General features: G+C 45.8%; 1 long non-coding RNA gene across 3 annotated transcripts; it reads left to right on the top strand.

Annotated features, from left to right (window-relative positions):
- The first annotated feature begins 27,952 nt into the window (after positions 1-27,952).
- On the top strand, positions 27,953-48,776 carry LOC141584390 (uncharacterized). Of its 3 annotated transcripts, none has more exons than XR_012517430.1 (3): positions 27,953-28,561; positions 29,683-29,975; positions 46,939-48,776. It is a non-coding gene; the product is annotated as an uncharacterized LOC141584390 (long non-coding RNA). The 3 variants fall into 3 exon arrangements; XR_012517429.1 differs by lacking the exon at positions 46,939-48,776 and adding an exon at positions 30,890-34,972; XR_012517431.1 differs by lacking the exon at positions 46,939-48,776 and adding an exon at positions 30,890-34,972 and having other exon boundaries at positions 29,680-29,975.
- The last annotated feature ends 23,078 nt before the right edge of the window (positions 48,777-71,854 follow it).

Below are 71,854 nucleotides of genomic sequence, written 5' to 3'. Positions count from 1 at the left end.
ACACACACCCATTCTCCGAGGTGAGCTCAGGGATTCTAGAACAAGAGGAATCCTAGGTTTCATGAGAGAGTGACTCTGACCAGGGAGCTTGGAGCATGCCAGTCTGAATGAGGGTTGGAATTCTTTGGTGGGCTTGGGTGTAACTGGACCCTTGTGGTCTATTACAGTCAGGAGCTATACCCCCAGCTGCCTTGGAATAAAACCAGTTTCTGATTTGCTTCTTTTATTTATGCCAAAATATCATAAACCAAAAAAGCCAGAAGACAAATTATCAGTTAAGTACTAGGGTGTCCAGAGCAGAGACCAAATTATTCTCCATCGTATTTTATGATATTTACCAACTTGCTTTTGAATGACTCAAGTTTATGTCATCAGATTATTTTGTTTTTAAAGCACTCTACTAAACATATAGCTAACATTTAAAATGAAATGCATAATTTATGCTCATTATAACATATTATGTGGCTTCAGTTACTTTGTAATCTTTTGACCACATACTTTAATAGTGCTTGGCTTTTTTTTTTTTTTTTATAAATGTCTAGCAACAATGTATTAGACATTATTGCATTATTCTGTTAACACTCACAACCTGTGTTATTGTAAAGCAGTTTCAAAAAATAGTTGAACCTATAGTGTACACGACAGTGATCTGAAAATCTTTTTCAATTCAGACATAGGACTAAATGTAAACTATAAATCTTGATTATCTAAATTACTACGGTCTGTGTGTATATTTGGTAAGACTCGTGGAATCCAATTGTTGTTAAATTTTTACTTGATGGACAAGTAGGAATGCTTTGGGGCCCCGTCACTGTTAATAAAGCTCTGAGTCGAAAATGTCACACACCTGCCAGCCATGAATGGTCCTTTCTTTCTTGAGCTGCTGTGATGTCATTTTGCCTTATTTGGCTTCTAGCCTGGGTTTTCTTTCCAGTGTGCTCGACAGTGATTAGTCATTTCAGCAGGACTTCCCCATCAACATCTGCTCCACCAGCCAGTTACATGTGAGAAAACGTGGGATGGTGCTTTGAAAGTTGCAAAGGCTTATTGTGCAGATGGCGGTGAGGAGATCTCGCTACCCCACATGAAAGACCAGCACAGTGGAAGAGGCCTCTCCCCACACCCACACACAAGCTCCTGCTCAGCCTGTATTTGCTCATTCTCTAAGAGAATCCTCCCCAGGGAGCTCACACCCTGCCTTTGCGAGATGCTTACATACATGGATTGGTGAGAAGCGGCCCTTGCCCTGGAAGAGGCCACCACCATCTGGGAATACATGTCACTTCCCACTTTTCTCTGCTCACAGCTTCACCTCCCATTCCTTCCTTTGGAAGGTTCCAGCTGCTGTCCAGTGGTCAAAGATCGGTGGCTTTTTTTTTTAGCTTTGTCCTGCTTGACTTGTGTGATGGAAAGAGCACTTGAATGGGAGTCAGTATCTTTGCTGTAGAATTTTAGCTTGGTTTTTCACCCACACCGTCCTTTAATTCTTTCAGTCGACGGTTGTCCTTCAACCTGAGCATGGTGGTTGCATTCCTTGGCTTGAGAGCCTTCCATGGCTCTCCATTGCTTGTGGGGTACATTACCAATTTTATTTTTAGCCTGGCACCCCTTTCCCTTCTTTTCTGCCAGCTTCCCCTGAGCCCATGTGTACTTGGCATTCTCTAAATAATAGTATCGGCTGGGCGCGGTGGCTCAAGCCTGTAATCCCAGCACTTTGGGAGGCCGAGGCGGGTGGATCACGAGGTCGAGAGATCGAGACCATCCTGGTCAACATGGTGAAACCCTGTCTCTACTAAAAATACAAAAAATCAGCTGGGCATGGTGGCTCGTGCCTGTAATCCCAGCTACTCAGGAGGCTGAGGCAGGAGAATTGCCTGAACCCAGGAGGCGGAGGTTGCGGTGAGCCGAGATCGCGCCATTGCACTCCAGCCTGGGTAACAAGAGCGAAACTCTGTCTCAAAAAAAAAAAAAAAAATAGTATTTAAGGCTTGGGTTCTTACCCAATCTACATATTTGCTCCATGAGGCCCCTCCTTCCATATTCTTCTTCTGCTTCTCCCATCCCCTACTGCTTCCCCTTCATTCTCCAAGGCTCAATGAAAAACTCAGAAGGTGGAGCCTTCCCCAACCCCCAGGCAATTAAAGTTGTTGTGTTTAATACCCATTTATTCCAACTGTGCTGTGACACTTGCCATGTATAGTAGCTGTTTGCATATTTATCAGTTTAACTGGATTATGGGCTTAATTATTTCATTTAACCTACTTTCTCATTGTGTCTGGCATTTAATAGATGCTTAATAAAATTCTGTTGATTACAAATGGGTAACTGAACTCCTCCATTTCCTCCCATTGAAACAAGCCTCTGGCAGCCAATCTACTTTTCCTCAGTCTTTTCTCCATAGAACTCAGCTCAGTGACTGTCACATAGTAGATGCTAAATAAATGTTGAAAAGTGGTAATGCAAGAAAACACCTGAATAAAGCAGCAATGCAATATTTGCTAGGCAATATTCCAAGTTGAGGGGTGAGGTGGGAGAAAGATGGTAACATTGTTCATTTTAGGGATGGAGAACCTGCAGGAAAAAGGACATCTTGTGGGCACGACTCTGGGCTGTGTAGTTTGCTACCTATTTCACTTCTGTGGCCACTCCCCTTGGGTCTCATCTCCGGCAATGCAGGGTTACTCTGTCAACATGGCCACGCTCCCTACTGACTCACCTCACCCTCACAGAAGTCTTCGGATCTTGGCAGAGCCAAAGGTTCTTTTTTTTTTTTTTTTTTTTTTTTTTTTGAGACGGAGTTTCGCTTTTGTTACCCAGGCTGGAGTGCAATGGGGCGATCTCGGCTCACCGCAACCTCCGCCTCCTGGGTTCAGGCAATTCTCCTGCCTCAGCCTCCCGAGTAGCTGGGATTACAGGCACGCACCACCATGCTCAGCTAATTTTTTGTATTTTTAGTAGAGACGGGGTTTCACCATGTTGACCAGGATGGTCTCGATCTCCTGACCTCGTGATCCACCCGCCTCAGCCTCCCAAAGTACTGGGATTACAGGCTTGAGCCACCACGCCCGGCTAGAGCCAAAGGTTCTTGTCAACTGAGCACATCTACCAGCTGGTACGTGGGCAAATGGGTGAATAACCCTAGTGCTCCTTGTTGCCCCCAGAAGGTCAGGGCTTGTTTGTTACCTGAGTCCTAAGGCCCTGGCTATTTCTGCCCCGCTGGAGATCTCAGTGGACCCCAGCTCAGTCCAGCTTCCCACCGGGGCAGCAGGCCCTTACATGACCAACACAGAGCCTTCATTAGAGAGCGTGGGTTTCTATTTTCCAGTTTTCCATTTCTGGAACCAGGCTCATTTGCTCTGCAACATTCGTTTAGCAGTTTCTGCTGCTGTGTTCCAGGCATTTTGCTAGGGGTTGGCGCCCAGTGATGGGTCCAGTGAACGCAGTCCCTGGTCTCAGGGGCTCTCCGACCAGGAGGGGAGGTTGCAGATGCTCGCACATCGGCCCACGCTGGGCTAGCATGCAGCGGGGTGCTCTGCAGGGGAGGTGGGACCTAGTGCACAGTGCACAAAGGAGGGGACTGGGGAGGACTGAGAAGTGACTTGGCCTCCAGGGGCTTTTGTCTGGACTGATGACTCAGGGCAGCCAGGCCAGAGAGACAGGGATGGCTACTGAGAAAGAATCAAGGAAGAGGCTAGTGGAGGCAACAGCACAGGGAACAGGAAATAATTCGCAGAGTGTTCTTTTCTCTCCCCACGTGGCAAGGTGAAACTTACGGCTAGACAGCTTTCTGCTCTATTACACCCAGCGCTGCAGGCCTCATTCTGCTCTCGTTCCTGGCAAAAGTTTAACCCTGTCTCCATTTTCTCTACATGCACACAGCCATGTGGAAGTGTGGCAACACACACACACACACGGCATGGTCTCTACTCCAGCTGTCAGAATGTCTGATTTTTGGGAGGGGCGGACTCACCTTTCCTCTGCCTTATCACCTGCAGCTGGTGAGGTTTTGTTCCTACTGAAACAGTAGAGAACAAATAGCAAACCGAGGAGACGAAGAGAGTCCAGCTGCTTTATTGTGGTTGTTATGCAATCAAATACTTTGCTAGCCCTTACCTAGAAAAAAAAGTTGTATTCTATTTTTGGACTGCTAGAGCTGGTATAAAAAGTGAAATGACCTTAAATGGTAAAATGATAATATCAATTTTCTTATCTTACGGATTTCATAACTCAGGCAGAAGAGGAGTTAAATTGTAGTAGTGCAAGGAAGTAGCAGAGCAAAAGTCACTGTGCTGTTTCTTGGAACGATTTCTGCCTAACCAGTGATCATTTCTCAAGCCCTGTGAAAGCGTGCCAAAAGCTGTCTGCAAGAGTAGGAATGGGCCGAGCAGCCGGCACGGCGTGTTCTGGTCTTTGGGCGAAATGCTGAGCAGTTTTTACGGTTATCTCTTTAACTGGCTTATTATTTGCTTTCATTTTAACCAGTGCCTTGGTGTGGAAAGTGCACTGAAATGAGTCAGAATATCCGAGTTCTAGTTCTACCCGGACACAGCAAACTACCTGCTTTCCGGAGGCATCGGATTCCTCACCCATGAAAGCAGAAGCAATCCAATTAGAGCTCTTTCACCGCCCATCCTGATTCAGGGGCCAGGGCTTGGCAAACTACAGCCTACAGGCGGGTCAGTCTGGCCACTGCCTGTTTATGTACCGTCCACAAGCTAAGAGTGGTTTCTCCATTTTTTCAACGTCTAAAAGAATCAGAGGAGAATCGTATTTCATGATACATACAAATGATACGACTTCAAATATCAGTGTCTATAAATAAAGTTTTATCGGAACACTGATTTCTCACTTACTTGCATATGGTGTACGGTTGTTTTCCCAGGGCAATGGCGGAGCTGTGTAGTTGCCATAGAGACCGTACAGCCTGCAGAGTTTACTATCTATCTGATCTTTAGAGAAAAGCTGTGTCTGAGGGCCACGGTACAACCTGCTATCTTTCTGCATTTATGAAAATAATAAAACCTAATTGAGTTACTGTAAGAATGAAATGAGATAATGGATGTGAAAGCATTGTGACAAAGTTAAAAGCATAGGTAAATACTCATCGTTTGATTCACGTTGAGAAATGAATCGAGGTGCATATTTGTTATGCACCCAATATGTGCATAGATACCCAGCTACTAGGTGTTGCTAGCTGGAGGAGAAACAAGCCCTCACTAATAACATGCACAAAAACAAATGATATTTTTATTCAGCAGTGTTGAAAACATACAGGATAGGATTGGAGAGGTGGGAAATTATGTGTGCATCTGGAAGGGAAAATAACAAGAACTTATTCATCAGATTGTTGTAATTCTAAAAGAGTTTTTAAATGTCACCACTAAACTACTGTTATAATTCTGTTTAAAAATAAATCAGAAAATCAGCTCATCTTTTACGTATGTGTTTAACAAGAAAAGCAAAATTCCCCTTGTTTAAAATTTAACTTTTTCAGACAACTGAAGGGGTTGGGGAGGGGCAGAGGAGTGAAGACTTAAAACGGAATTGAGTCACCTTCAGGGCTGCAAAATGCAGAGAGATTGAATTTTCTCGTGAGAGACTCAGAGGTTCCATGTGCCAAAGAATAATCTAGAAACAGCAGAACCTTGAGATTTTCCATCTTATGTTCTGATGGTGACTGTCTAGAAAGCTTCCAGATCAACTCAGTTTGCCTCCTTTGGTATGTTAACTAGTAAAAGTGATGTGCTTGGCTGGGTGCAGTGACTCACGCCTGTAATTCCAGCACTTTGGGAGGCTGAGGTGGGAGGATTGCTTGAATCCAGGAATTTGAGGCCATCCTGGGCAACATAGCAAGACCTGCGTCCCTACAAAAAAAATTTAAAACACTGGCCAAATGTGGTGATGCATGCCTGCGGTCCCAGCTACTTGGGAGGCTGAGGTGGGAGGATTGCTTGAGCCCAGGAGTTTAAGACCAGCTTGGGAAACAGGGAGACCCCATCTTTATTTTGTTATTTATGATTTTTAAAAAATAAAATAAAATAAAAATGCTGTTCTTTCTCCATGAAAGTGATCAGCTGTCGGGTTCACCTGCTGGAGTTTGCTGCAGGGGCATAGCCTGTGAGTATGAATGAACTTGTCTGCACAGGAAGCAGGGTTGCCCCTCTTCCTCTCCCGAGGGGCAGGGAGACTGGGGCACTGACTCCTGCGTCAGTGAAATGGTTCCTTCTGGTATTAGCTGCAGGACCTTGGGCAAGCCATGGAACCTGCTGAACCCTGACTCCCTCATCTTTGAATGCAGTGGATCTGAGCACGCTGACCGAGAACGATCCATGAAAAAGGGCTGACACCGTGCCTGGCACATACGACTCTTTCAATACACGATAATGATTCTTATTAGCATGGGTGGTGAGTTAGCCAAAAAGCAAAAATGAAACAAACACTTCCAGAGATTGGTAGGGGGTTGAGCAATTGCCCTTCCTTTTCTTCAAGCCCTGGATCAAGTGGGGAAGGTAAGCTGTCCTGCTCACTGGTTCTTAAGGCATGAAAATGTCTGGCAGAATTTATTATCGAATTTACATCTTCATAGAATGCCTTAGACAGAAGGCCGCTCTTCGGCGCTTGATGAGTGATTTTCTTTCCCCCTTAATATCCATCAGGCAGAATAATAAAGTACACGCTGGTCATTTGATGTGTCAGCAATGGCCAATAAACAATGACAAAGGATCTTTTACATTCTCACAATAAACACTGCTGCTCCTTCTCACCATCTTCCTTGATAAACACCATCTGGAGTTAGCTTTCCCCAAGAGGCAGCTCGCTGCCATGATGTAGGATGCAGTCCGTGGCCTCCTGAAGATTTATTTCTGCCTTTTAAAAAATTTTAAAGCATGGTAGCTGGTGGGGCTTCCTGTTTTGGGGCCCTGGGTTCTAGCAGCTCCCTTCCTGACTTGGGAGCCAACTTTAGGCAATGACTTATTTATTTTTCTGTAACTCTGTCATTGCTGCCTTTTGCTTTGCATTACAGGAGGGGCCAAGCTAGCTGTAGGGAGTTGGGCATTTTGCTTGGGAATTTGGGGGCAGTTCCTGGGTGTGAGAGTGGCAAATGGAGAAGGATTTAAATAGTGAGTTCTGTATAGTGAATGGGCGCTCCCTCTTTGGTGTTTTAATGAGAAATGACAGTAGAGAATGAAATATACTTTTGGATATTGCACCGGTATTAAATTGAATGCTACATTGAACCATGACGCCCCCCCCACCCCCACACCTTGTAAGCTCCTGCCTCACCCCAGTGCCTAGAACAGTGCTGGGCACACTGAAGTGCTAATGAAGATTTGTTGAATAAATTGCCATCATCCTGCTTCCAGTTATGTATCTTACGAACTTAAGGCCATAGATCTTCAAATGTGTACATTTAGTTGTAAATAGCCTATAAATCTCCTTTTCAAGGAAGGAGCCAGTTATCAGTCTTTTTTGGCTTTGCTCTTTCAGTCTCTTCAGGTTGCTATGACAAAGCTACCTTAAACTGGGTGGCTTATAAACAACAGAAATCGATTTCTCACAGTTCTGGAGGCTGAGAAGTCCAAGGTCAATATGGCAGCAGATGCAGTGTCTGGTGGACGGCCACTTTCTGGCTCATAAATGCTGTCTTCTCATTGTTTCTTCATATGGTAGAAGGAACAAGGATCTGTCCCTGTTACAAGGGTCCTAATCCCTTAGGGCAGTGATTGTGCCACTGCACTCCAGCCTGGATGACAGAGTGAGACCTTGTCTTCAAAAGCAAAAGCAAAAGCAAAAGAAGAAAGCTAGGAGAGGCAGGCCATTGAGTTGAGCCACACAGGACGGGGAGGAGGTTACCAGGTGGATGATGTGGAAAAAGGAGGGCAAAGGAAAATAGCAATGAGACCATGTGAGGACACACAGGCATGCATGCTCTTTCGCAGACACAAACTAGTTTTGCGTGGCTAAGGGATTCTACCGTGCAGGCTTCATGAAGGAGAAAGAAGGGAGGGAGAAGATGGGAGGAGACATCCCATTCCAAGTCCTGCGTGTTGCAGGTGGGGTTGTCTACATGCTGAGATGGAGTTTATGCGCATCTAGGCCAATGAAGGGAGAGGAAGAATAGCTGAATGGAGGAAGCCTTTGAGTCACAACTGAGACCTCACAAAGCTTCAGCCAGCCTCGTGGTAGGGCTCATCCACCCCCTCGCTTTGGGTGTCTCTGGGAGAGTGGCGCATCTAATGGCAGGTGGGGAAGTCAGTCCCCGCTCCTCCATCCTCCGGCTGTCTCGTCTGCTCCACTTTCTTTTTGGAAGGTCCTGATTGGGATGGTGGCATCCACCGAAGCTCTCATTAACCCCTCTGTGGCAGTGAAACCGGTGCTGCACCTGGACCAAGACCCAACTGGGATCAAGAGAGCCACATTGTGAAATCTATAGGCCAGCTCTGTATGGAGATGGCCCCGAGTGTGTTGCCTGAAAGTTGTGGGATGCCGCTCAGAGCCCGAGGGCAGCACCCACCCTCCCTCGCACACCCCTCGACTTGATTATGAACACATCCTTGAGCTCCATCCTCCCCTCCCTATTCCCTCATCGTTGAATGATTGACAGGCAGGCATATTTGACATTTCCGAGGACATAGGAGGACTGTGAGCACCGCATGAAGGACACACTGGGACATGGTCCAGCTCCAGGGTGTGTCCACTACATAGAAAACCCTTGCCTGAGGGCTGTTCGTTTCGGAAGCTGGGTAAGGGTGAAGCATGGCAGGGTCACGGGACAGAGTTGTGATCCATTTCTCTTGCTGTCAGGCCCTGCCAAAGACGCATCCTGCTTTTCAACATCACGCTGCCTGGGTCTAGATCCTGGCACAAGCACTTACTAGCTGTGTGGCTTTGGTCAAGTTACTTGACTTCTCTGTGCTGCAGATTTGTCGCATTTAAAATAGGAACAGTAATGAAGGACAACGATAACTTGGTAGAGCTGTGGAAATCATTAGGAAGGTTAAATGCCTTAAGACTAAGGTGCTTCGAATGAGGTCTAATGTAGTAAGCATGCTAGAAAAGTTAGCTTTTATGGTGAATATTTTAAAACCACATAAAGATACAACCCTGGCCTGGTGTGGTGGCTCATGCATGTAATCTCAGCACTTTGGGAGGCCGAGGCGGGTAGATTACTTGAGGTCAGGAGTTTGAGACCAGCCTGGCCAACACTGTAAAACCCCATCTCTATTAAAAATACAAAAATTAGCTGGGCATCCTGGTGCACACCTGTAGTCCCACCTATTTGGGAGACTGAGGCAGGAGAATCGCTTAAACCCAGGAGGCAGAGGTTGCAGTGAGCCGAGATCGTGCCACGTGCAATCCAGCCTGGGTGACAGAACAAGACTCTGTCTCAAAAAAAGAAAAAAGAAAAAAGAAGAAAAAAAAATACAACTCCAGGCATGGAAGACCTTAGAAACCTCTGGGAAGAAAAGGGGATGCTAGAAGGAGAGAGACGGGAATGGATGTGATAATTCCTTCCCTTCTTTAAGTTTTTTGTGTATGTCAGATGCCCAGTATTGTGTGAAGCAGTGGGATTGCCCAAATACGATACAGTCTCTGCTCTTGAGGTTTTGCAGTTTAGGGGAACATACAAGCATCATAAAACATCTCAGTCCAGTGGCCTATGTGCTATATCAGAGGTCTTTAAAGCTGGCCATGGGAAGCAACTGCCTGGCCAGAGAGGCTTTGGAGGGGAGGGTGTCACAGGGTAAGGAAGAGTTCGGTGGCGGGGAAGGAGGACACCTCGGGTGGAGAATGGAGAGGGGAAGAAGCTGAGAAGATGGTGGAAGAGCTTGGGCTGCTCAGCAGAGGGAAAAATGGCCTGTAGTGGAGCAGAGAGAGGTGAAGGTGACGCCAGGCCAGCTGGCACCAAGCTGCCCGGAGTCCTGAAATGCCGAGCTGGGAGCTAGGAATTCACTCTGATGGCAAAGAGCAGAGGGCAGAGGGCAAGGGGCAAGGGGGAGATGTGATTGGATTCTGCGTGTGGGAAGACCTCTCTGACTTCACGGAGAATGAGTCGGAATGGGGAAGAAAATGGGGCTGGCGAGCAGACGTTCATGAGGCTCCTTCGCTGCCAGGGTTTGCGTTCCCTCTTCCTTCTTGGTTGATCCTCATGACTCAAAGCAAGGCCTGTGGCGTGGTGGCAGGGCTCTCCAGAGCCAGCACCACCTGGGAGCCGGCAGCGGGGGCAGCATCTCAGGCCCCCTCCAGACCTGCTTTTCTACAGGATCCCCAGGGCACTCTAAGTGAATGGGCCACGTTGCACATTTAGGTTCTGAGTTTTTGGCCCTCACTCTGTGGTTAGAAGGCAGAGTTGAAGGGGCAAGGGGAGCACAGGGCTTTGGGACCGAGGGTTGCTGGAGCCCTGGAACACTGGGACCGCTCATCCGTGGCTCTCTCTCATGGCTTATTTCGGTCAGGGCGTTTGTACCTGCCAAGCAGCACACAGACGTGTTTCAAGATGTTTCTGCTCATCGAGTGCTTAAAAACCGTCATTATCAGATTTTCATGTCCAGCCTAAGGCCACCTGGAAAGTTCTAAGCCTTTCCCACAGTTCTCTGTCCCGGCAGGACTTCTCCTGCATTACATTAACAGCCCTGTTCATGGCCCTGACTTTCCAAGGCTTTTCCTACTCTATCCTTCTAGAAGTTTCCAAACTTGCTTCTAAGTCTGTTTTGGAGGGCAGGGAGGATCTTTTTAAAAATTTGCCAGCATCCTTCCCGCTCATAAACAAACAAGAAGAAAGCCTTCTCCTTGTCTAGAATGTGGGTATATTAACCTCAGAGAACAAGACTGTGGATCTTGGGAGAAGGAGAAGCCACATCCTGATATCCGAGTGCTGCTTTTCCCTGGCTTGCTCCCAAAGGCCAATGCATATGAGCTAACCACTGCATTGCCCCAAATAAGGACTTCTAGGCATCAAAGACTTTTTTTGAGACAGGGCCTGGTTGTTACCCAGGCTGGAGTGCAGTGGCATGATCTTGGCCCACAACAGCCTCAGCCTCTTGGGCTCAAGCCATCCTCCCATCTCAGCCTCTGAGTAGCTGGGATTACAGGTGCACACTACCATGCCCAGCTAATTGTTTTTTTTTTTTTTTTTTTTTCCTTTGGTAGAGATGGGGTTTTTGCCAGGTGCCTAGGCTGGTCTTGAACTACTGGGCCCAAGTGATCGTCCTACCTCAGCCTCTTAAAGTGCTGGAATTACTGGTGTGAGGCACCTTGCCTGGCCCAAAGACCTTTTCTAAAAGCTGAAAATACAGCCTGAAGCCCTGCACTACAGTTTTCTCAAACTACTGTAGAATACATGTGACATTTCAATGTACTGTATGGGAAGACCCAGGGAAATCATGAGAATTCTTTTCTCTATTCAACTTCCTATAACAATTAAAAAAATATGCATATATATATATCTGCAAAGCTGCCTGGTGTATCCTACCATGTCAAACCCAGAACCAGATAGCTCATCACAGGACATCGAAGTTCAACATACTGTTGTCCCAGAATGAATGTTCTACCAAACAGTTAATCATTCTTTTATTCCAACTCAGGAAAGGGAAGGGAGATGAGGGGAGGAGCAGAACTTACTTTTTCTAATATATCAAGGGTAAATCTTAAAGAGACACTCCTATAACCTATTCCAGCAAAGACATCCTAATAAATAACTTGACATTAACCCAAATGCAAACAGGATTATAACCTAATATAGTACAGTGGGTAGGCCAGGGCCTCTCAGCTTTGGCACTATGGCCGTATGAGGCTGTGTGATTCTTTGTAGGGGGGCTGTCCTGCACATTGTGGGATGCTTGTAGCATCTCTGGCCTCAACCCACTGGATGCCAGTAGTAGCTCCTCAGGTGTGACAACCCAGTGTCCCTAGACATTGCCAAAGTTACCCCCGGTCAAGATCAACTGGATTAGACGAAAGAATTAAAAACTGGGCTGGCTGGATTCACACCCCAGCTCTGCCATTGACCAGCTCTATGATCTTGAAAAAGTCTTAGTCTCTCTTGAGCTCAATTTCTTCATCTGTAAAGGTGGGGATACCTGACAGGATTACTATAGGATTAGTACTTTAATATGCATCATATAGTACATAGCAAGTGTTCAATACCTACTGTTTTGGGATGATCATGATGTCCCCTCACCTGAGGTAAAATATTGGAACCAATAAAGTAGAATGACTCATTGATAAGAAGATTAAAGACACACACCACATCTTACGTTATCACATGGGGAAAAATTCTGCTGTAGTGAACAAAAGCATGGGTTTGGCCTACATTCACACCCAGCTAAAAGAAAAGCACTACACACATCGGATTAGCTGAGAAGCTCTGCAAATTCTGAAGGACTCAAACAGCCTTAATAGGGGTGCTGGACTTAACCTTGGAAATCTGGAAAACAACAGGGCACAGTGTATACAGCGAAAAAAGAACAGAGGGCCTTTTAGAAGAGCTGCAAGCCTAAAATGAAATCCTCCTTTGCTGTTAAAAAAAAAAAAAAACCCTGCTGTCTCACTTAAGCGCCTCACTTAGAAAGTCCTTGCAGGATCCGAAGTGACTGGCCATCTTTGCTGAAGAGTGCAGGGGTCTCCTCCTGGAAGCTCTGACTTTCACAGGGTCCTTGAGGACAGAAGCAGAAGCATCCAAGTGTTCTCTAAGATGCTGATCCAAGAGCTCTGGCAGAGCCTGGGGCTGTGGAGTGCATGAAATAGAGTTGAAATTGATGGAAGAGCCCTCAGCTTTGGGCTGATTTCATTATGGTTGCATAGATCAAGCAAGATGTGAACTTTAGATTGATTGCAGCAAGTTGTGTTATCAGTGTGTTCCCTGATTATTTAATTTTCATCTGATCTTATCTCAGGTTTCCCAAGATGCTTTTGAAGGTTTTCATGTGCACAGTCTAAGTCACACTATCTTTTCTCCTGCCAATATTCCATGTTCCCAGAATGTGTGTAGATGGGGGAATGTTTTATATAGCACAAATTAGCACTTTTGGGGCCTCTCCCTTGCCTGTAGCAAATTCCTTAGGGGTTGAAAGAAAAAAGTGTCTATCAAGTTCTCCTGGTTTTTCTTTTTGGTATATCTTTAATGGACAATCATCTCAAGGCCTTGTTTTATTTTTACATATTACTCATCTATTTATTCATTTTATATTTCATTTTATCTTGCATTTAAGTCTTCAGATTTCAATATTTACTTGAGTATTATCAGGGTTATTTTTTTGACAAAATGCTCAGAAATAAAGAGGTATAGTTTTACCTGGCTCTTTTTTATTTTTATTTTTATTTTTTATTTTTATTGATTTATTTATTTTTTGAGACAGAGTTTTGCTCTTGTTACCCAGGCTGGAGTGCAATGGCGCTATCTCGGCTCACCGCAACCTCCGCCTCCCGGGTTCAGGCAATTCTCCTGCCTCAGCCTCCTGAGTAGCTGGGATTACAGGCACGCACCACCATGCCCAGCTAATTTTTTTTTGTATTTTTTTAGTAGAGACGGGGTTTCACCATGTTGACCAGGATGGTCTCGATCTCTTGACCTTGTGATCCACCCGCCTCGGCCTCCCAAAGTGCTGGGATTACAGGCTTGAGCCACCGCGCCCGGCTCTTTTTTATTTTTTAATTTTAATTTTAATTTTCCCCTGGACACACTGTTATTAGTCAGAATCCTGGCAAAAAAAAAAAAAAAAAAAAAAAAAGACAGTCGAACTGGAAAGAATATTAATGAAACACTTTGAGCAGAGTTAAAGGAATGAGCCTGGGGTGGTAAGGCACCCAGAACCAGGAATAGTGAGAAGCTCTAATCCCCATACCTAACATGGGGAGTGAGGACAGAATTGTCAGAGACTGATAAGAAATGAGCCTCCAGCCGGGCGCGGTGGCTCAAGCCTGTAATCCCAGCACTTTGGGAGGCCGAGGCGGGTGGATCACGCGGTCGAGAGATCGAGACCATCCTGGTCAACATGGTGAAACCCCGTCTCTACTAAAAATACAAAAAATTAGCTGGGCGTGGTGGCGCGTGCCTGTAATCCCAGCTACTCAGGAGGCTGAGGCAGGAGAATTGCCTGAACCCAGGAGGCAGAGGTTGCGGTGAGCCGACATCGCGCCGTTGCACTCCAGCCTGGGTAACAAGAGCGAAACTCCGTCTCAAAAAAAAAAAAAAACCAAAACCAACCAACCAACCAAACAAACAAAAAAACCAAAAAACAAAACAAAAAAAAAGAAATGAGCCTCCAGCAGGGGGGCAGCCACATGGGGACACAGCCACCAGCAGTGGACAGTCACAAGGGAGCAGGGAGAATAATGCCCTTACCTCTCTCCTCTCTCACTTTTTGATTTTCTGATGGTGCCTCCAGTTGGCCAATCTTGATGGTCCAGTCCAGAGAATTTAGCCTCCCTGACCCAGAGAGGGGCAGAGAATGATGTTTATATGTCTATTTCCCACACTGCACTGATTCACAGAGAATAGATCTGGAATGAGGTCTGGATAAGGCACAAACAGAAAAACCAACATCAACCTCCTCTTCATTTCTGGTTGTTGAAATTCTCATTAGGTTATTAATAGGTGAGCAATGCTCAGTAGATCAGTGGTGACGGTGGGTGGCAATACATGCCCACTCTATTCTTGTGATGAAATCCACGTCATGCATTTGTTGGGAATCATGTATGTATTTTTTTTTTTTTCAGTTTAGGAAACTTCTCTTTCTTCTGCTTGATCAGCCTTGTGTCTCTGTTCAGAGTGGATGGCTATCTTAGAAGCCTAATGCCTATCAGAGAGAATGTGTTAGAAATGGTCGTTCTCAGTCTCCATTCTAGATCTACTGAACCAGGAACTCTGAGGCTGGGGCCAGCCATGAATGGCAAGAAGCCCCCCAGGCAACTCTGATACATGGTCAAGTCTGAGAAGCACTGGACTACATACCGTACAGAACTTCTCTGATGCTTCTCTCACTCCACTTTCTGTTCTAGGTGTTGCTGTGCCAACCGGCAGCACACAGGTGTAGCTGGGTAAACCTTACCTCAGCTACACCCCTTATCGATTTTCTGCTCCTGGGCTCCTTTGCTCCCACAGTGGAGGATGACTGGGGAACCTGCTCAGCTTTTCTGAGCTTGGGCAAACCTGGAAAGGCTGAGGAGTAAATTAACAGCCCTGGACCGATGGAGTATGGAAACCAGGGGATAGACTGCTTCTCATGCTCCTGGGATAGAGGTACATTCTAAGTGACCTCTAAGAGGCACCCAGTCTGGGATGGATGCAGTGGTTCATGCTTATAATCCCAGCACTTTGGGAGGCAAAAGTGGAAAGATCGCCTGAGGCTAGGAGTTTGAGACCATCCTGGGCAACATAATGAGAACCCACCTCTGCAACTGTGGTGTGTGCTGTAATCCCAGCTACTCAGAAGGCTGAGGCAGGGGGATCACTGGATCCCAGGAGCTCGAGGCTGCAGTGAGCTGTGATTGCACCACTGCACTCCAGGCTGAGTGAGGGAGCAACACCTTGCCTTTTAAAAGAAACAGAGGCTGAGCACAGTGGCTCACGCCTGTAATCCCAGCACTTTGGGAGGCCAAGGTGGGTGGATCATGAGGTCAGGAGTTCAAGACCAGCCTGGCCAACATGGTTGAAATCCCGTCTCTACTAAAAATACAAACAAACAAACAAACAAACAAACAAACAAAAATTAGCTGGGTGTGGTGGCAGGCGCCTGTAATGCCAGCTATTCGGGAGGCTGAGGCAGGAGAATTGCTTGAACTGGGACCTGGGAGGTGGAGGTTGCAGTGAGTTGATATTGTGCCACTGAGCTCCAGCCTAGGCTACAGAGAGAGACTCTGTCTCAAAAAAAACAAAAAAACAAAAAACAAAAACAAAGAGGGTTGCAGTGGGACTGAGCCCCATTAACCTGAAGCACAGCCCTGTGCAGGAATGCACTTTCAGATTGTCTTCTTCTCTTTCAAGTTCCTCCATTTTTGTTTCCTGGGATTACTTTCCAAAATAAACTACCTTCACACAAAACCCTTGTTTCAGGCTTTATTTGTTGGGGTGAAAACCAAGCTAAGAGAAATGTTCATGCCCCAGCCTTTATCAACATTCTGACAACCTTTTAAGGATCAGTTCAAATACCAAAACTTCCATCTTCCGAGTTAGAATCAAATATTCCCTCCCTTGTGCTTCCCTAGCACATATTTTTGCCATCTCAGCAGTGGCCATAGTCTGTCGGGCGATACGGTTCTGTAGCTACCTGTCTCCCCAGCTAGACTAGTGTTGTCGAGATCACAGTGCCTGTGCGTTCAAGGAACACTCCCCCACCCCCGTCCTACTGGGTTTTTGGACAGTGCTGAGCACAATAAATGTCTGCTGAATTTAATAGAATGTCAGAGTCACATCTGATAGCTTTTAAGTCACATCATAATACTTACAGCTCATCTAACTTGGAAAAGTGATATTCTTTATTGCTGTGGTCCTGGAACTCAGGCTTTCTCTTTCAGCTATTGTCAACCTAGTTGTTGCTTGAAAATGAGGTGCAATTGGCTGTGCCCATTCAGGGCAGTCAGGGCCAGCTCATGGGCATGCCCCCTGTGATGCTACATAGGCCCTTTGCCCTGCAGGGTTCCTGCATTTGCTTAGTGCTCTGCTGTCACCATCTTGATGTTCTTAATAATTTTTTTTTTTTTTTTTTTCCTGAGACAGAGTCTCACTGTGTCGCCCAGGCTGGAGTGCAGTGGTGCGATCTTAGCTCACTGCAACCTCTGCCTCCCAGGTTCAAGTGATTCTCCCGCCTCAGTTTCCCGAGTAGCTGAGATTATAGGTACCTGCCACCACGCCTGGCTAATTTTTGTATTTTTTAGCAGAAATGGGGTTTTGCCGTGTTGGCCAGGCTGGTCTCTAACTCCTGACCTCACGTGATCTGCCCACCTACACCTCCCAAATTGCTGGGATTACAGGCATGAGCCACTGCTCCCGGCCTCTTAATAATTTTATTTGTGAACCTGTGTTTGATGAGTGAAGTCCCGTGGGACAATGGAGATCTATGCAGTGTGCGCAGCCTCCTTCCCCGCTGCCCCATCCACAATGTCTGGGATACCCCATGAACACAGAATTCCAGGGGCGCCATGACGCGTGGGAATCGGTGAGAGCACTGGAACTCAGAGCAAGCACAGGTAAGACGTGAAGTCTGCAGCTGAATCATGGGAAGGGCGGAGTAAGTCAGAAAGTAAGTAGGGAGGGAGGAGAGTGGCCATGTTTTCCATTAGAACCAGAACTTGCTTCAAATGCACAAAAAAGGCAACAGTGTTCTAGCAAACACCGATGACAAAGGAAGGCTAGAGTGTCCTTTCTCATGCATGTTACTTATTTTCCTGTATTAGCCAACCAGTTATACTGAAAATGATGACATAGAAGACAAAGAAAAGACAGGAACTTATCATTCCCTTTCTTCTGTTTTTCCTTACCCCTCGGTAAGCTGAAGGTAGAGTGTTGTTGAAATGTGCACATATCAAGAGGTGAAATAAAAAGAGTTGGGCAGATTTTATGGAGTGTTTCCACTGTTTGGGAAAGAACAAAATGCATACATATATGAGCTACAAAACAGGAATGATATACTCGTGGTGGTTCTGCATATCGTTTGAATGTTCTAATAATTTCCATTTAAAGTTGTCATTGTTCCGTTTAAAGATGAGTGGGAAGATTCAAATACATTCATACACAGAAATAAATGAAGAAATATTAACACTAATTCCAAAAGAAATTAAAAAAAAAGTAATACAAGAGAACTGCTTGAACCTGGGAGGTGGAGGCTGCAGTGAGCTGAGATTATGCCACTGCACTCCAACCTGGGTGACAGAGTGAGACTCTACCTTTAAAAAAAATTAGATATATATAATTATATATATGGGCCAAACTTCATGTGTATGCACGTGCAGTTACAAATACTATATTGTGCTTGAGCAAATGAGAAACATCTGTGAAGTGAGCTGCTGCTTCTTCTAGTTAGAATGTGCCAGGCTTTGGGAATGCAAAAATAAAAGCTATCATCTCTGCCTAAGGACTTTACAGGTTATCAAGGGATTTGGACGAGCAACTCAACCCTCAGAGAAGAGACTGGTGAGAACACAGGGACCGGGCATAGCAGACCGGCATCTCAGTGTGAGCTAGATGGTGTCTCATTTAACCCTGGGCACCAACCACCCTCTAACATAGTCCTGGGCACAAAGTAGGCACTCAATCAACAAGAGGAATAAATTAAATTCAGAGTAGCTTCCCGGAGGAGGTGACTTGTTAACTGGAAGTCCAGTATGTGGGTTTTTGTCTGCACACATCATCATGCAGTTGTAAATACACCGGCCAAGGAGAGACCCGGCTGACCCATCTCTTCGGAAGGCAGTTTTTGTGTCCAAAATCAGTGGTGTAGGCTGGGCATGATGGCTCACACCTGCAATCCCAGCACTTTGGGGAGCAGAGGTGGGCAGATCGCTTGAGCCCAGGGGTTGGAGATCAGCCTGGGCAACAATAGTGAGACTCCATCTTTACAAAAGTAAAAAATGTGGCTCAGCATGGTGGTGCACACCTGTTGTTTCAGCTATTCAGAAGGCCGAGGTGGGAGGATCACTTGAGCCTGGGATGATGAAGCTGTCGTGAGCTGTGGTAGTGCCACTTTCTCCAACCTGGGTGACAGGGTAAGGTTGTTGGTGGTGTGCGCCTGTGGTCCCCACTCTGAAGGAGGCTGAGGTGGGAGGATCGCTTGAGTTTAGGAGTTGGAATCTAGCTTTGGCAACATAAGTGAGACCTTGTTTCTATTAAAAAAAGAACAAAACCAAAACACTGGGGCCCATTCCTGCCTTACGTGTTATGCATAGGATCCGCGAGGATAGTGTGTAATTTGACATTATAAATTTTATGACTAAAAATTAGAAGTCTTTGTGTATTCCTTACACAGATGTAATGTCTTTCCCCTCCTTCCTTTTGCTAATTCATCCATATAACCTCTTTTTTTTTCCATGCATTTTATATTTCTTTGCCACAAAAGACTGAACGACCTTCACCCCTGGAAGAAAAACTTATTTATCAAGTCCCCCCACCTTTTGTTTTGTTTTGTTTTCAGGTGGCCCCAGGACTCCTGGAAGATGATATGTGGCAATAACTCACCCAGAGCCACCAAAGCACTTCACCTGCCCTGCCTGTAGCGCTTCTGCTTGATGTCACTGCTATTTGTATATTAATTAGACTGGGGGGTTCTCCGAGAGTGGCTTGTGTCTTCCTGACCCCTGTGTCTCCCCCGGGACCCAGCACAGTGTCAGCCACCCCGGAGCAGCAAAATAAATGGGACTGGTTGAATCAATAAACTAAGGCCAGCTAACTGCTCTCAAGCGCCTTTAATTATGGTCTTTGGTGCCCTCTTACTGCTTCATCTTATTTATCACGCTTTTCCTGATACCTTTTAATATAGAATGCAGACACGAACACGTGTGCATGCACACACACGCACGCTGGCTTAATATATGCACAGTGGAAGCTGAATAAAAGATCTCACTGGGACACTTCCACACTTGTTAAGACAGTTCCAAAAACACATTAAAAAAATGATGGATTGTGCCGTCCCGGCTCCTTGTTCATTTTAGCACGATAGAATTTCTTGATAGTGTCTGATTTCAGAGCACACCTGTAGACCTGGTGACAGCCTGGGCTCCTGGGTGGGTTTGGAAAAGCGCTTATTTGTTCTAAAGCTAAAATTCAGCTGCAAGTTTTTACATGTTGTTTAGCGGCAGCAGCTGATGCAAAGCTTTGTCAACACAGAACTTCTCACACTTCGGGTTTCAACTACAGTAAGTGGATTACTATGTAAGACTGGCACTGGGTTTTTGGCGTTGAAAATGAACGAAGTAGCTTGGAGAAATTAAAACTCATGCTCTTTATCTTCTTTTGAGTTACAATCTTTTAATTTTAAGAATTTTTAGAATTTGGGCCACGTTTTGCTTTTCTACAGCACTTTGGAGTTTCCTCGTTCCAGCCAGCACGCTCGGATAGAAATGGAAAGCACCCAGTGCTTGTTTTGGTGAAGCGATCATCTTTCCCGGGGAGGGAAGTGTCCTTGCCTGGAGTCTGAAAAGCTAATCTCGCCACGCTCCAGTTTGCTGTGCCAGAAGTGCCAGGCTTTGCTTTGCAGCCCCCTGTCCCAGGCCCACATGGCTTTTGTAGCTGGCATATCCCTTTGTCTTTTTGCTGTGCCCCTGGTTGCCCATCCTTGACAAAACATCCTGTTCTCAGTGAAAGACCCAGGGAAACTCTGCTCACTATACCAGGTCCCTCCCAATGTTACACGCTTTTGTGGATGATAACCCCTTTTGCACAATTTTTCATACAACCGGCAAGGAAAAAAAAAATCTCTCTCTGCACATACCATGGCTTAGGCAGCTATGAGCCTCAAAAATAAGATAGAAACCAGAGCGTGAGGCAAGATTAAAAAAGAAGGCACTGCTTAAAATCGAAGCGAACAAGACTTTCACACTGTGAATGGGACGAGCTACATGCAAGAAAACCGCTGATTGTAATGTGGCCTTTGTGCTGTGATTTCCTACGGTTATTATGACAAGTATACATTTTTTAGACATTTACATCTTAGTAAGTATTTTTAGAGTTTATTATATGCTTATTTCTATTCAGGACTTAATTTTTTTTTTTTTTTTTTTTGAGATGGAGTCTTATTCTGTCGCCTAGGCTGGAGTGCAGTGGCGTGATCTCGGCTCACTGCAACCTCCGGGTTCAAGCAGTTCTCCTGCCTCAGCCTCCTGAGTAGCTGGGATTACAGGCGTGTGCTGCCATGCCTGGCTAATTTTTTTTTGTATTTTTAGTAGACATGGGGTTTCACCATTTGGCCAGATTGGTTTCGAACTCCTCATCTTATGATCCACTCACCTTGGCCTCCCAAAGTGCTGGGATTATAGGAATGAGCCACCACACCCAGCCCTAAAGACTTCATTTTTTAAGAGCAGTTTTAGGTTCACAGAAGAATTAAGAGGAAGGTGGAGAGAGTTCCCTGTCCCTCACCTCTGGTCCCCTGCCTCCCACCCCTTTATAACAACCCTCACCAGAATGGCACATGTGTTACAATCAATCAATCTATATCTATGTGTCATTATCACCCCAAGTCCACAGTTTACATGAGGGTTCACGTTTGCTGCTATATCTATATTTTTTGAAACAGGGCTTTGCTTTGTTGCCTAGGCTGGAGTGCAGTGGCATGAACACAGCTCACTGCAGTCTCAACCTCTCAGGCTCTAGTGATTCTCCACCTCAACTTCCCAAGCAGCTGGGACCTCAGGCACACACCACCATGCTGGGTTAATTTTTGTATTTTTGTAGAGACGGGGTTTGGCCAGGCTGGTCTTGAACTCCTGGACTCAAGCGATCTGCCCACTTTGGCCTCCCAAAGCGCTGAGATTACAGGCGTGAGCTACAGTGCCCGGCCTATATTTTTTTATGTACACGATCAACCTTTAACCAGAAATAAGTAGGTTACAAATGAAGAAACTGAGGCGTATAGAAGTGAAGTAATTCTGTACACAGACACCACTAGAAACTAAGCCTCTGGGTGCTTCACACACTTTCAGGACTAAAGAAATTATGGTCTTTTCTTAGCTTTAGGAAGCAGCTCTTCTTAAACGGGATTGACCACCAATAGTGCATAATCTTGTCACCATGGGCAAACAGAAGGGGCCTGAGCCTCTGGGGGAGCCGAAAGGGAGGACGAAGTTAAGAATATCACTCCCAGCACTGTCAAAGGAGAAAGACATTGTATTTAGCGAACATGAACATGCTGGTCACTGAAAAAAGTTTATTCACCATTCAGTGAGAGACATTCTATCAGCCTCTATCTAATGCATCCTATCAGATGAAGCAAGCTCCAGCGTCATTCAATTCCTTTCACTTGGGTTTGGTGTGTCACACACGTCTGGCTAAAAAAATTCTGCTTCATTAGTACACAGCAGGTGGAGAGGGGGCGTCCTAGCTGTTGGACAAGAAAACTATACTCAGTGGAAAAGTTTGTCTTTTGCTCTAAAATTAAGGCCATGGCTTTCTAGTTTGTCAATCTGGCTCTTTAATGTGTCAGCACCAACTGACTCCCAGGTGAACTAGGCTTGATGGAGTTTCTGTGAGACTAAGCGAGAGACCTTCAACTCGTGATGATCTCCTCGAGTGTGGTCGTCTGAGTTCCAGCTGATTCCACCAGCTCACCTGCTTCATGACGTGGTGTGAAAAGACATCTGATTAGAGGGTCCACGGAAACAACACCCTCCCCACCAGCAGTTTCCATTTGAAGAGACTGTTATCATCTAGTCTAATCTCTGCCCCATTAGTAGAGGTCCTATGGGACCTAGTGGTCACCTAAGCCAGCAGTGAGCTTGTGACCTCAAACTTTATTCTCTTTGGGATAACTCTAATTGTTAAATTTTGTCTTTATTTATTAAGTTGAAATTTTTAGTCTGTAAGGTCATTTCTCTAGAGAAATGAAACAGAGTAAATCTATTTCACCCACATGAACAGCTTTTGAAATATTAGACGTGTAGGAATTATATACAAGACACAAACAGTTTCTTACGGTGAATTTCTCTTTTCCCTAACCATTTAAGGACTGTTCAGTTTAAGAGAAGAATGTGACTGGGTGACTTTTGTATTGGAGGCAGACGGTTAAATCTGACTGAAACAAGAGCTGAGTTTAAGTGTTTTAACCTTCCATTAGGTGGTGCCTGTCAGGAACTGTGAAGGTTCTGAGATTTTACCCTATTTTCAAAGTGAACGAGTGAGCCTGCCACAGTTTCAAGATGCTGGCAGAAGACACGAGACTCCTGGTTTAGGGATAAAGGACAGTTTACTACTTCCAGCAACAGCAGTAGCCTGAGTACCACCATTTTCTTGTACTGCTTCTCCAAGCCCCAGTTTCCACGGGGCAGGCAAGCAGGGCCAGGTGACAATTCCACAAACAGGGTGTGTTACAGGAGAGGAGCCCTGAGTTTAGGTAACCCCAATCTTTTATTATCGGCGGTAAGTAAACCTGCCAACCTTTGCCTGGGGGAAGACATCTTTATTATACCGGCCGGCAAACAAACCAGCCGTTTGCTCCAGAGGAAAGCACTACCTCTATTTTCAAAGGCTGTTCTCCATGCCAACATCCTTGCAAAGGATGGAGCAGAGTCAGTGCTTCTGCTTGCAAGAAAATCAGAAACAAGAGACCCCTGGAGAACTGCCTCCCATTAGCAGCCACCTTTGACTTTATTTCAACTCTTCAATACAATCTTTAAGTCGCTTAAACCACTGCACTTATTTTTATAAACCTCCTACCAAACCAAAACTTCATGCCAAAAGATAAAGGAGCTAGAAAGAAAAAAGGGGAAGGTGAGAGCTGAATTAATTCATTATTTTCCTACTAAATTTTATTTACAATTTCCTCTGGTAAGTTCTTTTCATTCACATCCAAGAGGTTATTTCTCCTCCATATAATGCAGAATGCTAGAAGTTGATTTCTAACAATGCATGAATTCAAATGAAAGAGTATTATGGACTATATGAAAGCTAGAAGTTTTATATGACAAAAGGTAAAACATGCTATTAAAAGTCAGGTGAGAGACTTGAATAAAACTTTATGACTTTTTAAAATAGCCCAAAGATTAATATCCAGATGATTGCTCCTGTGTTATTTACTGCAAAACAAACAAACAAAAACACACACACACACAAAAATCCAGCAAGCCAATAGAAAAAGGACAGAGGATCTGAATAATTCTAGAAAGTGAAATAGAATGACTGGTATTTTTTTTTTTTTTTTTTTTTTTTTGAGACGGAGTTTCGCTCTTGTTACCCAGGCTGGAGTGCAATGGCGTGATTTCGGCTCACCGCAACCTCCGCCTCCTGGGTTCAAGCAATTCTCCTGCCTCAGCCTCCTGAGTAGCTGGGATTACAGGCATGCACCACCACGCCCAGCTAATTTTTTGTATTTTTAGTAGAGACGGGTTTTCACGATGTTGACCAGGATGGTCTCGATCTCTTGATCTCATGATCCACCCGCCTCTGCCTCCCAAAGTGCTGGGATTACAGGTGTGAGCCACTGTGCCCGGCCGAATGACTGGTATTCTTATGGAGAAATGTTTAACCTCAAGCACTCCTCAGATAAAAGCAAGTTTAGAGAATGAGCTAGCCTCAATATATTGGTAAAGATGTGAAAGATTGGTAATAGCCAGTATTGGTGAGAAGGTTAAAATAAACACTTTCTTTTTGTTTTTGTTTAATTTAATTTTTTAAACTTTTATTTTAGGTTCTAGGGTACATGTGAAGGTTTGTTACATAGGTAAACATATGTCAGGAATGTTTGTGGTATAGATTATTTCATCACCCAGCTATTAATCCCAGTACCTAATAGTTACTTTTTCTGCTCCTCTCCCTCCTCCCACCCTTCCCCCCTCAAGTAGACCCCGGTGTCTGTTGTTTACTTCTGTATGTTCGTAAGTTCTTGCCATTTGGCTCCCACTTATAAGTGAGAACATGCAGTATTTGGTTTTCTGATCCTGCATCAGTTTGCTGAAGATGATAACTTCTAGCTCCATCCATGTTCCCACAAAAGATATGATCTCATTCTTTTTTATGGCTGCATAGTATTCCATGGTGTATATATACATTTTCTTTACCCAATCTGTCATTGATGGGCATTCATGTTGATTCCATGTGAAATAAGCATGTTCAATGTGTGTATGGGGGTGTAATGGAGATTGATATAGCCTTTTGGGAGGCCAACTTCTTAGTTGAACCTCATGAGAGTGCTAATTTAATATTTCTGGTAATGGTAAACTACTGGAAATAATTTGAGTGGCTATCAATAGGGGAATGGCTATAGTATGTCCATAATATAAATTATAGCCATACAGCTTTTTTCTTTTTCCTTACATTTCCTTTGACAGACTTTTAAAAAAGTATGTATATATGTATGTATTTATTTATTTATTTTGAGACAGAGTTTCACTGTTGTTACCCAGACTGGAGTGCAATGGCACGATCTTGGCTCACCGCAAACTCCACCTCCTGGGTTCAGGCAATTCTCCTGCCTCAGCCTCCCGAGTAGCTGGGACTACAGGCGTGCGCCACCATGGCCAGCTAATTTTTGTATTTTTAGTAGAGACGGGGTTTCACCTTGTTGACCAGGATGGTCTCGATCTCTTGACCTCATGATCTACCCACCTCGGCCTCCCAAAGTGCTGGGATTACAGGCGTGAGCCACCACGCCCAGCCAAAAGTATGTATTTATTATTATTATTATTATTTTTAGACACAGGATCCCACTCTGGTGCCGAGGCTGGGGTGCAGTGGTGTGGTCATAGCTCACCGTAAGCTCAAACCCGTAGGCTCAAGCAATGCTCCCATCTTAGCCTCCTGAATAGCTGGGACTATAGGCATGCACAATCATGACTCGCAACTTTTTTTTTTCCACTTTTTATACAGATAGAGTCTTTCTGTGTTGCTCAGGCTGGTCTCAAACTCCTGGCCTCAAGTAATCCTCCCATCTCAGCCTCCCAAGGTACTGAGCCACCATAGCTGGCTGCCTTGGAGCCTTAAAAAGAACGTAGTCCATTTATTGATATTAAATAATCTCTGAAAAATATTGTTTATCAATAAAAGGAAGTTTTATTAACAGTATTTGTAATTTTTAAAAAATCCAAAATATATTTCTGCATGTAAATGTGTAGATTTATTAAAAGAGATGGAAGACACACACCTAACTGCCAATGTTTATTAGCTCTGAGAAGGAGCATGGATTAGGGGGATGGGAAGAGCGTGGGTTTAATTCACTATTCTTAAGTGTTGATTTTTTTTTTTTTTTTTTTTTTTTTTGAGACAGGGTCTTGCTTTATCACCCAGGCTGGAGTGCAGTGGTACAAACTCAGCTCACTGCAACCTCCGCCTCACAGGTTTAAGCAATCCTCCAGCTTCAGCCTCCGAAGTAGCTGAGAACACAGGTGTACACCACCACACCAGGCTAATTTTTGTATTTTATTGTAGAGATGGGGTTTTGCCATGTTGCCCAGGCTAGTCTCAAACTCCTGGGCTCATGCGAACCACCTGCCTTGGTGTCCCAAAGTGCTGGGGTTATAGGCATGAGCCACTGTGCTCCGCCCAGTGTTGATTGCTTTAATCAAATGTGTCACTATATTGTTTGTGTGGTTTAAACATAATAATAAAAATGGTACTGCAGCAAATCGGTTTGGTTATCCTGCAGTAGTCACATTGTCACAAGCTCCTTATGGGCCAGCGGTATGACTCTAGCTGAAAAGAGAAGTGGAATCTGGGCCTGGCATGGTGGCTCACGCCTATAATCCCAGCATTTTTGGAGAACGAGGTGGGCGGATCACCAGGCAGTTCGAGACCAGCCTGGCCAGCGTGGCAAAACCCCGTCTCTACTAAAAATACAAAAATTAGCTGGGCATGGTGGCGGGTGCTTGTAATCCCATCTACTCAGGAGGCTGAGGCAGGAGAATTGCTTGAACCTGGGATGTGGAGGTTGCAATGAGCAGAGATTGCACCACTGCACTCCAGGCTGGGCAACAGAGAGAGACTCCATCTCAAACAAACAAAAAACGAGTGGAATTTTAGAACAACTACATGGGGAAAAAAAAGTAGGATTTTCATGAAATCCTCGCATTTTTGCACAGCACAGAGCTGTCCGGTTTTCTGTGTCTACAGCTTCCTAATGAAAGAGAGATAAAGAAACATATACTGCAATCAAAGGTGAGATCAAGGATGATTAAAGAGGAAGAAATGAAGACGTATTAAAAGGAGACCACGGTAATTCTGGGGATTGAGAAAGCCTGCATATGTAATGAGAGATGTTATTCACCCTTAGTGACCTGGGGATGAAGGTATCACTAAACAGCTGCTCAAGAAAGACCAGAAGTTCTCAAAGTGTGGTCCTGGACCAGAGGCATCACCATCACCAGGGAACTTTCTAGAAATGCGAGTTCGCAGACCCCGACCCACACCTACTGAATCAGAAACGTGGGGGTGGGGTCCAGCAAGGATTTAGCCAGCCTTCTGGGAGATTCAGATGTGCATTCAAGCTTGAGAAACACGACTGGAGACCAGTGCTTCCCAGCATTGACGACCTACGAGTCACCTGGGAGCGTTTTAAGCAGCACGTTCTGATTCAGCAGGAAAGGCCAAGATGCTGCATTTCTCACAAGCACCCAGCTGAGGCTGATGCTGCTGTGTCTCAGGTCACATGCTGAATCACTTCTGAAGGAAGACTGAGTGAGCATTCAGTGATTACAGGGCTCCGTAAGGAAGTTGTATAGGAAAATACAAATAGCAGCATCAGTTTGTCTCCATTGGTATTTTAAAGGATAGGAGCAAGAAAAATGCTGCTTTCAGTGGCTTGTTGCCTGGTGTTCTGCGGATGTTTCACCAACAGCAATGCCTTCGCATATCTGCAGTGTGCTTCCTGAAAGCTACAAGCGTTACCTGCTAAGCACGCCTCTTTGCAGACACAGAGGCTGACGCTGGCCCACAGAGCTATTTGCCTTCCAAGGTCACAGCAACCTTGGACAGACCGGGCTGGCAAAGGTCTCCTGACTACCCGGCTGGAGCTTTCTGCAGGCCCCTTAAGGCTGTCCTAGTCAAGCCACAGTGGGAAGTAGTGACAGGGCTCATGAGATTAACACTGCTGTGACTCAGTTGTAAAAACCGGACCAGCTCGGTCTCCAGGCTCACTGGTGAATAACAGGAATCTTTATCATCCTTTCCGTCAGAAAGCATTTATTTAAAACCCCTTGGCTAACTCACAGGGTGAGCTGGCCTGTCACACACCATCACATGGTGTGGAAACTGGCAATTAAATTTAGCAACCCACCTCAGCAAACTCAGGCTGAGATGTTTACTGGCCAGACCAGCCCAGGAGGAGCCAGGGGCTTTCATTCCTAAATCAAGAGGTTTCCAGAAAAAGTGAAATATGGCTTGGGTGGGTTATGCTGAATTAGGAGCACCTGTCCCCATCAATAACTTGGCGTCCTCAAAATGCTACAGCAGGACTCTGAGGTCCAAGAATGCGTGTCCTGTACACGGCTGAGGGACGGCTATTGGCTTCACCGCAGAGCTGTCGCTCAGAGAGGGGGACATGCCGAAAGGGAGGCGCTTGCTTGCTCCAAGGACAGCTTGTTTGTTTACTGACTCCGGGGACAGAGAGAGACAACATTAATCAAGGAATAAATGTCATTTCCCCTTCACGGCCCGAGAAGAGTGCTGCAAGTGTGGCCTGTGGTTTATCTGTAACAACATAGGTGAGCGACTCCAGTGCCTTTCCGTGGTGGCAAACAGCAAGGTGGGCAGGCTGAGGAGTGTTTCCCGATTTACAGGGGACAGTCAGAATTACGGCCTGGATGCCGTGTGACAGCTCTGCCTGTAGTCCACGAAGCTTTTCTGTTATGAAGGTCTACTTTCTGGATCACCGCTGGGGCTGCAAACTAGCAAAAGCGGAGTTTGTGTGCACCTTCCGATTCAGGGGTAAGAGTTACGATGTTTCAGCAAGAGGGGCTGCCAAAGACTTGGCCAGAGTCCTCCTCCTTAGTGCGGCTGGGAATGTGATGGTGAGAGAGAGAGGCAAGAGGATGAGTCTTGCACAAGCTAGGCTCGTTAGTCACGGCTTTCCCAACCCTTGACGTGCCTGGTAAATGACAGCTGCCCAAGTGCGGTGAGGGCTTGCCTTCGACAGGGGCCCAGATCTGTTGCTGTGGGTGGAAAGGCAAGGACTCTCGCAGCCCTACAGGAAGATAACAGAAACCGCTCTCCCTGTGTGTGAAAGCACCCGCTGCTCAGATTTAGATAAAGGCGTTTCAGCTCTAGCACACCCACAGGAGTATCTGTTCTCCCACCTTACACAATAGCACCTTACAACAGGGAACAAAACATTCGAGTGTCTGTCGTAAACTGGGCCCTGAGGGGAGGAAAAAGGCTGGCGGATACGGGAGCTACCCCTGCTCAGAAATGAAGGGGAGTGGCTCTGTATTCTTCTGGATGTATAACCCTAGTGAATTTCCAGTAATGCTGGGTGATGATGGAAGGGCATCAAAGCCTTTAAGGCTGGTAAACCGAGTTTGCCAAGCCGAGTTCTCACACATGCTGTCATTAGGAGTCCTGGCAACCTGTTAGTGCCCACCCTGCCCCTTCCACGTCCCATCTTTATCTCTGCGTTCCTCCCTTCCCTTCCCTTTCTCCTTTGCCCCTCGTCTCTTATTTCCTCTCCCCTTTTTAGACCTAAAAGCAGAGTGTCTCCCTCCAGACCTTCCTCGAGTCACGGGGGCCCCTGGGCTGAGCAGATAACTGGTCCTCCACGGGGTAGAAGAAACGGGTCAGGGCCAACACTGATGCAGCCTTGAGTGTAACGCCAGCATGACCCACTGTGTGGGTCATTGTTTGTTTTCAGTGCCTGGTTCTGTAAGATGGAGATAATGGTCCTTCCTCTCCCTGCCTTCCCAAGGATGATTTCAAGGACAAGCCAGATGGCACTTAAGAGCCCGCCTCAGAGGAAGGGCATGGTGTGAGTGCAGGGCATTATCAGGATTGTCTGTTTACCTTCCAGAGTCTGCTGACATTCTTACTCGTGTCTTTCTCATCTTGTAAAGCAGGTTGCATCCTAAGAATTGTGTTTGGTTCAAGGTCACACAAGGTTGGATGCCTCAGCTGGATTTGAACGAAGAACAACTGAGTTCCTAATTATGGCTCAGCCCATTGGACCACAGTGACCTCTGGTCTCTGTACCTGGAAGCCCAGCCCTGTTGGAGGAAGCAATGTGCCTGCCCTCCAGGTGGTGTGGAAACCCGTTGTGCCGCTGCCTCCGCCCCCAGCGGCCAGGTGGAATCCAGCTCTCTGTGTTCCCAGCACCTCACACCTGCCTAGCACAGTCTGCCTTGCAGAGCAGGTGGGAGCCATGAGTCGCTCAGTCTGGCGAGGGGAGTCAGAGGACACAAATCTGCTTGGGGGATTCAGAAGTGATGGACGGGCCCCAAGTGTGAGATTTCCAGGCTAATTAAAAAGTTTCCATCCTGTGAAACTTTGAATTCAATTGGTTTGCATAGGGGGCATCTAAAACAGAAATGCCAAGCAAAAGTGGAAAAATCCCTTCTGAGCGAGCAGCCACCCCAGCTGCGCAGCCGCACTGCAGCGGTGCGTTTCCCGGAGGCGGCGCTCCGCTTTGGACTGCAGTGCTGTCTTCTGTGAACTACATGTCCCAGGAGCCCTTGCTCCTGGCTTCTGGCTGGCCTCAGGGAGTCAGTGAGGATAAACTGAAGGGTGGGCCGGGCTTGGTGGCTCCCACCTGTAATCCCAGCCCCTAGGGAAGCCCAGGCGGGCAGATCATGAGGCCAGGAGTTCGAGACCAGCCTGGCTAATAGGGTGAAACCCTGTCTTTACTAAAAATGCACAAATTAACCGGGTGTGGTGGTGGGTGCCTGTAATCCCAGCTACTCAGGAGGCTGAGGCAAGAAAATCGCTTGAACCCGGGAGGGGGAGGTTGCAGTGAGCCGAGATTGCGCCACTGCACTCCAGCCTGGGTGACAGAGCAAGACTCTGTTTCAAAAACAAACAGAAAAACCACCAAAAAACAAACAAACAAAAAAAACTGAAGGGCTAGGGGAGGGGAGATGCCAGGGCAATTCTCTGGCTCTCTGCAGCCTGGTCAGGGTCCCAAACACTGATCCTCCGCGGCTGGGTGGCCCTTCCCTCCATCCTTCCAATTCCTACCAGACAGTACAGGATTTGGGTGCAGATAACGTTCCCTTTCTAATCTCAGGGTGGGTAGAAACTTCTCAACTTCTTCCTGTTGCTTCTTTCTAGGTTGCTTCCCTACCCCTATTGGACTTTCAGCTCCTCCAACGTCTTTGCAACCAGTTCCCCACGTTATATCCCTTCTGTTGAAGACCCAGACAGGGCACTGTTTTCCCAACTGATCTGTGGTTGGAATCTCTGAGGGCACCTCCGTGGTACACATGAGGAGCCTGAAAGCTGGAGAAGCCCTGGACCTGCCTGTGTGAATTGCATTAGCGGTGGGGCAGGACCCAGCTCTCCCAGTATAACTTAAAGACTCCTGTGGCTCTGCTTCCTTGTCGGGTGGGGGGCACTTTTTAGTTTAATCTTAAAACATTTATAAGTAGGGTAAAAAATTCACAACACATAAGATGGTGCACAATGAAACCTCAATTTTCCTCTCTCTGAACCCCCGTTTCCCAGAATTGCAAATAAAAGATTACGGGCTTGTAATATTTAGGACTTGTCAGGCCCTGGACTGGGAGTTTTCTCATCTGATTTGTTACTTATGATAACCTCATGAGATAGAAATGTTACAGGTGGGGAAACTGAGGCTCGGAGGCAGAAAGCAGTTTGCCCACGTATGTGCCTAAGCTAGGATTTGAAACCAGGTCTGCCTGAATCCCAAGCCTAGGCTGTTCCTGGTATATCCCAGGAGATCACATGTTGTTGTCCATGGTAGTTATCAACAGTGCACTTCACTCTCAGCCTGGTCCCAGAATATGGGTCACGTGATTACGCTGACCATATCATGCTATACCTTGGTAATACACAAGCCTTGGTGATGCAGCTTCCTTGATAGTTGAGGCTTGGCCCTGGATTCCCATAGACATCATTGGGTTTAAGGACAGCCTTCACACTTTGGTAGATAGTTCTTCCTGGCTTATTACCAGGGGTGTGGACAGACAGCCACATGAACTCTTCCTCTTCCAGGGAGCCTTCCCTGACTTCCACAACTCCCAGGATCTCCTGGTCCATGCTGAACTGCTTACCTCTTAACTTCACGGGATTATTTGTTCTAATTTATTTTCTCTTTTAAAAATGGTGGCAAAGTGCATGTAACGTAAATCTTACTGGCTGGGCGTAGTGGCTCACACCTGAACTCCCAGCACTTTGGGAGGCCGAGGCGGGCAGATCACCTTAACTCAGGAGTTCGAGACCAGCCTGGCCAACATAGCAAAAACCTGTCTCTACTAAAAATAGAAAAATCAGCCGAGTGTGGTGGCGGGCACCTCTAAGCCCAGCTACTTGGGAGGCTGAGGCAGGAGAATCGGTTGAACCTGGGAGGTGGAGATTGTAGTAAGCTGAGATTGTGCTGCTGCACTCCAGGCTGAGTGAGACTCCGACTCAAAAATAAAATAAAATAAAACCCACTTACTATCTTAACCATTTAAAAATGTACAGTGTAGCAGTTTGTTTTTTAGAGACAGAGTCTTACTGGTGGAAGTACAGTGGCACGCTCCTAGCTCACTGCAGCCTTGACCTGTGCTTAAGCGATCCTCCCGCCTCAGCCTCCCGAGTGGCTGGGATGGCAGCCGTGAGTGATGGCTGCGTTTCCTTCCAGCCCCTGGTGACCAACCTTCTACTTTGTTTCTGTGACTTTAATGACTCTAGGTATCTCTTGTAAGCAGAATCATTCAGTATCTGTCCTTTTGTGTCTGGCTTATCTTAGCGTAGCGTTCTCAAGATCCATTTATGTTGTAGCACGTGTCTAAATTTTCTTCCTTTTAAGGTGTTCTTCTTAATTACATTTCATGTTAATGCTCTAAAGGCGAATACATCCTTGTGGCTTTTGGAGTCTCACACAGTATGGCAGTATATTTGACTGCTTAGTCAGTATTAATGAGTGGACGATGCACATGGGACATTTTTTAGGACTGATAGCTGCCTGAGGAGTGAGGCAAGAGGCTTACAAGTTGAGAGTGGCCCCCAGTCAGTCTGTGACCTGGTCTTTTGTGGCATCAATGCTTTTAACTACACTTGTACTTAAGTTTATGGCATAGATTAGTTGGCTTTTTGCACTTAATTAAAAACCAGAGGTTATAGAGTGGTGTCTCATCAGTTTAGCAGCAATGCTTCAATCAGTGGTGCATGTGTGTGTAGGCGTGAGAGTGTGTTTGTGCGAATCACTTTGCAGTGACAAGCTAGACGCAGGCCATGGAATTTCTCTTCCCATTTACTCTGCTTTAATAGAAGCATTGGTTTAGAGAGACTATCGATATGCTAATTCTAAATTAGAGACCCTACCTGGGCTTCTAGAAGTGGTTCTAGAAGGAAAGAAGAAAATGTCTTGAGTTCTTTTTCCCTTCCTTTTATATAAAGAGTGTTTCCTTCCAAGAAGAACAGGAAAGAAGCTGCCGCATTTGGGTGCGTGAGCTCTTTTCTCGTTCAAGGCCAAGGGAGTCTCCAAAGCCATGGCTGACAGTGGCCAGCTCTCCTGCATGTGGCCGCTGTCCCGTGGGCTTTACAGCTAGCGTGACGGCTAGGACTTTCCCTTCCTGTTTTACGTTGTAGAAATGGAGGACAAAGAGACCGAGTGACAGGCACATGGCCACACAGCTGATTCAAATAGGGGCGAACTGGCTCTGTGGACGAGGTTTGTTTAGGGCGTGGTAAGGAGTTATGTATTGGAGGTATCAGGGTGTGTGAAGCTCCAGTTGCGTCTGCATATGACAGGCTGGAGTTTGCCGCGAACTGTGTGCCGGAGCCAGGCCTGGCCCCCGCCCCTCCCATCTTCAGACAGCAGCCTGGTGCTGGCCTTGGCCTGTTTTCCTGTTTTGCTGAAGGAGCCCCATGAGGCGGCCCAGCGTCCTCCATCTGTGGGCTCTCAGGCCTTGCGGTCTTCATGCCCCAGGACTGCATCTTGATGCTGGACTTCGCTTTGAGGTCAGCCTGGAGTTCGTTCCAGCTGGGCCCGGTGACCCTGAAGCTGTCCCCATCAACATTGCTCTAGCTTCTCAGAGGCCCACGGCTATAGTCAACACCAGGAACACAGCCCATTCCAGATGCGCCCCTGTGTCAATGGGAAGCACATGGCCTGGGGTGGAGGAGGGGAAGATGGGGGTGGCTGTCCCTGTTCATCATCCGGGGACAGTTCTCTTCCTGTCCCCTGAGCTCTGGTGTGTTACTGAAAGCCAAAAGGAAGCACATAGAGTTCAAACAAATAAACAAAGAACAAACACTGGGACAGGACACTGTCACCTCTAGGATGCCACATTCTAAAATGCACACAGGCCCGGGAGTGGTGTGACATGATAAGTCTGCCAAAGGAGCTCTTGGTGGAAGCACATTCGAGGTCTTATCAGTCAATCCCAAACAGCGTAGACACAGACACAGATGGGCGTGGCATTTAAGCCAGAAGTGTTCCAGGTATTGTGTGTGTGTGGTAGGGGTAATGTGTAAGTTCTGTTTCCTGAGATGTTGAGAAGAAGGCCTGCCTGCCTGGATTGGCTTCTGGGCTGCAGCCTCGGAGCGGGCCTGCTGGTGCAGGAAGCATCTGGCCGTCCCTCCTGGAGCCAGTGTGCACATGAAGTCGCCCCGGGCCTGCTCGCTGCCAGGCTGGAGCATGGAGGGGGAAGAAGCTGCAGAGGGCACGGGTGGGTGAGGCCACCAAGGGTTTGCAATAGATCTCAACCTGTCGCCTTCAAGGCAGGACCTCCCATAAAAGGCCTCTTCAGCCAGAATCCGGGTTCCTTTTGAGCCTTGTACAGCACAAAATGAATCCAAGACAAGCAGACGGTCTGGTTTTACTCCTTCAGTTGATATATTCTAAACGCTCTAGTGCACATTTACATTTTGAATTGCATGCTGACTTACTGTTTGTGTGGGGAGCTGACCCAAGGGTCACGGGGCTGGGGGAGGCTCCTGGCCAGGTGTGGCGAGGGGTCCGCCCACACAGAAGCAACCCTCTGCCCAGGAGCCCGCGGGTCTCCAGAGCCTCCTTGCACAATGCTTCCTACGTGGGTTTGCATCACGGCCTCAGCAACTGTCACGTCAGCATGTGACCTTTACAACTGTTGACAAGGAGCCACTTCTGGACACTGTGCTCAGGAGGAGCAGTCCCTCTTTCGGCCACTCTCCTGCCTGCTTGCCTCACACGCTGAGGCCCATGGCTGGCCCCTTGGCGTTTTATTTCATTTAATTTTTAAATTTTATTCTGTTTTTTTTTTTTTTTTTTTTTTTTTTTTTCATTTAATTTAATGTTATTTTAAAGATGGGGTCTCGCTCTGTCACCCAGGCTGCCTGGTCATGAACTCCTGGGTTCAAGTGATCCTCCTGCCTCAGGCTCCCAAAGTGCTGGGATGACAAGTGTCAGCCACCATGCCTGGCCTATTTATTTTATAGTTTATTTTATTATTATTATTATTATTATTTTTTTTTTTTGAGATTGAGTCTCGTTCTGTTGCCCAGGCTGGAGTGCAGTGGCGTCATTTCAGCTTACTACAACCTCTGCTTCCCGGGTTCAAGCAATTCTTCTGCCTCAGCTTCCCAAGTAGCAGGGACTACAGGTGCATGCCACCACACCCAGCTAATTTATTTTTTATTTTTTATTTTTATTTTTAGTAGAGATGGGGTTTCATCATGTTGACCAGGCTGGACTTGAACTCCCAAAGTCAAATGATCTGCCTGCATTGGCCTCCCAAAGTGCTGGGATTATAGGCATGAGGCACCACGTCTGGCCTATTTTCTTATTATTTTATCCTCAGTGTCTGATGCACACTGCTAGAGAATTTGGCCCTTCTCCCTCCCGAGATCGGCCCCTGTGTCCTGGCCTCACTGCTCTCACCTCCAGGCATCGTTTGGCAACTGCACCCACTCGTACCCTGGTATTTTCTGATTCTCAGTAGGGCTTGAGGAGCCTCCTGCTCCCAGTTTTATCTGACCTGGGGAGGAGTCAGGTGAAAAGAAAAGGCACAGGGTGCCTTGCAGAAGACCTGGCAGAGGAGGGTAGAGAAGGGAGACATTTCTGGGCAGGAAAACACTAACAGTGCTGCTCAGCAACTCTCAGGCCTAGAGGGGTGTCATCCCTGTAATTCAAGGCAGGTCCTAGACCCACCTGGGCAGAAGAGCCCCAGGGGGATCCTTTTCTCTCCTTCATTGCAATTTAGGCCATTCTTCCCTGGAACACAGGAATTAGAGTCAGCCAGGTAAGGGGTAGAGAGAAAGGCAATTCCAGGAAGAGGAAGCGCCCATACACACCCCTGCACCTGGGGGAAAGGTGGATGCCGTGGAAACCTGGTGCCCTTGGAGGCCGCACATAGATGTGGCATGGTGGCAAGCAGGAGAACCGGGAAGCAGGGAGTCAAGGGAAAAGAAAATTGAGATTTTATTGTGCACCCTCTTATGCATTATGAAAATTTCATTGCATATATAGGATAACTTTTTTTAACACTAAACTATGAAAGTTGCACAACTTTTCACTAATTTCTTGGAAATAGGAAGATACAGCGATTCTCTGAGTGACTCATGGTCAGCCTCTACTCATGGGCATGGGTGCTGATTGTTTCAGCCCCTGATACCTCCTTGACTGCTTCCCAAAGCCAATTAATCACCAAGTTCTACTAGTTGTAGCTCTTAAACGTTCTTCTAATACATTTATTTCTATTACTCCTTAATTCAGGAGCCAGTGAGCTATGACTCTCAGGCCTGGTCTGTCTGCTGACTGGATTGTAAATAAAGTTTTATTGGAAGAGGGCCATGTTCATTCATTTGTATACCATGCATAGCTGATTTCTTTTTTGAGATAGGGTGTCTCTCTGTCATCCAGGCTGGAATGCAGTGGTGTGATCTTAGCTCACTGATGCTTCAATATCCTGGTCTCAAGCGATCCTCCCACCTCAGCTTCCTGAGTAGGTGGGACTACAGGCACATATCACCATGCCCAGCTAATATTTTTTATTTTTTGTAGAGATCGTGTCTCACCGTGTTTCCAAGGCTGGTCTCAAACTCCTGGGTTCAAGTGATCCACTGCTTCAGCCTCCCAAAGTGTTGGGATTATAGGCGTGAGCCACCGTGCCCAGCCCATGGGTGATTTCTTTATTGTTTTCTTTTCTTTTTGGTACAGGGTCTCACTCTGTTGCCCAGGCTGGAGTGTAGTGGAGCAACCACAGCTCACTGCAGCCTCACACTCCTGGGATCAAGCCATCCTCCCACCTCAGCCTCCTGAGTAGTTGAGACCACAGGCACGTACTACCACACATAGCTAGTTTTTAATTTTTTTTTTTTTTTTGAGTTGGAGTCTCACTCTGCCGACCAAGCTGGAGTGCAGTGGCGTGATCTCAGCTCACTGCAGTCTCTGCCTTACAGGTTCAAGCAATTACCTCAGCCGCCTGAGTAGCTGGGATTACAGGCGTGCGCCACCATGCCTAACTTTTGCATTTTTAGTAGAGACGGGATTTCACCATGTTGGTCAGGATGGTCTCAAACTTCTGATCTTGTGATCTTCCTGCCTCAGCCTCCCAAAGTGCTGGGATCGTTTTAATTTTTTGGTAGAGATGGGGGTCTTGCTCTGTTGCCCAGGCTGGTCTTGAACTCCTGGGCTCAAGTGATCCTCCTACTTCAGCCTCCCAAATTGTTGGGATTACAGGCCTGCTCCACTGCTCTGGCCCATGCTTTCTTGATAAAAACACAGAGTTGAATATGCCCCAGATATTTACTATCTGGCCCTTTACAGAAAATACTTGCCGACTTCTGCCCTAATTCATCCATTAACCTCTTTCGGTGGAGTGAGCCAAGCATCTGCCCAACTGACGTCTGTGTCTTCAGTCTTGTTCTCCTCCCATCCATTTTCCTCCCTCTGGCCTTTGTAAAGGGAAAATCTGGTTATGGCACTCGGCCACTTGCCCCACTGGCTCCTTGTGCTCTCCGGATGGATTCCAAACACCTTCTCATGGTCTGCAGCATTCTTCCACTCAGCCCCAGCCCTCCTTTTGCCACTGCCATGGCTGCATGCGGCTTCCAAGCACCGAGTTCCCATGGCACCTGGGTATCCCTGCAGGTGTGGGCACTGGCGTGTGCTGCTTCCTCTTCCTGGAATTACCTTTCTCTGTTCCTTACCTGGCCGACTCTGACTCATCCTACAGTTCTCAGGAAAGCCTCTTGATTTTCCAAAGCTGGGCTAGGAGGCTTTTCTGTGTGCTTCCATGATGCTGAATTCTTCTTCCATTACAGGACATATTGGGTTATACTGAAAATTTCATTTCCTTCCTTTCTTCCTTTCTCATTTCTCCCTCTCCTATATACTGCATTAGTCACTGATCTTTTTTTTTTTTTTTAATTTATATATATATATATATATTTTCAAAGATGGGGTTTCACCATGATGGTCAGGCTGGTCTTGAACTCCTGACCTCAGGTGATCCACCTACCTCGGCCTCCCAAAGTGCTAGGATTACAGGCGTGAGCCACCGTGCCCAGCCTAGTCACGAATCGAATTGCTCTAAGTACAAAACACAAAACCAAACCAAAAGAATCCAAAGCTCCCTGCTGCTCTCAGATGCTTGCATGGCTGGTGGGCAGAGACAGAAGTGAAGCAAGATTAGGAAGTAGGATAGAGAATAGTAGAGAGGAAGATGTCTTGAGAAGAAGAAATGAATCAGGAAGAGGATATGAAATACTGGGGGTGTTGACATTTTAGATGGGGTGGCTAGACAAGGCCTCCCTGAGAAGGCATCTTTCGGGGAAGGACTTGCGGGATGGGAGGGAGTGAGCCACGTAGGTAGCTCGGTGGGGAAGAAGATCTTGGCAAACAAAGGTATGGTACAAAGTCCAGAAGGCAGGAGCCTTCTGGTGTGTTTGAAAATGAGGCCAGCGTGGCTGGAGAGGAGGAAAGGAGGAAAGCAGCAGGAGGACGGCAGGCGCTATGCAGCGGCCAGGTCCACGGGGCTGTGGGAAGGACCCTGATCTTTACTCCTCAGGAGCATGGGAGCCATTGCAGAGTACTGAGCAGGGGAGTCTGGAGTTTTTCATAGAGCCCTTCTGTCTGCAGTCTTATTCTCCATTAGACAAACTCCTTGAGGGCAGGCATTGTGTCTTACTGACTTTTATTTTCAGGACGCAGCACATCTAGCTTGTAGAAGACCTCAATATCTGTTTAAGGAAGGACCAATGAATGAATGAATAAGTATGTGAAGGACTGCTGTCTCCCAACCGCCAGATCCCGGCTCCCAAGGGCTCTGGGAATCTTCTCACTGTGGAAGGAAAGCTCTGGTGGAAGATGCTGCCAACAGCTAAGGCCTCGGGGTTCTTAACTGCTTGCTTGGATGTCACTATGGCAGCAACACACATCCAAACCAGTTTTCACTGTTGCCACAGAGCGGCTGCTTAATGAATCAATGTCACCCGTAGGGAAGATTTCAGGGGTGACCCTGCCCTGCGCAATCTTCTGCTGGATGAAGTCATAGAGTTATTACCAAAATTGCAGAAGGTGGTAGGAGGGACAGAGGGTTTGTTGATGGATGGACTCAGGATTTACAACTATCTTTATAGGTTCGAGCCAAGAGGCCCCGTCAGGCTCCATCACCGGGAGAAGGTAAGATAGGGACATGTCAGGCCCCCCAGGGGGGATTCGTAGCTTTGGTAGGTGTCAAATACTTTATGAATGAAAAGTGTGAAGCAACTGTCAGAAGTCTGAAAGCTCTCGGAGAAGCCGTGATAGATGTAGATGAATAGATGTGTCTTACCTGAGAGCCGTAAGCCGCCTCTGTGTAAAGCCACTCCCAGGATTGCAAGTAGGACACCTCCAGAGAGCGGTGAGCACACTGGGAGAATGACAGGGACAGGTATTTGAGAGCACAGTGGGTTATCAGCTTGGAGAAGAGGAGTCTCGGGGTGGGAATTGATAACTGTCTCCAGACATTATTAGTTCTGAATTATTAGGTCTGAGAGAACTTAGATTTGAGAGTTAATGTGAATGGCCCTAAGGGCCATTTGGATATCAGTTCAACTGATGGAAGCATTGTCCAGACATCAGATGGGTTGCTTCAAGCCTCTCTCTTTTTTTAGTGGGGAGGGGAAGACAGTCGGTTGGGAGGAATGCTGTGGAACTGACTTAAGCATCAGATAAACAGTTTTGCTAGAGTCCTTCAAAATGCTTTTTCACAGTGGGGCTCCGAGAATGCATCTCCTCAATCACTGTGTGGCAGACTCTGCAAGTTACTCCTTAATATCCGTTCTTCACTGCTTCCTCAGTCGTGATAACCCACATTTTTAGCATGCCTTCCAAGGGCAAAAGCTTCTTCCCCTAGTCTCCGTTGGAACTAGGCATGGTCAAGGGGAAAGCTGTGGCTAATTGACGAAAAGTAGAAGTATCATATTCAACTTCCGGGAAGTAATATTAAAGAGAGGAGGTGTGCCCTTATTTCTGCTTCCCACTTGGTGCAGGCTAGAATGTGGATGTGGTAGCTGGAGCTCAGTAGCCATTTTGGGCCATGAGGTAGAAGCTCTGTGTTGATAAGTCTGGGTTCTTGATGATCTTAGCCAGTATTGCAACCCGGACTGCTGACCTTTATTATGAAAGTTATATAAACTTGTACTTCTCTCTCTCTTTCTCTCTTTCTCTCTTTCTCTTTTTTTTGAGATGAAGTCTCACTATTTTGCCAGGCTGGAGTGCAGTGGTGCTATCTCGGATCACTGTAACCTCTGCCTCCCAGGTTCAAGAGATTCTCCCGCCTCAGGCTCCTGAGTAGCTGAGATTACAGGTGCATGCCACCACACCCAGCTAATTTTTGTATTTTTAGTAGAGATGGGGTTTCACCTTGTTGGCCAGGATGGTCTCAAACTCCTGACTTCAAGGGATCCACCCACCTCAGCCTCCCGAAGTGCTGGGATTATAGGCGTGAGCCACCACGCCCCCTGACCAACCAATTACACTTTTGTTTCCTCATACTCTGCCTCTCCAAAACTATGGAGATGTACCAAATATGTTTTCCCTTATTTCGTTCATTTGATGACTTCCATTAATGTCCCAGAACACAAAAAGAAGCCGTGTAGTGAAAATGCAGTTTATGCATAGGCAGCCAAGGTATTTTCTTAAGACAATCTGCTGTAAGGCATGGGGCTGAGGAATGACCTGTGTCTAGAAGCGTGGGCCTTTGGGGTTTGCTGCGTGTTGTGAGTAACCTCCCTGTTCTGGTTATTAGTTCTTAGATTGTATAGCAATATAAACTTCCTAGTAGTAAGCAGTAATCAGTACTTAGAGAGTGCACTTCTCTGTTTAGAGGTTGTCTTTCTCAGTTTCTTAAGAAGCCTATGTTTGAACGCTGTCTGTTCATTTGTTTATTTAGTGAGTTATTCATGGGAATACAAAGTTGGATAAGGAGGGCTCCAGACTCTTAGATGCTCACAGTTGAGTGAAGAAGGCAGATGCAGCTGCACTCCTGTGCCTCTCTGGACATGCCTCTTCTCATGTTTGGCTCTCTGAGCCATGGGTGTCAGTGGGTGATTAAGAGTTTGCCAGCAAGGAAAGGTGGGGTGGCGCTTCTGGGAACTGATCCTCCAGAGGCGTCTGCACATGTATGGAAGGATGTAAGTGAGCAGTTATTCATGGCAGCATCGCCTGTAGTAGCAGAAGCCTGGAAACACCCCAAGTGTTGTCTTTAGAGGACTGGGTAATCCGTGAACATCCCCAACGTGAATACTATACAGCAGAGCAAAGGAGCAGGGCTGCTGTCTGTGCACAGACCCGGCAAGCTTTCCAGAAAATACTATTAAGAGACAAAAGCAAAAAACATTCAGTATATATAGTTGGTTATATTTTGTGTAAGGAAATAGCATCTGTATCCATATTTGCTTGTATTTGCAGAAAGACTGGAAAAATATCAGCGACGTTAGGGAATAAAGTAAGATAAAGGGTAACTCTAAGTGGAATAAGGTTTTTTTTTTTTTTTTTTTTTTTGAGATGGAGTCTCACTCTGTCGCCTGGGCTGGAGTGCTGCAGTGCAGTGGCATGATCTCTGATCTCAGCTCACTGCAACCTCCGCCTCCTAGGTTCAAGTGATTCTTCTGCCTCAGCCTCCTGCGTAGCTGGGACTACAGGCATACACCACCATGCCCGGCTAATTATTTTTCAGTTTTAGTAGAGATGGGGTTTCATCATTTTGGTCAGGCTGGTCTCCTGATCTCAAATGATCTGCCTGCCTCAGAGTAAGGTTTTAATGTTATAATTTAATAACTCTTATTCAGCAACATATCAAATATGAAAGAAATCACATGAATCTTTAATCTGGGGCCTTAGCTAACGTATCCTGAAAATTTTAGAAGTTGTGACAAAATTCATTATGGTAAAAATGACCAGTATCAATAAATACCAGACTTTATTTGAATGCGCTTTTCTTTGCAGCTAATGACACCTCCTAAAGATGAGTTTCAGGAAATTCTGCAAAGAAATTCTGCAAAGAATTTCTTCTATTTAAAAAAACCTGAGGAAATATTTTTTTTTTTAGCATTCAGTAATTCTTATAAATGTTTCCCTTAATTTGCTATCATAGAACAAACCCTCGTGAGTGATAATTTTTCTTTCTTCCTCCCTTCCTCTGTCTGTCACACACACACACACACACACACACACACACACATGCACATTTAGGAAGAATAAGAGGTGACTTGGTGGATGAAAAGCTGTTTTTCACTTCCCTCTATCATGTAACTGAATTCAGACTATTCCCCAAATGAGCCAAATGCACAGTTTTAATCATGGGTGTTCCTTTAACAAATAAATCAGCAAATGTGTAATGCCAGGGAAATCGCCAAAACACTGTGTGTTGGTGGGAGCTGTTATCATCAAAGGGGACTTCCCTTTTATTTGCAGCCCTGGAGTTTCTCCGTCATGGGATGATGAATTGTGGTCAGACGTGGGAGAGCAGAAAAACGGCCTCTCTTGTGTAAAGTGGGTGACAGGCTATCGCGAAGGAACTCCAGGGCACCTTCTCAGTCCAACTGCTTTAGGAAAGAATGCCTGTGGAAGATGAGGATCTGTGAGTTGATTCTCTTAAGTCTAACCAGGCTGTGCCCCCTGGAAAGTCTTCAAGAACCCAACTTAGCGGGTGCTCAGTGAATTGGAAGATCTTCCAGATTATTAGAGTAAAGAGGAATCATGAAGAGGGAAGCCATTTCTATTTTTTTTTTCTTTTTCTCATTTTCCCTTTTTAAGATAAAAAAGTTCTTAAAATTTACATATATCTGCTGAGAACTTTTTTTTTTTTTTTTTTTAAAATAGAAATGAGGACTCACCATGCTGCCCAGGCCAGCCTCAAGCGATCCTTCTGCCTTGGCCTCTCGTAGTGCTGGGGTTACAGGCGTGAGCCACTGTGCCTGGCCTTGGCTGGCATTTCTTAATAAAGGAGAGAGCCTCACCCTTGATCACCACTCACTGGTATGCAGCAGAATTGGAGAAAACTGCTCAGCAGCTCCCAGAACCTTCCTGGGGCTTGTGTACTGAGGGACCATAGAAATTTCTTCCTTCCTTCTTCTCTTCCCTCCTTTCCTTCCTTCCTTCCTTCCTTCCTTCCTTCCTTCTCTCCCTCCCTCCCTCCTCTCTCTTTCTCTCTCTCTCTTTCTCTCTCTCTCTCTCTCTTTCTCTCTATTTATTTCTTTCTATTTTGCTCTTGGTGCCCTGGCTGGAGTGCAGTGGCATGATCTCAGCTCACCACAACCTCCACCTCCTGGGTTCAACCGATTTTCCTGCCTCAGCCTCCTGAGTAGCTGGGATTACAGGCAAGCACCACCATGCCCAGCTAATTTTGTATTTTTAGTAGAGACAGGGTTTCTCCATGTTGGTCAGGCTGGTCTTGAACTCCCAACCTCAGGTGATCAGCCCGCCTCGGCCTCCCAAAGTGCTGGGAGTACAGGCATGAGCCACCATGCCCAGCTTAGAAATTGCTTTCTATAGATCATAAGCTCTTTGAGAGCAGGTATTTTGTCATATCCTTCTTTCGTAATTCCCCAGAGGGCCCAGGAGTGTGCCAGGCACGGGGGAGTCCTGCACAAACACACAGCAAAAGGCCTTGTCTATTTCATGGAAGTGAAGGACTTGAAGAGACTTCTGGAGTTCTTCCAGTTCACTCTCTCTAACCCTTAAAGACAGCTGAGAATTCATCAGAGTTTAAATGAGCAAGAGAAGGATTCCAGTAATATCACTTGTCGTCCCATTTCAGAGTCTACCAGACTACAGTACAAAGATGCTTCCTTATGGGTAACTTAAGTGCCCATGCGATTTCCACTGCAGACTGGGGAGGCTGGTCCCATCATCAGTGCTCTGACCTCCACTGGTCAGTTATGTCTTTCTTCTACCCTCCCTTCTTCAGGGTGGAAAATCTTTTTTTTTTCTTTTTTTACTTTTTTTTTTTTTTTTTTAAAGATGGAGTTTCACTATATTGGTCAGGCTGGTCTTGAACTCCTGACCTCAGGTGATCCGCCCACCTCAACCACCCAAAGTGCTGGGATTACAGGCGGCGTGAGCCTTCGCGCCCGGCCCAGGTTGGAAAATCTTAGTTACTTTTATGTCTCAGAGGTGTAGGATATTTTTGGGAGGTGTTTTCATTTACCTTCTCTTACTGTGAGCTGGAAAAATTCAAGTTTAAGAGGAAAAAGGTTTAAAAAATTAAAAAGTATCATAATAATGTAATAATGATAAAGGTCAGGCACAGTAGCTCATTCCTGTAATCCAAGCACTGTGTGAGGCTGCAGTGCGAGGACTGCTTGAGGCCAGGAGTTCAAGGATAGCCCGGGCAACATAGCAGGACCCTGTCTCTATTTTTAAAAAGTTTAAAAAGTAAAAAAAGAAAGAAAAAGATGATTACAGCTGTTTCTTTTCTTTTCTTGAGATGAAGTCTTACTCTGTTCTGCAGGCTGGAGTACAGTGGTGCGATCTTGGCTTACCACAATCTCCACCTCCAGGGTTCAAGGGATTCTCCTGCCTCAGCCTCCCAAGCAGCTAGAATTACAGAAGTGCACCACCACGTCTGGCTAATTTTTGCATTTTTAGTAGAGACAGGGTTTCACCATGTTGACCAGGTTGGTCTCGAACTCCTGAGTTCAGGTGATCCACCGGCCTTAGCCTCCCAAAGTGTTGGAATTACAGGCATGAACCACCTCGCCCAGTCACAGCTCTTTCTAACTTAAAGTCTGTGCTATTCATGGGAAAGTTCTGTATATTTGTTGTTTCCTAATCTTTCTGCTCTCTCAGAGTGATAGCTGTGTATCCTAGTATCAGCTCGTCCTTAGCCCTCATGCCATCAGTGATAACTGGGCACCAGGCTGCTAGGGGAAAGACTGCATTTCCCTCGCAGCTGACTGTAGCCCAAAAGATGTAAACAGCCATGTTACATGACAGACAAGGGGAGACCTGCCTGAAAGTGCTTTTTGTCTTGTCTTTCTCTTTCCTGCTAGTTCCTTGCTTTCAGTTATCTATTGCTATGTACCAGTAATTGTACTTGTCCAATGAGTGGCTAAAATCAGTACAATTTATTACTTTTTCTGATTCGGGGAGGTTTCTCATGCCAGTCTTGCCTGATATCCCAGCTGCTATAGAATCTAAGATGGCCTCATCCACGTGTCTGCCAGCGGGGGCGCCTCAGTTCTTCTCTGCGAGGCGTCTCCTTCTCCCAAGGCCACATGCACCTTATCGCAACATGGCAGCCTTAGAGGTTCAAGAGGGAGAGAGAGGAAGCTTCGAGATTGCTTAAGGACTAGGCTCTGTAATTTATACATCGCCACTTCTGTCAAATTCTACTGGCCAATCTGGATTCAAGGGTGGGGAACTAGACCCCACATCTTGATGGAAGAATAGACCGTGTCATTGACATTGAAAGGGGTTGAGACACAGGAGGTGTGACTCATTGGGAGACCATTAGAAAAACAATCTGCCGTACTCACTGGCTGGAACATGGACACGATGCAATGAAACAGAAGTTAAGCAGCTGTCTTGGATGAGCTCTGGAGGCCCTGTGCTAAAAAAATTAGAGAACCAGCTGGGAAAGAGGCCATGAGCCTTTGTGAAGCCTCCTATGAACCATGGGCTGTCTACCTCCAGTGTGGTTTTATTTGAAAGGTCGATAAATGCTTGTATTGTTTAGGCCACTATTATTTTGACCTTTCTGTCACTTGCAACCAAATCGAATCCTAACTTACATGCTTTTCAACACTCACCCTCTTAAATTTTCAGCTCTGCTTACCAGCCGAGGCTCCCACCATACAGAGGGTTGTGCAGGTTCAGCCTTGGAGAGGGAGGGCGGAAACCTAACACGTGGGAGACCCTGTCATGTTTTGATGTCACTGCCTGTCCCATTTGGCCAGCCTGGAAGAAATAAAATGAGGAAGGTGAACAGGAGAGATGTTGCCACAGGACTGAGGAAGCTTAGGGGTTGTCATGAGCCTGCCTCAAACACTGCCTGGTCCCCGTATTGGTCAATGTAATCTCAGCAACATACCCAGGGGAGAGCCCGGGAACCACAGTGGCAGGTCTAAGAATATTCCAGGCAAACTGAAAAAGCCAAGCTTGCCCATGCATAGACCTTGTGGATCAGTGGTTCATTTGGATGTGGTCAGAAGTAGGCCTGCTCCCTGATATCATGATAAGCTATGAATCGCGGCTTCCATCTGGAAGCTGTTTTCAGATTTGCATCATGAAGAGATGATGTTAAGTTGTGGCTCTCCGAACTCATCTGTTTTGCATGTGTGCAAGGGTGGGTTTTAAAGACCAACAGCAGCTTTTCTCCTCTCCACTATTTCTCCAAGTTTTATGGTTAGCTTTGGGCTTTATTTATAACTTGTCACATGGAGAAATACAGCAGGACACTATCCAGAGGCCACGCAGGGTCGTATCATTTTACAGATTCCCCACTCGTAATTTGTTTAGGCTGTTTTAAGTCTGCATTTTTTTTTTCTATAACGATATAGTAGACACAAAGTGTTAACTAGAAACAGAAATATTCGCCTCTACCTCTGTTCCACCCATACCCGCCGCCCCAACATCACCTTGCTCTCGATCTCAGTGAAGAACAAGTCTATCTGGAGGCCTTCGCCACTCTTGGAGGCCACGGAACCTTGAATGCTTATCTCATCCCCTTCTCTCCTTCCACCAGAATGGTCCACAACCAACCACAAACAGATGGAAGGCATCCATCCTGATTTAAAGAAGCTCACAGACACGGCTGATTGATTCTGCGACCTTGCTTTGTTACTCGTCTCTGAGATTAGAGGCTTCACTGCCCGGGACTTCGTCCAGAGTTTCTGAGACCTCCAACAGCCTGTGGTCTCCTGGTCACTCAGACCCTACCGCTGGCTTCAGATGCTGCATCTTGCTGATGTTTGAATTGCTTTTAGCTCTCTGTGAAAGGCATGCTGGTGAGGCCACATACCAGGAAACCATGACAAACAACAGAATTTCAGTCTGGTTAAAAAAGAATATATACGTATGCACAAACGTATACTCCCCTACCCTGGGGGTTGCGGCTTGCTTGGCATAAATTTACATATATTTTGGCATAAATTTGCATACTAAGTTCCTAAGTCTCTACTTCCAAATAGAGTTACATCAGAAGCCTTCATTTACAGCACTAAACTTTGTATTGTTCCCTTTAGACCCATGTCACTGGCTGTTACCAATGTACTGAGTTTTTCCAGTTTGTCCTCCATTTCCTAGAATTTGTTCTAATTTTTAGGAAATGCTTACTAAATATCACCATTGTGTGTTGTGAAATCCAGCCCTGAAGGACATCAAAATGTCTCTTGTTAGCTGGTAGCTATTGTTAGGTATTGTCTGGAGAGACATTGACTCTCCTGGAGATATCCCACAGAGGTGTCCAAAAGTATTAATTATTAAGTTGGTCCTTTAATTGTATTTATTATATAAATTAGAATATTATGTTTATATGCATAGAAAAAGGATTCTATCTAAGCATTATATCTGTATATAGAAAAAGGGCTGGGCGCAGTGGCTCACACCTGTAATCCTAGCACTTTGGGCGGCTGAGGTGGGTGGATCACGAGGTCAGGAGATCGAGACCATCCTGGCCAACATGGAGAAACTCCGTTTCTACTAAAATACAAAACATTAGCAGGATGTGGTGGCATATGCCTGTAGTCCCAGCTACTTGGGAGGTTGAGGAAGAGGAATCACTTGAACTCCGTGGGGGTGGAGGTTGCAATGGGCCAAGATTGCACCACTACACTCCAGCCTGTTGACAGAGCAAAACTCTGTCTCAAAGAAAAAAATAATTTACCAAAAGTACTAGAAGTTGCATTATAGTTATTCTCAAATGTAATATTAGGGATTTATATTTACATATATTTGAGTCAGGGTCTCACTCTGTCCAGGCTGGAGTACAGTGGTGAGATCTCTCGGCTCACTGCAGCCTCTGCCCCCTGGGCTCAGCCAATCGTCCCACCTCAGCTTCCCAAATAACTGGGATTAATAGGCATGCTCCACCATGCCTGGTTAATTTTTTGTATTTTTTGTAGAGACAGGGTTTTGCCATGCTGCTTAGGCTGATCTCAAACGCCGTGGCTTAAGTGATCCTCGCACCTCGGCCTCCCAAAGTGCTAGGATTACAGGCGTGAGCCACCATGCCCAATCAATATTAGGGATATTGATCACTGTTCAAGAACAATGTTATCAAATCTACCTGCGTAATTCTGTGTGAGCTAGGGCAAGTGGTGTCACTCCCCTGGAGCCTCAGTTTCTTCCTCTGGAAACGGAGGGAAATTACACCAACTCTGAGTGTTTCCCAACTCCCAGGCATCTGACATCACCTTTATAATTTTTGCTATCTTCTTGTGTCATTTATACTATTTCTTCATATTTTTCTGGAATTTAACAACTTTTCAACTTAAACTGGCATGATCTACCTTAGGCTAGTCCTAAGCAAAAATCTCTGTGAAACTCTGCTGTACTCTTTTTTCTTGCATATTGAAATAAATGCATGACTCTTAATATTTTTTTAAAGTGTTCATTTGTATTCACTTGAAATTTTCTCGGGTCCTGCTGCATTTGAGAATGTGATACATGAGGAGCTTGGTATAAGGCCCAGCCCTGGCAGTCACAACAGGGAGAGGGTTGCTCCTGGCATCTACTGGGTAAGACTAGGGATGCTCAAACACCCCACAGTGCCCAGGACAACCCCCACCATGAAGAATCACCCATCGCGAGGTTGAGAAACTCTTGTTTAGAGCTATCTTGATTTCTGCTGGGGAAAGGGAGGGTGCCCTGCCCATTCTCCACCCTCCCCATCAGATGAGGTGTCTCTGACAGTTTGAAAACTCCTTTAACATTAAGCCAGGCATGGTGGTGTGTGCCTGTAATCCCAGCTACTCGGGAGGCTGAGGCAGGAGTATTGCTTGAGCCCAGGAGTTCGAGACCAGCCTGGGCAACATAGTGAGACCCCCATCTCTACCAAAAATTACAAAAGTTATCTGGGTTTAGGTCTGTGTACCTGTACTCCCAGTTACTCAGGAGGCCAAGGTGGGTGGATTGCTTGAGGCTGAAAGGTTGAGGCTGCAGTGAGCTGTGGCTGCGCCACTGCACTCCAGCCTGGGCAATGAAGAGACACCTTGTCTCAAGAAATATAAAAAGAAAAAACTCCTTTACAAAGACATACATTTTTTCATACCTGAATTAATAGAGATAAAATTCTATTCACAGACTTCCATAGTGTGGGCCACTGCCTGCCTGTGTTATGGTCAAAGGAGCTAGAAAGATAGAGGGAATATGATTCTGGGTGGCACGGATTAGGTTATGACAAGAGTTTAGCTGGGCGTGGTGGCTCACACCTGTAATCTCAGCACTTTGGGAGGCTGAGGCGGGTGGATCACAAGGTCAGGAGTTCAAGACCAGCGTGGCCAACATGGTGAAACCCCGTCTCTACTAAAAATAAAAAAATTAGCTGGGCATGGTGGTACGTGCCTGTAATCCAGCTACTCGGGGGGTTGAGGCAGGAGAATTGTTGAACTGGGACCTGGGAGGCGGAGGTTGCAGTGAGCCGAGATGGAGCCACTGTACTCCAGCCTGGGCTACAGAGAGAGACTTTGTGGGGGGAAAAAAAAAAAAAAAAAAAAAAAAAAGAGTTTAACAGAGTTAGTATCTATTGAGTTCTCACTGCATCTCAGGCCCTGGGCTGAACACATTAGGCACGTTTCTGATGTCAGCAGCCTGGTGGCCAAAGTTTTGTAGACCATGGGCCACACTCCACTTGAATATTTAAGTACTAATTACTTACCAGGTGGGTGGAGCAACTTCCCTGGGTGTACTGACTACCATTTGCATAGAATATTGGGATGGGGTGGGGTTTACCTGTCTTCTTGCTATTTATTTATTTTTAACAGCTTCATTGAGATATAATTCACATACCGTTCAATTCCCCAGTTTAAAGCGTACAGTTCAATGGGTTATTAGCATAGTCACAGAGTTGTGTAACTATCACCACAATCGACTTCTGAGCCTCTTCATCACCCTAAGAAGAAATCCCAGTATGATTTCAACTATCTGGCATTCTGGAAAAGGCAAAACCTTGCAGAGAGTAAAGAAGATTGGAGGTTGCCAGGGGTTGTCCGGAGGGAGGGATGACTACACACAGCATAGGGCTTTTTAGGGGGTGAGACTACTATGCACAACATCACGGTGCTGGATCCGTGCCATGCCACACATGTCAAAGCCCACGGGAGGAACCGCATCAAAAGCGAAGCCTGCCGACAGTGAGGAACTGTGGGGCTGGTGATGTAGCAATGCAGGTCCATCGATTGTAACAAATGGTGAAGGATGTTGATTACTGGGAAGACTGTGTGTGGGAGGGACAGCAGGTATCTCTGCACCTTCTTCTCGGTTTCTCTGGGAGCCAAAAACTGCTCTAAAAAACAGTCTTAGAAAAGAAGTTCCATGGTCACGAGGAGCCACTCCTGTTCCCTCCTCCCCTGGCACCGGCAAGCACTCATTACTTCCTGTCTCTGGCTTTGCCTGTTCTGGACACTGCATGTAAATGGAGTAACACACTAGGTAGTCTTTTGTGGCTGGTTTCTTTCACTTAATGTTTTCAAGGTTCATCCATGTTATGACAGGTCTCCAAACATCATTACTTTTTTCTTTTGCTTTTTTTGTGCCAAAAAGAGTTCGTTGTATAGATATAGCACATTTTATTTATCCCTTCAGCAGTCGATAAACACTGGGGTTGTTTTCACTTTTTGACTATTATGAATGAATAAAGTCACTCTGTAAATTTATGGGTTTTTGTGTGGACTGTGTTTTTATTTATTTTAGATATACTTGGGAGCGGAATTGCTGGGCCATATGATTTAACCTGTTGAGGAACAGCCAGACTGATTTCTAAAGCATCTACACCATTCTGAACTCCCACCAGTAATGTGCACGGGTTCCAATTCCTCCATATCCTGGCAAACATTTGCTATTATTACCTTTCTTTTTTTTTTTTTTTTTTTTTTTTGAGATGGAGTTTCGCTCTTGTTGCCCAGGCTGGAGTGCAATGGCGCGATCTCGGCTCACCGCAACCTCTGCCTCCTGGGTTCAGGCAATTCTCCTGCCTCAGCCTCCCGAGTAGCTGGGATTACAGGCACACGCCACCATGCCCAGCTAATTTTTTGTATTTTTAGTAGAGACGGGGTTTCACCAAGTTGACCAGGATGGTCTCGATCTCTCGACCTTGTGATCCACCCGCCTCGGCCTCCCAAAGTGCTGGGATTACAAGCTTGAGCCACCGCGCCTGGCCTCTTTTTTTATTTTACTTACTTCTGCTTATTTCTTGCTACATTAAAAAAAAGTTCTGCTCAGTTCTGAATCTCACATCTTGCCTCTCATGTTTCCTCTTTACCTCCTTTTTTTTTTTTTTTTTGAGATGGAGTCTTGCTCTGTCACCAGGCTGGTGTGCAGTGGTGCAATCTCAGCTCACTGGAACCTCTGCCTCCCAGGTTCAAGCAATTCTCCTGCCTCAATCTCCCAAGTAGCTGGGACTACAGGTCCCCACCACCACACCTGGTTAATTTATGCATTTTTAGTAGAGACAGGGTTTCACCATATTAGCCAGGCTGGTCTCGAACTCCTGGCCTCATGATCTGCCTGACTGGGCTTCCCAAAGTGCTGGGATTACAGGTGTGAGTTGCCAGGACTGGCCAACCCTTCAGTTTATCCTCAGCACACAGAGCTGAGGGGCAGACTGACGATCTGATTGTTAGAGTCAATGAGCTCCAGAGTCATTGGAAAGCTCAGGTCCTGTGAGGTTCAGGGCTCTGATGGGCAAAACCTGGGAACCATGAAACATAGATCCAGTGACGAAGGAGTAGAAACAGGAATACCTCACCATCCCTCCCAGTGACTCACTGGAAGTTTTGTGTTCCCGGTTCTCACAATTATGAGCTTGCTACGGGGTTAGAAGTCCTGGTGTTGTGAGGAACTGTAAGTTACGGCTGCAGTCAAGACACCTTGGATTTGTGTCCACGGATCAGTGAATGAGAAGGGTCACCATCCCGGCACGTGTTTAGTGACCCGGACTGAAGAAGGAGGAAGGGCTCCTTTTGAACAATGGAAAGGAGAGATTCATGTGGAACCCAAGGATCAACTTGGGTGCTTCCTGGGACCTCCTTCCTCACAGCAACTATGACCAGACACTCCTTGCAACCCCAGAATAAGAAGGGTGTCAGGACCCTTCTTGAATGAGGATAAGGTCACAGCTAAGCAGCCAAGACCTACTAGCCTGAGAGCCGAGGGGAAGGGAACTCAAACCGGTGAGTGGAGGAGGGAGACGACAGACACGGGGTGGCCCCAAAATCAACCACAGCTTTGGGGCTGTAATTGATCTCACTGACTTTCTTCTTCTGAGTTTTCTTTAGGCAAGGGCGATACATGAGGCCAAAGGGGCTGCAACTTGCCACCGTGGGAAGAAGCAGTTACTTGGCACATTATGGATGGAATTGCATCCCCCAAAATGCGCACGTTGAAGTTTTAACCTGAGCACCTCAGACTGTGACTGTATTTGGAGCAGAGCCTGTAAAGAGGGGATTAAGGTGAAAAGTTGTCATTAGGGTGGGCCCTAATCCAATAGGTCTGGGGTTCTTACAGGAAGGGGAGGTGAGGACACAGACACACACAGAAGGAAAACCACGAGGGCACAGGGAGAAGGTGGCATCTGTAAGCCAAGGACAGAGGCCTCAGAGGAAAGCAACCCTGCGCCACCTGGACTTTGGACTTCCAGCCCCTGGAACTGTGAGAAGATGACGTTCTGGTGTTTCAGCCATCCAGACTGTGCTACTTTGTTATGGCAGCCCTAGCAGACTAATATGTGGCACAAGGAGTGACCGTGGTGCCTAGAAAAATGTGCCTGTCACTTCTCCAGCCCACCTACCCTGGCTGCTGTGCTCTCAAATCTACCCTGGAACTCTGGGTGGGTGAGACCAGGCTTCCCACAGGCTGCTCCCAGCCAGGGATGAGGACAGCAGGGGTGACTGAGGCAGGCCTGTTCTCTAGGGCCTGCCACTTTGTCTCGAAGTCTCTCCATCAGCTCGGTTGAAACTGTGCTGCAGTGTCAAACTCTTCCTACCCAACCTGCCCCCCTTCCCTCTCTTGCACGAGGTCCCCAGGCTGCTGCCTGGTCTCCCGGCTCTCCCAGCCTCCTCTAGTTCCCTCTTCACTTTCTCTCACAAAGAGTTTCCCTAAAGACATCTCTTGTATGTTCAGTCTGCTCTCTGAGTCTGGTTCTTAGAAGATCTGACTAACGCACTTAGTAAATTTGCGCTCCCTCTTGCACCCATTTCACAGATGAGGAAGTTCAGGCCCACTTTAGAGAATTCTATCAGAGCCACCTCTCTCTGCCTGTACACATTCACCAACATAGAAAGCAGTTTTACTGGTGAGCTCCGTTTACTCAAACTATTTTATAATTATTGCTATCAAAAAGTGTCGAGAATTTACTTCTAGATAGCAAATTACTATACCCCTTCTCCGATGTACTCACCCTTTGGTGCCTATTTCTAACCTTCTATAGTATTTTACTTGTTTATCTTTATTATCTGACACATTACTACTGAGGGAATGAGTGGATTATCTCAAAATGTACCATCCTTACTGCTCACAAAGTTGGATAACAAAGATCAGTGAAAATTTCCCCCAACTTGACGTTTATGTTGCTGCATTTTCAAGTGCTTGTTCACTTCTCTGTAAGTATTTCTGCATTGGAAGCTCCGTGAGAGCAGATTAGAATGAATGAATGAATGAATAAATGAGTGACCTGGACTCCTAGGTTCTCCCTGGGCTGTGTCTGGATGGTCTGGGCGGGACTGTGTGAGCCTTGCCCTCCTTATTCTTCTCCTCTTGCTAATTGCAGAGAGGTGGTAGCAGCTCTCCAGACTGAATGGGATCTGGATGGTTTCAGTGATGGAGGCAGCTGATTATCCAGGCTGTGTTCAAAGTCCCATGCAAATGAAGGTGAGTCAGAACCTAGGTAAGAACCATGTGTTCACCAGGACAATCTTCCAGCTCAGCACTTAGGATTGGATCAGGACATCATTATGTTAAAACAAACAAACAAACAAACAAAACACAGAAAAAGAAATACCGGAAGGCCTCCCTAGCCTGCACCACTCAGAAGTAGGCACGAGGCTTAGCTGATGATTGAAACAGCACGGCTCTTGTGAGTGGAAAACAGTCGTGGAGGGGGGAGCTGGAGTTGAGGCAAGGCTGGGAAGGAAGGAGGTGAGAGCATCTTTAGAAAGTAGATGGAAAGTAGGGGCTCAGACTTGTGGCATAGGGGCAGAGGCCCCCGCTGACCAGGGCTGGACCCACCTGCTCACCTCCGAGGCTGGTGTGGTGAAGAAGGAGATGGAGTGACCCAGTGCTGCATGTGTGAGTGGCAGCCCCAGGACTGCGTCTGCAGGGGAATCCCTTCCTGTTCTGCTCTTGCTCAAAGGCATGAGGCCGGGTCAGCAGATCCTGGAGTGCAAGCCTCTGTCTCAAATGTTACCGAACAACCAACTTAGCTTCGGCAGCATGTGGATGCTTGGTTGACATTTGCTTTTTGTTTATTTGTTTGTTTGAGATGGAGTCTCACTCTGTTGCCCAGGCTGGAGTGCAGTGACACAATCTCGGTTCACTGCAACCTCCGTCATCCGAGTTCAAGTGGTTCTCCTGCCTTAGCCTCCCAAGTCACTGGGATTACAGGCGCCCGCCACCATGCCCGGCTAATTTTTGTATTTTTAGTAGAGACGGGGTTTCACCATGTTGGCCAAGCTGGTCTGGAACTCGGCTGCAGGCGATCCGCCAACCTGGGCTTCCCAAAGTGCTGGGACTGCAGGCTCGAGCCACCGAGCCCGGTCTGACAATTACTTTTTGAAGTCAAAGTAGGACAAATTTGCAGCATTAGCTTTCAGTGAGATCCTGAAGGACCAAGGTCACACAGAAACGTCTGCCAAATTAAACCCTTAGGCCTTCTGCAAATTCCTTACCAAAAAAGAAAGAAGGCTTAATTTCAGATTAAGAAAATACATGCTGTTATTATTATTATTATTTAAAGAGACAGAATCTTGCTCTCTAGCCCAGGGTGGGGTGCAGTGGTGTGATCATAGCTCACTGCAGCCTTGAACGCCTGGGCTCAAGTGATCCTCCTGCCACAGCCTCCTGAGTAGCTGGCACTACAGGTGCACGCCACTATGCCTGGTTAAAAAATACAGTTAATGTTGACAGACTTTATACTTAATACTTTTAGGTTGGATGATTTAAGAAGCATAAAAAGAAATTTCCTTCCTTCCTTTCTTCCTTTCTCCCTCCCTCCCTCCGTCCCTCCCTCCCTCTGTCCCTCCCTCCCTTCCTCCCTCCCTCCCTCTCTCCCTCCTTTGAATGTGTAATAGGTAGGCTATCCAGAGAGAGGCAGAGCCAGTGGCCTATCTTCAAGAAGGAAAGCATGGAAGGGGCAGCCAAGTGAAAGCACTTATTAAAGATTTTTCTAGGTATTACGTGAGTGGCTGGCCCGGTTCTCTCCCACACTGCAGCCCCTGGCCATGCTGGGCTCTTGAGCACCTGAAATATGCCTTGTCCTAATTGAGATATGCTGTTATTGTAACAAACACAATGGATTTTGAGAATTTAGTGTGAAAAAGGAATGCAAAATCACTCATTAATAATTGCTTTAATATTGACTATGTGTTCAAATGCTGTTTTGGTTGAGCTAAATAAAACATATTGTTGAGATTAATTTCATCTGTTACTTTTCTTCGAATATGGCTACTGGAAAATTTAAAATCATATACATGACTTTTATTATATTTCTATTGGACAGTACTGGGCTGTACATTTAGAGCCTGTTTTCATCTTCAACTTTCTTGGAAACTAAGGAATCAACTCTTTATGTATTTTGTCTAGATTCCAAATGCTGCATACAAGGGAACCTTAAAGAGCTGATAAATCGGCCGGGCGCAGTGGCTCACACCTGTAATCCCAGCACTTTGGGAGGCCGAAGCAGGTGGATCACCCGGTCAGGTGTCTGATCAACATGGTGAAACCCTGTCTCTACTAAAATACAAAAATTAGCCGGGTGGCACGTGGCTGTAATCCCAGCTACTCGGGAGGCTAAGGCAGGAGAATTGCTTGAACCCAGGAGGCAGGGGTTGCAGTGAGCTGAGATGTTGCCACCACTGTACTCCAGCCTGGGTAACACTGTGAGATTCCACGTCCAAAAAAAAAAAAAAAAGTTGCTAAATCTAGGGCTTTCTGTTGGAAAGCTGGAATTTGTTTTCCCCCAAAGGTAAAACATTAGATAACATCAGGCACATAGGTACAGGAATTGAGGATGGAAGCAGGGGTGTGTCAGTCAGATGTTAATAAATCCGGAGTGAACATAGAAGGGCATTCAGCATCTGAAGAAAGGCCTGCACTGAAAGCAGGAAATCTGAGTTTTAGTGTTCCTTCTGCCACTCAGAGGAAGAGCTGAGAAAAAGCACCACGGTGACAATACAAGACCTATGCACATGGGAGTCTCGAGGGCCAAGTCTCCAAGGCTTGGGGGAGCAAGTACAGATGAGTGCAGTGGTGGGATCTCGGCTCACTGCAACCTTTGTCTCCTGCTTCAAGTGATTCTCCTGCCTCAGCCTCCTGAGTAGCTGGGATTATAGATGCGTGCCACCATGCCCAGCTAATTTTTGTATTTTTAGTAGAGACAGGGTTTCACCATGTTACTCAGGCTGGTCTCAAACTCCTGACCTGGTGATCTGCCCGCCTCGGCCTCCCAAAGTGCTGGGATTACAGGCGTGAGCCACTGCACCCGGCAGAGAGCATTTTAATTTCAATTTTATAAGGAAAACCAGAATTTCCTGAATAGATTGACCCTGAACTCCTTTGAGCATGGAACTCACCAAGGTTTAGGAAACTTGTTAAAAAAGCAAAACTAAGACAAAGAACGCCTCATTATTGTGGTCAGGCTCCTCCCCTCCTGCATGTGATTCACTGGAACTTGAATTACAACCTATCAGTTTCACTGCTGTCTCCTGACCAAGAGCCTGAGTGTATAGTAAACCCACGGAGTGCTTATACAAGGTGTGATGAGCAGAAGCACACGTGATTATGGGGTGCCTGGAGGACCCAGAGGCTGAGGGTTAGGGCAGCCTATAGGAGAATTGGTCTGTTCTCTCTCCAGTCTCATTTTGGAGTCATTAATCCAGACCCCTCATTATTTAACTGCATGAGACAGTCTTTTGGGTCTGATTTGAAATCTATAAAAATGAGGAAGCCGAGGGATGAAAATGCAAGGTCATGCTCTAAGCCTTTGTGACATTCAAGGGGCTTTCTCCCTCGGAAAGAAAAGAGTCCGGTTAGTTCATCCTTCAGATGCTCCACTGTTGAGTTTCCTTTTGTGAAGGATTTAAACCAGATTGTTGCTTTTACTTGAGTTGTGTTGATTATAAATACTTAAATTCCACAAAGTAATTTAATTTTCAATGTGCGCGATGTCCAGCAAGGAGAATTTTGTCCAACATTTTTTCTCTGTCCAACATTTTTTCCCTGTCCAAAACCTAAAGGCTGTTCATACCAAGTCAGACCATAACTCCACGGCTGCATTTCAACAAATCTCCTGTTTACCTTGTACAGTAGCACAGCAATCTGAAATAATTTATACTAAGTGCTTATCTATTATACTTTATAAATAAAAAACAAAGACGATTTAGACAAATAACCTCTAACGCCCTGGGGTGGGCGTATTTTGAATGAAATGCCCTGGGGTGTAGTGGGGCGGAACAAAAGAAAAAAAGAGAAATTGTTAAATCTGAAGGGATTTTATCCTGAATTGTCGATTTTTGGATAGATTCAAAGCAGAGAGGGTAATGTGTGTCACACTATCTTTTTTCTTTCATCACAGGTATTTTGAATCTTGATTGGTTCAGCCGCTGAGGCATCTCGAAATTCTGTTGGGCCCAGTCATAGCTGCATATACAATATACACTTTTCCCTTTGCTGCTACACATTTGGATGTATGGATATATACATTTTTATTTCTTGATCTTTTCACTAGATGTCACTTATAACACATCCTAGTCAGACGATCAAGATTTATCCCTTTGCAATTTCTCTTAATAGTTCAAGTGCTGGAGTCAGACAGTTGAGTTCAAGTCTCACTCACAAGCTATGCGACCTTGGGCAAGTGCGCCCGTTTTTCTAAATCTCATCTGTTAAATAGGCATAATAATGGTGCCAACTCACAGGGCTGGTGAGGATTAAGAGAGATTATTCACATAATGCCCTTAGCCCGGAGTCTGGCACTCAGTAAATTGTGACTGTATTTATCTCTCCTCTGCCAGCCTCACCCTGCCTTCACACAGAGCCATGCCTCCAGGGTGATCCGGAAGCCTCAGCACCAGCATCCCCAGCAGCCTGCAAGAAATGCAAGTTTCCCGTCCCACCTCGGACCCACACAGCCATCCCTGGGAGATCTATGTGCGGGACAAGTGTCAGAGGTGCCCTGCCCTAGATTCTAGCTTCCTTCCACCTCCCGGTGGTTCCGCACACCTGCTCACACCTTGCTTTTGGGTCCTGCCCCACCTCATTCCTGGGAACAGTCCGGCTGCAGGTGTGGAAAGAGATGGAGGTGGGTTCTGGGAAAGGGCTGTTGACTCAGTACTTCTGGATGGACCAAGGGCGTGGAGGGTATTTGCCCATCCCTGCCTCAAGCACAGCCAGCAGAAAGGGGAACTGAAAGGAATTTCTGAGTATGCCCCAAGGAAGTCAGGGGGAATTAAGCAAGCCCTTGGGGGAGGGGGAGAGGCCTGCTTGTCTGAGTAAAGGTGAGGCAGGTCGGCTCTGGGATGCAGAGTTCGCAGTGAGGCTGCCATGGCGTGCCTGCCTCCCAGATCAGCCGCTCTCCCTCCCCCTCACTCCACACCCTTCCGCCAGCCCCGCTGCACTGCCTGCTTTCCTCCAGGGCTGTATAGGAAGACACCCCAGCCCTCCCCACCCATCACTCCTCTGACAAACATTTGCCCTGGTCACCATGTATCTGGGTCTTAACAAATAGATCTGTGTATTTGCTTCACATGGCAAGTTGTGAGCTCCCTCAAGTCAAGATTTCAGTCATTCCTGCAACCACTATTTACGCAGTGCACTGAGGCCAGGCTTTGTCTGGGGGCTGGGATATGGCAGAGAACAAGACAGACGAGGAACACAGCTAGCAACCCTCCTCCTGGCCGACTCATCCCACCAGCGGGGCTCCACTGGTCCCCTTGCCTCTGCCCTTCCTCCCTAGGCTCCATTCATCAGAAGTCCCTGGGCAGCATTTGAAAACACAAATCACCTGACTTGACTGCAGGAAATCCTCTCATGGCTTCCCATCACATTAGAATGGAACCCACGTTCTGACCGGTGACCTATGGGGCTCAGCATGCACACTCTAAGAGCTCTGCCAGCTCACAGCCCTCAGGTCCTCATGCTGCCCGCCAGCAACCTCCAAACCTGGTTCTGCGAAACAGAATCTCTGTGGGATCCTCATCCTGGGATGCTTTTCCCAGACCTTCCGTGGCTAGCTCTTTCCTCCCATTATCTGACAGCTCTGTGGAATGCAACTCCACCCACCCATCATTCCTATCTCCCATTCTGCTTTAGTTTCTTCCTTCATTCCTTCCTTTTCTTTTTGACAAGGTCTTGCTCTGTCGCCCAGGCTGGAGTGCAGTGGTGCAATCACGGCTCACTGCTGCCTTGACCTCCTGAGCTCAAGTGATACTCCCACCTCAGCCTCCCAGATGGCTGGGACCATAGGTGTAAGCCACCAAACCCAGCTAATTTTTGTGGTGATTGTTTGTTTTTTTTTGAGAAAAGGTCTCACTCTGTCGCTTCCCAGGTTCAAGTGATTCTCCTACCTGAGCTTCCCGAATAGTTGGGACTATAGGCACGTGCTACTATACCCAGCTAATTTTCTTTCTTTCTTTTTTTTTTTTGGTGGAGATGGAGCCTTGCTCTGTTACCCAGGCTGGAGTGCAGTGGTGCGATCTCCACTCACCACAACCTCCACCTCCCGGGTTGAAGCAATTCTCCTGCATCAGCCTCCCAAATAGCTGGGATTACAGACGTGGGTCTGGCTAATTTTTTGTATTTTTAGTAGAGACGGGGTTTTGCCAGGTGGGCCAGGCTGGTCTCAAACTCCTGACATCAGGTGATTGACCCTCTTCAGCCTCCCAAAGTGTTGGGATTACAGGCGTGAGCCACTGCACCTGGCCCAGACACCACTTTAAAAGGTTTCTACATATTCTTTAAAGCCCAGACAGTAGCACAGGATGGGTTCATTTTAGGTGATTTGTCAGAAAGTACTGATTTCTTTCAGCATGCAGAATCATTGAAGAAAGCAATCGTTTGGGCAGGTGAGTTTTCCAGTTTAATAAAGCATCAGACTTCATAACCCTAAAATCAAAACGCAAAGATGAAAGTCTTTTTGACAGAATTTTCATGAAGCAAATGTTTATATGCACTTACCCCTATTGCGCTAACTTTCCTGGAAGGTGGTCTGCAGAGAGAGGAAGGGTCTCTGTCTGAAGCTAGAACAAAGGAAATGATTCCAGAGACTCTCATGTCTATTTCCGATGTTGACTCTGACATGCTCTTGTGAGCCCTCCTCTCCTTTTTTTTTTCTCTTCCTTCTTTCCTTCCTTCCATTCTTCCTCACTGGTGACATGGAAATTTAAAAAGTTCTTTCTCTCCACCTTCAGCTTTGGGGTCCCAAAGGGAAATTCAAACAAACTTCTATCCTATTTGCAGTTTCTGCCCCAGACAGACGTTCATTTAAACAATCAAATACACTGACGGACCTGCAGGACTGTCCCGCAGGAAGGGCTGCCGAGGATCTGACTTCCCAGTTCTGTGCTTAGGAATTTGGTGCTTGAGAGGCCAAAACTTGACTGGGAGGCCAGGGGTGAGTTTTTTCCATCCCTTCACCCCCTTGGACCCCTGCCTGCCACCTGATGGGCTGGCCCAGTTCCCCTGACAGAACAAGATATTGATTGAAGGAGAGAGATCCACCGAAACACGGTGCTCTTCTGTACAGAGGCAAAGTCATCTCTTGGAAACACCTCTATGTTAGTCAGTTAGTGTAAGGGTTATTGCCGAGTTTAAAATGAAGAAACTGATGCCAGTATAAGAAAATTAAATGCCAATTTATTCAGCTCCTGGGCGAGGTTCTATGGTCCAGAGAAAGGGGCCAGAGCAGTCTCGCTGACTTCCTAGGGTGGGGGGTGGGGGAGTGGGGTTGGGTGGGGGGATGGGGGTGGGGGTGGGGGGTTGTTTATGGCTAGGAGGAACAAGCAACAGCAGGACACCCTGATTGGGTCCAGGGGAGCAGGATTGAGACAGGGCAGGCCACTATTGGTTGGTGGGTTGTTGGGCGGGTTTTCGGGTGCCAGAGCCTGCCAGGGTTGCATCAGCTGGAGCCTTCCAGGGGAGCCATGTGGCAGAGCTAGGTGCAGAGTCAGGTGCTGAGTGCAGAGGTGGGTGTGTCTGGCCTCCCGGTGAGGCAACTGGCCTTACAGTTAGCCTTGGGCTCTGGTTCCAGCTCTGCCCTCACTAGCTGTCACCTTGGGCAGTTCTTTATCTATGGGATAGTAATTAAAAATACTATGTCCACCTCTTTTTACTGAAATGTATATTCCATGAAGACAGGGATTTCTTTTCTTTTTTTTTTTTTTGAGACAGAGTTTTACTCTTGTTGCCCAGGCTGGAGTGCAGTGGCACTGTCTCAACTCACTGCAACCTCTGCCTTCAGGGTTTAAGAGATTCTCTTGCCTCATCCTCCCGAGTAGCTGGGATTACAGGCATCTGCCACCACGTCTGGCTAATTTTTGTATTTTTAGTAGAGCGGAGCTCCAGGAGTGCAGGTTATGGGGCTGTCTTACTCATTTGGAAGGCCCAGCTCACAGCAGATGTTGTAAATACTGGGTGAAATGAAGTCAATTCATCATGTAATTGGGAGACTCCTGCAACCACTATTTCTAGAACCACTAAGTTCTAGAGCAGGGATTTAAAAACTTTTTCTGTAATGGGCCACACAGTAAATATTTTTGGCTTTGCACGCTATATAGTCTCTTTTGAAACTACTACAATTCTGCCTTTGTCGCATGTAAGCAGTCACAGACAGTACATAAAGAAGTGGGCATGGTTGTTCTCCAGTAACGTTTTATAGTTGATCCTTGAACAACAGGAGTTTGAACTGCAGGGGTCAACTTTCGTGACTTTCTCAACCAAAGGTGGATGGAAAATACAGTACTGGTGGGATGCTAAACTGATGTGTAAGGAGAGTTGACTTTTCACATACTCAGGTTCTGTAGGGCTGTGGGACTTGGATATATATCGGGGTCCTGGAACCAATTCCCCATGTATACTAGGGGATACTGTACTGAGGACGGTGCAGCACATTGATGATCATTATTTAGATCTGTTCCTTCTCTCTCATCTCTAAAATGACTACTTATATGAATTTTAAATGCTCTCTCCCAGCTATCTATTCTGAAATAAAAGATATATGCTATATGGGTAAAACAAGAAAGCAATCCCTCCACTAGCTAGGACAGAAATCCGACAATTGTCCCTTTAATAATTTCATGACAAAGTAAGAGCAAATAAACATGATCTACCAAAGTTACATCCCAAACTGACCACACTGTTCAAAAACATGTGGTGGCAGATAAAATGAGTCCTTCTGATCAGCTGCCTGGTACAGACGCAGAAATGAAAAACAGCAAGAAAGAGCTGCAGGTTACAAAAAAAAAAAAAAAAAAAGAAAAAGAAAAAAAAGATGGGCCAGCATGGTGGCTCACACCTCACACCTGTAATCCCTGCACTCTGGAAGGCCAAGGCAGGCAGATCACAAGATCAGGAGTTCGAGACCAGCCTGAATGATATGCTGAAACCTTGTCTCTACTAAAAATACAAAAATTAGCCAGGCATGGTGGCATGCACCTGTAGTCCCAGCTACTTGGGAGGCTGAAGCAGGAGAATCGTTTGAACCTGCTGACTCCAGTCTGGGTGACAGAGTGAGACTATGTCTCAAAAAAAAAAAAAAAAAAAAAAAAAGACTTCCCTCTTCTCCCTCAAGTGCAATCAATAATCAATTGTTATTTTAATCTTTTTTTCTCATGATTTTTAAACTTTCTTCCCTAAAGTTATTTAGTTGGCCCTTCCAGCTTGTAAATTATCAGAATTTACTGACTCTTTTACCAAAATACACCGGTAACCTTACTTTTTCCCTGTGCACTATCTGTACTTTTGGTAATTTATATTCATGTTAGGCTCACTGAATCCTTTAGAGTGCTGTTTATGACAAACCGTACTTTTTATGTTTTACTTTTATGACTCGGCAGTCACCAAAGCAGCACAATTCTTCCTGATTTTTGCAGAACACTTTATGCTTACATAATATAAAGGCTTTTTACAATGTGCCATTTTAATGCTTTGTCAAATCTGCAATACAGCCAAGGAAGCAAGGAGGTGAAATTGTTACATCCTCAGGAGAGTCCTTCTTTGGCCAAGAAAATAAACCATTTTCTTTGCACTTCTAGAAGCTTATGAATATTCCAGATAAATTCATGTGCCAGTGGCCCGTGTCTCTCTCATGAGGACCTCTCCCTTATAAAGAAGACTGAGGATTCCTGCTTTTCTTGTGCTGCAAGGAGCTTACCTTTCAGGACTTTGTATGTGCCTTGTATTAGTGATAATTCTTTCAGTTTCAGGTTGACAAGAAACCTAATCTAAACAGGCTTAATAAAAAAAGGGAATTTCCTCAGGTACAGTAGCTCATGCCTGTAATTCCAGCACTTTGGGAGGCAGAGATGGGGGTGTGTTGGCGGGGGATGCGGGAGTTGAAGCCAGGAGTTACAGAGTTGCCTGGGAAACACAGCAAGATCCCATCTCTTAAAAAAAAAAAAAAATCATGAAAACAATTTGGGGGGGGGGAGGGAAGGAAAAGAAAAGAGAATTTACTGTCCATTGTAACCAAGCATTCAAGGGCAGACTGGGTGTGGCTTCTGGTATGACTTGACTCAGTCTCAAATGATACAACCCGGCCCTATTTTTTTCTTTAGAACTGCCTCCTACGCAATAGGCTCTCCCTTTGCAAGACGGTTGCCAATAAATCTCAAGAAGGGTTCCTGGCTTCAAAAACTTCATAGAAAGTGAAGATTTTTGGCTCAGCATTTCCAGGCAAAGCCTCATTGCATTTCATGGTCTCTGATTGGACCAAGAGCCTATCCCTCAACCAATCACAGCAGGGGGCTTATGAGATGCTGATTGGCTTAGACCGGGGCTTTACACCAGAGCCAGTTAACTCGCACAAAGCGAACACCTACGGAGAATCTGGGCACAGATTCTCTCTTCTCTAAAATGACTACTTACATGAATTTTAAACGCTCTCTCTCAGCTATCTATTCTAAAATAAAAGATATATACTATATGGGTAAAACAAGAAAGCAATCCCTCCACTAGCTAGGACAGAAATCCGACAATTGTCCCTTTAATAATTTCATGACAAAGTAAGAGCAAATAAACATGATCTACCAAAGTTACATCCCAAACTGACCACAGTGTTCAAAACACGTGGTGGCGGATAAAATGGTCCTTCTGATCAGCTGCCTGGTACAGACGCAGAAATGAAAAACAGCAAGAAAAAGCTGCAGGTTACCAAAAAAAAAAAAAAAAAAAAAAAAAAAAAGAAAAAAGAAAAAAGAAAAAAAGAAAAGACGGGCCAGCATGGTGGCTCACACCTGTAATCCCTGCACCTGGGATTGTGCACTCTGGGCGTGGGGAGGCGGGGGGCGTGGGGAAAGCCAAGATAAGGAAACTGGGCAGCCAAAGCCGCGGGTCTTTTCTACCAACCCGCTGTGTTTTCATAGAGGAAGTGGAGGAACACATAATTTCCAAGGAAACCTACAAATATCATCACACTTCCTTTTGGGGCAGATTTAGCCAGAAGTAGAAGTTCCCAGCTGGCATATTATCAAAATTACGGAGGCATTTAGATTTAACAGGTTTGAGTATAATGAATCTGTATTTTTAAGGTGCTTCAGGTGATTTTGCAGATTAGATGGAAGTGGGGATCCTGGGCTGTAGCCCTGCTGTTTTCAGGGCCAGCTCCAGCACAGGGACCAAGCAGACCACACTGTTCCCATTCTTCTCTCTCCTGAGGTCTGGACTCACGGACCTTTCAGGCAGATCTCTCATGGCTCCTCTACACGCACCTTTTGTTTGTCTGGATAAGCTGCTCACCCCAAAATGCTCTGCCTCCTCCCACTTTTGTGTCCTTGCTTATGCTATTCTGAAAGTCCGCCTCTTCTACCTGTTGAATTTGTAGCTATTCTTGAAACCTCATTTAAAATTCACTCCCTAGCCTGGCCGACACGGGGAAACCCTGTCTCTACTAAAAATACAAAAATGTGGTGGCTGGTGGCGCACCTGTAGTCCCGGTACTGGGGAGGCTGAGGCAGGAGACTTGCTTGGAACTCGGGAGGCAAAGGTTGTAGTGAGTCAAGATTGGGCCACGGCACTCCTGCCTGGGCAAGAGAGCCAGATCCTGTCTCAAAAATAAATAAACAAACAAATAAATAATATAAAATTCTCTGTTTTTTTTTTTTTTTTTTTTCCCGCCCTTTAAGACAAGTCTCACTATGTGCCCAAGGTGGAATGTAGTGGCATGATCATAGCACACAGTGGCCTCGAACTTTTGGGCTCAAGCGATCCTTCCACCTAGTCACATACTCACTTCTTTGAAGTCTTCCCTGATAGCCCAGCCAGAAGTGATCTTTCTTCTCTGCCCTGGTCCATACCTTGTATACACTCCCTTAGACTGCAGTGCTTCACCTCCCCTCTAATGATAAACCCCTGAATAACAGGAACCAGGCTGTCCCTTGAGTCTTGTTTCTCCATAGGCCCCACTTATGCACAGGAGACACTCAATTTATTCCTGCTCTGTGGATGAACGTGTGAGTGCAGGATGAACTCACACCTCTGCTTTCTTCTACCTTCTTTCTGTTTTTTGCCTTATATTTCTCCCAACATGTCTGTCCTTAGAAACCTCTTATAAATTCCAGCCTAATTTGCTGATGAGGATTTGAGAAATGATGTTGATGTTACTTTTGCAGGATTGCTTACATTTTAAGAAAAGAGCCGGGCGCGGTGGCTCAAGCCTGTAATCCCAGCACTTTGGGAGGCCGGGGTGGGTGGATCACGAGGTCAAGAGATCGAGACCATCCTGGTCAACATGGTGAAACCCCGTCTCTACTAAAAATACAAAAAATTAGCTGGGCATGGTGGCTCGTGCCTGTAATCCCAGCTACTCAGGAGGCTGAGGCAGGAGAATTGCTTGAACCCGGGAGGCGGAGGTTGCGGTGAGCCGAGATCGCGCCATTGCACTCCAGCCTGGGTAACAAGAGCGAAACTCAGTCTCAAAAAAAAAAAAAGGAAAAAAAAAAAAAAGATTGTTGGGAGACAAGAAATTTTAGTCTAATGGGTGGGTGCCATGGCTCATGCCTGTAATTCTAGTATTTTGGGAGGCCAAGGAGGGCAAATCACATGAGGCCAGGAGTTTGAGACCAGCCTGGCCAACATGACAACACCCCATCTCTACTAAAAATACAAAAATTAGCTAGGCATGGTGGTGCATACTTGTATTCCTGGTTATTCAGGAGGCTGAGACATGAGAATCACCTGAACCTGGGAAGCTGAGTTTGTAGTGAGCCGAGATCTCACCACTGCACTCTAGTCTGGGCGACAGAGCAAGACCCTGTCTCAACAACAACAAAAATAAATTTTAGTCTTAATGGTGGGCAGAGGAGAAGAAAAGACCTAAGAATACAGAATTCAGGGACACTCTCCTTTGTGTGGACTCCTTTGTTTTCTGAATGGGCTCTACAGTATTATGAAGTGAGGACAGAAGCACATGACAATAAAAAGAGTAGAATAAAATCGAGGAGGATAGGTAGAGATTCGTTTTTAAAAAAGCTAGCAAACCCAGGAAACATTTAAAAAGAAAAAATATTGATAGATTTGACTACCCCCCAAAATGAGAACTATCTACATGAGAAAAATACCTTAAATTTGATAAATACCAGGAAAAAGTTGATAATCTTATAACTACAGAAGCTTATTAATTAACAAATGCTTATAATTTGATATGAAAGCTAATATCTCAGAAGAAAAATGGGCAAAGGCTAACAATAGGCAATTTATAGAAGAGGAAATACAAATGGCCAGATTATATGAAAAGATGGCGAGCCTCACCCCAGTCAGAGAAACAGAAGTGAAATTAACCAGATGTCAGTTTCTACCTATCTGATGTTCAAAATTTAAAACAATTCAGGGCATCCAGAATGGGGAGGTTTGGTGAAATGAGCATGTTATCCATTGCCAGTGGGGGTATGGATTGCTGTATTTACCAAAGTACTTCGGAAGCATGTATAAAATAAATGTTTATATTTTTTGACTGAACCACTAATCCTCTTTCTAGGAATCCAAGTTATAGCTAACAAAAGAAAAGCACCAGGACCTAAGACTGTAGGTATAAAGATTATTTCAGCATTGTTTAAGGTGGGCGGCAGCGTGGGGTGTGGGGAAACACTGAATATCCCATCATGAGGAAACATGTATTAATTCTGTGGCATATTATGAAGCTAATAAAATAATGCCCTGGATCTATATACAGCAGAGAGGACCATGATATATGTTATATTGTGTATTAGGATACCATTTTCATAAACAAGTGATAGAAAAAGAGAGAACACCCCTTCCATATGTGTTTATATTTCTATGTGTTTGTGAACCCATACAGAAGGGTGTGAAGTTTACATACCCAAACCATTACCATTGTCACCTCGGGAAGATGGGATTACAGTGGGGAAGGCTGGCCTGCCAGCCAATGCTCTTGGGGTCTAGGGGTGCACTCATCCTGGGTCAGTCTGCCATTGGGAAGACAGGCCCAGGAAGAGGCCCACTTTGGTCTTGGAAGAGGGCTTGAGGCCAGGTGGACAGAGACTTCTAGCATCCTGGGCACCTGGAATGTGGTCTAGAAGGAGAGTCACTGATTCCAGATGGGCATGTCTTCTCAGCCCTGAAGACTCCTGTTCCATGGGTAAGGCTTGAGCGTCTAATGCAGAGGGTTCAGGGCGAGGGTCCCAGATGCCCAGGTGTAAGTGCAGTTCAGGAGAGTGGGAAAGAGATTTAAGTACTTTTAAAATACTCTTTGGGTTTTTCTAAATTATTTGACTCATTACAATAAACATTCAGAAATTTTAAAAATCACTTAAAACTATTCTTTTTTTTTTTTTTTTTTTGAGATGGCATTTTGCTCTTGTTGCCAGACTGGAGTGCAGTGGTGTGATCTTGACTCACTACAACCTCGGTCTCCTGGGTTCAAGCTATTCTCCTGCCTCAGTCTCCCCAGTATCTGGGATTACAGATGCTCACCACCATGTCCAGCTAATTTTTATATATATCTTTTAGTAGTGACAGGGTTTCACTGTGTCGGCCAGGCTGGTCTCAAACTCCTAACCTCAGGTAATCTACCTGCCTCAGCCTCTCAATGAGCTGGGATTACAGGCATGAGCCACTGTGTCCAGCGGTTTTTTTTTTTTGTTTTTTTTTGTTTTTTTTTGAAATGGAGTCTTGCTGTGTCACTCAGTCTGGAGTACAGTGGTGCAATCTCAGCTTACTGCAACCTCCACCTCCTTGGTTCAAATGATTCTCCTGCCTCAGCCTCCAGAGTAGCTGGGATAACAGGCATGAACCACTACAAATTTTCTGTATTTTTTAGTAGAGATAGGGTTTTACCACGTTTGCCAGGCTGGTCTCAAAATCCTGACCTCAAGTGATCCACCTGCCTCAACCTCCCAAAGTACTGGGATTATAGGCATGAGCCACTATGTCCAGCCAAAACCATTTTATTAAACATTTAAAAACAAAAATCAAAATTCTAATAAAGAAAAAGAATCCCAAATAAAATTAAGAAGGAAACGTCAGGCACCATGACAAGCATGTAGGTAGGATCAAGAACTGAGAGCAGGCATCACTTCCTTATACCTCCTCACTCCGTCTTCCCAAGCTAATTTGTTAACTTCCTCTCAACCCAAGGGGCATGCAAGCCATGGAGTCAAGCACACAAATGCACACAAACATTTTTTGGGGTGTCCATTTGCTTTATTTATTCAGTATTTACTGAGGGCTCCTATGTGGCAGACACTGTTTCAAGTGCTTGAAAAACAACAAAAATAAAATAGCAATAACCCCTGTCCTCATGGAGACAGACATTAAAGAATATAAACAAATAAAAAACAAAGGTGTATGAGAAAGTGCTAAATGATAAAGCCAGGAAAAAGTGAGGGTCAGGGACTGCAGTTTCATATGGGTGTCCAGGAACGTTGTTTTCTTGTATGATATCTGAATCCAGATAGGTAGGAAATGGCTTTGCTTGGGTTGGCAAAGAAAATGAGGTGAAGCGACAGATTTGGCCTCCTTATTTTTTCTTTTCTGGGAGTAAATGAAAAAACAAATCAGATACAAAAAGACATGGAGAAACCTTAAATGTGTATTACTAAGTGAAAGAAGCAAGTCTGAGAAGACTACATACTGAATGATTCCAACTACTTGACAGATCAGAAGGCAAAGCCATAGAGATAGTGAAAAGATCAGGGGTTGCCAGGAGTTAGTGGGGAGGAATGAGCACATGAAGCACAGATTTTTGGGGTGGTGACATTATTCTGGATGGTACTATAATGGCAGATACATGACATTATGCATTTGTCAAAACCCATAAAACTTTACTTAATATATACAGTGTAAAAAAAGAAAAGGTCATTTAGATGGTTGTGGGATCTCAGGAAGGAATGCAGACTATAATAAGAGAGCCTTACTGTATTAAAAATGTATGGAACAACCTCACTGAAGAGGGTGGGAGAAAAGGTGCTGACTTAAGTTCTATTGGAAATGAATAGAGTACGTAAGACTAAAGGCAAAAGGAACTGCACATAAGCACTGGACTCTAGCTGTTAACATTAATTCCCACAGTGTTACAGGTTAACAATTCGTATTGTTGCTCTACCTACACTGCAATGAACATGAAATAAATGGATAGCGGATGGTAGGAGCCAAATTTCACACTGTTGGAATGGGAATTTACAGATAATCAAGAGAAATAAACTAGAATGGTCCATGTGGTAACAGATTACAGTTGGAAACGTCAGTAAAAACTCATGTTTAGCTTAATATAGAGATGGTTATGTGTAGAAATATTTTATATATATAAAACTGTGTATATATGTTTGTTTATATATATGTGTATATGCATGCATGTGTGTCTGTCTGTATGTATATAGGTTAGTATACAAACAAATATTTCTGTTTTGTGTCAGCTGACAGAGCCTAAAAAAACCAACCAACCAACGAAACAATAAAAAGACGCCCTCATAGCAAGGAGTACACCTAGCACCCAGATCTTGGTTTCTAGCACCATTCTCACCTAAAACGACCCAGGGCTCCTTGGAGAAATAGGACTGGGTGAAAAATGCACAAAATGAGCCTGAGGCATACCGTAGTGCCAGAAAGTAAGGAAGTGCTCTCTTCCCTTCCCTAGATTGACGGGGATATGTCAAAAGGACCCAGGAGCCACCGGAAAGAGTTTCTGATGGCCAAAGCCAGAACAATTTGAGCCATAAAATAAAGTAGCATTGAATTGTAATGCAAAACAATATCCAGGAGTCTATACTAATGTAATTAAATGAATGGGACTGGTCAACGGATCTTTCATATACGAGAATTCCAGATATGAATTTATGTAGATAACTTCACCCCCAAGCAGGTGGGGCATAGCTCTCCATTCCTTAAGTGTCCACTGTGCATAGTTGGCTTCCCGATGGAGAAAAGGGGAAAAGAGTAACTTCACAGTGGAGAAATCTGACCGGCAAATAGCTCAGCGAGGCGATCGAGGTCAGCGTCAATAGTCAGAGGTCACATCGATGGTGTGGAAGTTTGGCATGATATGAACAGAATGGTGCTTCGCTTCTGTGCTCTTTCTCTCAAAACCCCGTAACCTACTCTAATCATAAGAAAATCATCAGACAAACCCAGTCAAGGAATGCTCTACAAAATTCCTGAACGGTATTCCTCAAAACTGCCGAAGTCATCAAACACAATGCTCTGGAAGAGTCTGAAAAACTATCACAGGCAAGAGGAGCTGAAGGAGATATGAGTTCTTAATGTAATGCAGTGCGCAGAAAGAAAAAAATGTAGCAGAAAGCTACGGTACAGATTGAGGAAATCTGAACAAAGCGTGGACTTCAGTTGATAATAAGATATCAATACTGGTTCATTAATTGCTGGCAAGTATACCATTTTAATGTGAGATGTTGATAATAGAAGAAAATGGGTATCAGGGGCCGGGTGCAGTGGCTCAAACCTGTAATTCCAGCACTTTGGGAGGCTGAGGCGGGTGGATCACAAGGTCAGGAGTTCGAGACCAGCCTGACCAACATTGTGAAACCCTGTCTCTATTAAAAATATAA

Source organism: Saimiri boliviensis, chromosome 4 (genome assembly GCF_048565385.1).
Source record: "Saimiri boliviensis isolate mSaiBol1 chromosome 4, mSaiBol1.pri, whole genome shotgun sequence".
In the NCBI taxonomy this organism is placed as follows: domain Eukaryota; kingdom Metazoa; phylum Chordata; class Mammalia; order Primates; family Cebidae; genus Saimiri; species Saimiri boliviensis.
This window is presented reverse-complemented; position numbering and strand designations above follow the sequence as displayed.